Genomic DNA, 66,794 nt, shown 5'->3' with positions numbered 1-66,794 from the left:
CTTCTGAATTCTGATTCTGTCATTTCATCACACTCGTTCTCCATCCAACCTTGTTCCCTTGCTGGTGAGGAGTTGTGATCCCTTTTAGGAGGAGAGGTGTTCTGGTTTCGGGTGTTTTCATCTTTTTTGCGCTGGTTTCTTCCCATCTTTAAGGATTTATCCACCTGTCGACTTTGTAGTTGCTGGCTTTCAGATTGGGTCTCAAATCTTTCAGATTGACGTTCTGTTTGTTGATGATGAGGTTATTTCTGTTTCTTGGTTTTCCTTCTGACAGTCTGGCCCCTCTGCTGTAAGTCTGCTGAGGTTCACTCCAGGCCCTGCTTGCCTGGGGTTCACCTGCAGCAGCTGCTGAACAGCAAAGGTTGTTACCAGTTTTCTTCTTCTGCTATCTTTGTCCCAGAAGGATACCCGCCTAGTGTCAATCTGATCTCTCTTTTGTGAGGTGTCTCTTTGGATATATAGGGGTCAGGGAGCTGCTTGATGAGACGATCTCTTCTTTATTGGAGCTCAAATGGTGAGCTGTGAACTCTGTTGTTGTTCATTCCGAGCTGCTGGGCAGGTACTTTTAGGTCTGCTGCAGCAGAACTCATAAACTGCTTTTTGTCCCCAGGTGCTCTGTCCCAGGGATTTAGGACTTTATGAGTTTCAGTTATGCCGCCGCCTTCTTTTTTTTCCTTCAGACCTGCCCAGCCCAGCAAGGAGGCAGCCTAGCCACTGTCGGCCTATAGCAGCTTTGCTGAGCTGCTGTGGGCTCCGCCCCGCTGCCGAGTGAACTTCCCTGCAGTCCTGTTTATATGGGTGTAGTTAGAACTGCTTTGGCGATGGTGGCCTGCCTCTGTTGAGGCGGAGTCTGTTTGCTGTGGCGGGTTGCCTTGGCAACGGTGGGCTGCCTCAGCAATGGCGGGTTGCCTTGGCAACGGCGGGCTGCCTCGGTAATGGGGGACACCTCTCCCCCACAGAGCTGGACCGTCCTGGGTTCAGCTGACCTTGCTGTGAAACTCTCAATCCAGAGTTTCTGGTTGCTGTTCTTTTGTGGGGGTGGGGCCAGCCGAGCCTGATCGCCTGGCTCCCTGCCTCAGAGCCTTTTTTAAGTTGGTGTTCCAGTCGCCTGTTGAAGAGGTGCTGGAGTCTGTTTCTTTTCCCCTGCGGCCACTCACTGCGCTGGCTTAAACAGCAGCACTCAGGTTTGTGGCGCTTTTTTTTTTTTTTTTTTTTTGCCCTGGAATCTACTGTCCTGGTTCTCTGCTCAGTCCCCTTTTTGAACCGGCGTATGGGCGACTTCCTGTGGCTCCAATCGCCAGCCAAAAGGGCCCCCGGACCGGTGTATTTTGTATGGAGAACCGCAGCTCCGGGGCGCCGACAAAGCAGCTGCGCAGGGCAAAGCAGCGGCGCTGGCCGGCACAGCCGCGCTGGCGACCGTGGAGCTCCTCTGCCCGGGAATTTCCTAATCTGTGGGCAATAAAAACGCGGCATCCACTCACCCTCTGCGCTTTCACTGGGAGCTGCAATCCTGAGCTGTTCCTAAACGGCCATCTTCTAAATTTTGTTAAATACATAGGTCTATATATTTATGGGTTATATAAGACATTTTGATACAGGCACACTAAACATAACTTTATCAGTGTAAATGAGGTATCTGTCACCTCAAATGTTTATCCTTTATGTTTCAAACAATAAAATTATATCCTTTTCGTTATTTTTAAATGTAAAATTATTTTTTACTATACTCATCCCATTGTGCTAGCAAACTCAGTCTTATTAATTCTTCTGTTTTTGTACACATAATCATTCTTTTGATAGTGTAATTAGGTATTATTAGTTATAATTATAGTTATTAATTTCTGATTTCTAATATGTTGCAAAGCAAAATATAATATTTACAGTGTGCTTTTCATTTAGTATACAGTGCAGGAAAAATAGCGTATGAGCTTAGGATTGTGTTACAAAAAAATTTTTATTGGAGACAAAGCAGTAAACTTTTATGCAGAGAAATTTCAAGTGGATCTTGAAGGATGGGGACAATTATAAAAGACAGAGCCCACGGATGGCATTCTTGCTGTTAAGAAAGGGTTGGATGATCGCTGACATGCAGGACAAGAAACATTTGCCTTGTCACAGGGAATCCCAAGATGACCAAATAAGAGGCAGCTCTGGAAAGCAGCTCCCAGTGAGAAAGATGCAGAAGCCAAGTGATCTCCACAATTCCAAATGAGGTACCAGGTTCATTTTGTAGGTCTGGTAGAACAGTGGGTATAAACCAAATAGGGCAACTTGTGGCAAGGTGGGGCACTGCCCCACCCAGGATAAGCGAGCAACTGACTGGAGGACCAGAGGATCTCCCCCCTCTGGGACTTCAGTTCAGATATAGTGCTCCACACAAGTCCTCTACAACCACCCACAGAACAGGAGATTTGCTGGACTGAAAAACCTTAGTGAGCTACCTGAAAAGGGCAGCACAGCAACTCTGGCTGGCTAGCACAGCAACTTTAGATGGCCAGCACAGGGGCTGTCAGTATAGATCTTGGCAGAACCACTGGCTGACACCAAGAAAACCAAAAAGCTGGTGGGCCAGAGCTACCCGCCCCCCAGTAAGAAGGGGAATGCAATGCAAGGAAACAGCCCAAACAGCAGGATGGGTACCCCTGACACACAAAGCTCAGCAGGCCAAAAAACTCTCACTCCAGAGTTAGGCACCCAGAATGTCCATTAGAGAGTGATCAGGAACGATCCAGGTCAGTGGGAGAAAGGGAAGCCGCCATTGCAAAGGCTGGCCTAATTTTCCTGAGTAAATAAAAGATGCAGCAGCTCCACTGAATATGTGGCGGCCCAGCAGCACCTCTGCAGACAGACAATGGAAAGGCCACCTCCCTAAGCAGCTACCTGAGATCAAAACTATATAAATCCAAGAGATGGGGAGAAACCAGTGCAAGAATGAAAACATCAAAAACCAGAACGTCTCTCCCCCTCCATGAGATTACGACTCCTCACCAGCAAGGGAACAAAGCAGGATGGAGAATAAATTTGACAAATTCACAGAAGCAGGCTTCAGAAGGTGGGTAATAACAAACTTCTCTGAGTTAAAGAAACATGCTCTATCCCAATGCAAATAAACTAAAAACATTTTAAAAAGGTTAGATGAAATGCTAACTAGAATAATGAGCTTAGAGAAGAACATAAATGACTTGATGGAGCTGAAAAACGCAGCACAAGAAATTCATGAAGCATATGCAAGTTTCAATAGCTGAATAGATCAAACAGAAGAAGAGATATCATAGATTGAAGATCAAATTAATGAAATAAAATGAGAAGGCAAGAAAAGAGAACAAAGAGTTAAAAGAAATGAACAAAGCCTTCAAGAAATATGGGATTACGTGAAAAGACCTCATCTACACCTGATCAGTGTACCGAAAGATGATGGGGAGAATGAATCCAACCTGGAAAACACTCTTCAGCATATTATCCAGGAGAACTTCCCCAACCTAGAAAGGTAGGCCAACATTCAAATACAGGAAATACAGTGAACACCACAATGATACTCCTCTAGAAGAGTAACTCCAAGGCACATAATCATCAGGTTCACAACAGTTGAAATGAAGGGAAAAAAAAAAAAAAAGCGCAGCCAGAGAGAAAGGTCAGGTCACCCACAAAGGAAAGCCCATCTGACGCGCAGCAGATCTCTTGGCAGAAACCCTACAAGCCAGAAGAGAGTGGGGGCTAATATTCAACATCTTTAAAGAAAAGAACTTTCAACCTGGAATTTCATATCCAGCCAAACTAAGCTTCATAAGAGAAGGAGAAATAAAATCCTTTATGGACAAACAATTGCTGAGAGATTTTCTCACTACCAGACGTGCCCTGCAAGAACTCCTGAGGGAAGCACTAAACATAGAAAGTAAAAACCAGTACCAGCCACTGCAAAAAAGAACCAAATGGTAAAGACCAATGATGCAATGAAGAAATTACACCAATCAAAGGGCAAAACAACCAATCAGTAATAAAATGGCAGGATCAAATTCACACATAACAATATTAACATTAAATGTAAGTGGACTAAATGCCCCAATCAAAAGACAGAGACTGGCAAATTGGATAAAAAGCCAAGAACCATTTGTGTGCTGTATTCAGGAAACCCATTTCATGTGCAAAGACACACATAGACTCAAAATAAAGGATGGAAGAAGATTTACCAAGCAAATGGAGAGCAAAAAAAAAGCAGGAGTGGCAAATCTAGTCTCTGATAAAACAGACGTTAAGCCAACAAAAATCAAAAGAGACAAAGAAGGGCATTACATAATGGTAAAAGGATAAATACAACGAGAAGAGCTAACAATCTTAAATATATATGCACTCAATACAGGAGCACCTAGATACATAATGCAAGTCCTTAATGACCTAGAAAGAGACTTAGACTCCTGCACAATAATAGTGGGAGATTTTAACACTCCACTGTCAATATTAGACAGATCAATGAGACAGAAAATCAATAAGGAAATCCAGGACTTGAGTGCAGATCTGGACCAAGCAAACTTAATCGACATTTACAGAACTCTTAACCCCAAATCCACAGAATGTACATTCTTCTCAGCACCACATCACACTTTAAAATTGACCACATAATTGGAAGTAAATCACTTCTCAGCAAATGCAAAAGAAAAGAAATCATAACAAACAGTCTATCAGACCATAGTGCAATCAAATTAGAATTCAGGATTAAGAAACTAACTCAAAACTGTACAGCATCATGGAAAATGAACAACTTGTTCCTGAATATAGATTGGATACACAATGAAATTAAGGCAGAAATAAAGATGTTCTTCAAAACCAGTGAGAACAAAGACACAACATACCAGAATCTCTGGAACATATTTAAAACAGTGTTGAGAGGGAAATTCACAGCAATAAATGCCCACATGAGAAGCAAGGAAAGGTCTAAAATCAACACCCTGTCTTCAAAATTCAAAGAGCTAGAGGAACAAGATCAAAAAACTCAAAAGCTAGCAAAAGACAAGAAATGACTAAGATCAGAGCAGAACTAAAGGAGATAGAGACACAAAAAACCCTTCCAAAAATCAACAAATCCAGGATCTGGTTGTTTGAAAAGATCAACAAAATAGACCACTAGCCAGACTAATAAAAAAGAAAAGAGAGAAGAATTAAATAGATGCAATAAAAAGTGATAAAGTGACATCATCACTGATTCCACAGAAATACTAACTACAATCAGAGATTACTACAAACAACTCTATGCACACAAACCAGTAAATCTGGAAGAAATGGATAAATTTCTGGACACTTGCACTCTACCAAGGCTAAGCTAGGAAAAATTTGAATCCCTGATTAGACCAAAAACAAGGGCTGAAGTTTAGGCAGCAATTCATAGCCTACCAACTAAAAAAAGCCCAGGTCCAGACAGGGTTACAGCCAAATTCTACCAGATGTACAAAGAGGAGCTGGTACCATTCCTTCTGAAACTATTCCAAACAATACAAAAAGAGGGAATCCTCTCCAACTCATTTTATGAGACCAACATCATCCTAATACCAAAACTGGGCAGAGATGCAACTTAAAAAGAAAACTTCAGGCCAATATCTATGATGAACATTGACACAAAAATCTTTAATAAAATACTGGTGGGAGAAATCCAAGGTGGCCGATTAGGAGCAGCTCTGGATTGCAGCTCCCAGTGAGAGTGCAGAGGGTGAGTGGACACCAAATTTCCAGACAGATTTTTATTGTCCACAGACCAGGAGATTCCCAGGCAGAGGAGCCCCATGGGTCACCAGCATGGCTGTTTTGGCCGGTGCGGCAGGTCTCCACACAAAATACTCACACAGGTCTGGACGCCATTTCAGCTGGTGACTGAAGCACCTGGCAGACAGAGTCACCCATTCAACTGATTAAAAGGGGACTGAAACAGGAAGCCTGGCCAGGAGACTCCCGGGCAATAAAGTGCCACAAATCATCAGTGCGGCTGTTTCAGCTGGCACAATGAGTCGCTGCACAGGAAATCACACAGATCCGGGTGCCTTTTTAACAGGTGGCTGGAATGCCTTGGAGATAGAGTCACCTGTTAAACTCATAAGGGAACTGAAACAGGGAGACAAACCAGGAGATTCCTGGGGGTGGAAAAAGCACCACAAATCTCCAGCATGGCTGTTTCAGCCTGTGCACTGGGTCACTGCACGGGAAATCATACATATCTGGGTGCCTTGTAAACAAGTGACTGGAATGCCTGGGAGACAGAGTAACCCATTCAACTGAAAAAAAGGGGACTTAAACAGGGAGCGAGGCCAGGAGATTCCCAGGTGAAAAAGCACCACAAGTCTCCAGTGGCTGTTTCAGCCAGCAAAGTGGGTGTCTGCACAATAAATCACACAAATCCAGGTACCATTTGAAATGGTGACTGGAACACTTGGGAGACAGAGTCACCCGTTCAACTGAAAAGAAAGGTGTATGAGGCAGGGAGCCAGGTAATCAGGCTCAGCCGGTCCAACACGCACAAAAATCAGCTATCTGAAATGCTCTGGATTGAGAGTTTCACAGCAAGCACAGCTGAACCTGGGATGGTCCAACTTTGTGGGGGAGAGGCGTCTGCCATTACCGAGGCAGTCCACCACTACCAAGGTAGTTCACCATTGCTGAGGCAGCACACCATTACAGAGAGAGTCCGCCATTAGAGAGGTAGGCCACCATTGCTGAGGCAGTTCTAACTATACCCCTATAAACAGGACTGCAGGGAAGTTCACATGGCAGCTGGGCAGAGCCCACAGCATCTCAGCAAAGCCTCTGCTGGCTAACCGTGACTAGGCTCCTCGCTGGGCAAGGCAGCCCTCAAAAAAGGCAGCAGCATGACAGAAACTTATAAATGAAGCCCTACCTTCCTGGGACAGAGCACCTGGGGGAAAAAAAAGGCTGTTATGAGTTCTGCAACAGCAGCAGACTTAAACGTACCTGCTGAGCAGCTCTGAATGGAACAACAGAGCTCACAGCTCGGCACTTGAGCTCCTTTAAAGCACAGACTGTCTCCTCAAGCAGCTCCCTGACTCCCCTATGTCCAAAGAGTCACCTCATAAAGGAGACCTCAGACTGACATCTGGCGGGTATCCTTCTGGGACAAAGATAGCAGAAAAACAAACTGGCAGCAATTCTTACTGTTCTGCAGCTGCTTCACGTGGGCCCAAGGCAAGCAGGGCCTGGAGTGGACCTCCAGCAGTCCTACAGCAGAGGGTCCTGACTGTTAGAGGAAAACTAAGAAACAGAAGGAAATAACTTCATCATCAACAAACTGGACGTCCACTCAGAGACCCTATCTGAAAGTCACCAACTACAAAGACCACAGGGAAATGAATACACAAAGATGGGAAGAAAGCAGCACAAAAAGGATGAAAACACTCAAAACCAGAATGCCTCTCCTCCTCCAAAGGATCACAACTCCCTAGGAGCAAGGGAACAAGGCTGGATAGAGAATAAGCCTGATGTATTGACAGAAACAGGCTGCAGAAGGTGGGTAATAAGAAACTTCTCTGAGCTAAAAGAACATGTTCTAACCCAATGCAAAGAAACTAAGAACATTGAAAAAAGGTTTGACGAAATGCTAATGAGAATAAACAGCTTAGAAAGAAATATAAGTGAATTGATGGAGCTGAAAAACACAAGAACTTCACAAAGCATACACAAGTTTCAACAGCTGAAGTGACCAAACAGAAGAAAGGATATCAGAGGTCAAATGTCAACTCAATAAAGTAAAATGAGAAGGCAAGATTAGAGAAAAAAAAGTAAAAAGAAATGAAAAAAGCCTCCAAGAAATATGAGACTATGTGAAAAGAACGAATCTACATTTGATAGATGTACATGAATGTGACGGAGAGAATGAATCCAAGCTGGAAAATACTCTTCAGGATGTTATCCAGGAATATTTTCCCAACCTAGCAAGGCAGGCCAATATTGAAGTACAGGAAATACAGAGAACACCACAAAGATATTCTTCAAGAAGAGCAACCCCAAGGCACATAATTGTCAGATTCACCACAGCTGAAATGAAGGAGAAAATGCTAAGGGCAGACAGAGAGTAAGGTTGGGTCACCCACAAAGAGAAGCCCATCGGACTCACGGTGGATCTCTAAGAAGAAACCCAGGTAGCCAGAAGAGAGTGGGAGCCAATATTCAACATCCTTAAAGAAATTTCAATATACAATTTCATATCCAATCAAACTAAGTTTCATAAGCGAAGAAGAAATAAAATCCTTTACAAACAAGCAATTACTCAGAGATTTCATCACTGCCAGGCCTGCTTTAGAAGAGCTCCTGAAAGAAGTACTAAACAAGGAAAGGAACAACAAGTACCAGCCACTCCAAAAACATACCAAACAGTAAAGAGCATCGACACAATGAAGAAACGGCATCAACTAATGGGCAAAACAATCAGCTAGCATCAAAATGGCAGGATCAAACTCACACGTAACAATATTAACCCTAAATGTAAATGGGATAAACGCCCCAATCAAAAGACACAGACTAGCAAATTGGATAAAAAGCCAAAACCCATTGGTGTGCTGTATCCAGGAAACCCATCTCACATGCAAGAATACACATAGGCTCAAAGGGATGGTTGAAGATTTACCAAGCAAATGGAGAGCCAAAAAAAAAAAAAGAAAGAAAAGAAAAGAAAAAAGAAGGAGGAGTTGCAATCCTAGTCTCTGATAAAATACACTTTAAACCAACAAAGATCAAAAGAGTCAAAGAAGGACATTACATAATGGTAAAAGGATCAAGGCAACAAGAAGAGCTAATGATCCTAAATATATATGAACCCAATAGAGGAGCACCCACATACATGAAGGAAGTTCTTAACGACTTACAAAGATACATAGACTCCCACACAATAATAGTGGGAGATTTTAAGACTCCATTGTCAATATTAGACAGATCAACGACAGAAAATTAAAAAGGATATCCAGGACTTGAACTCAGACCTGGACCAAGCAAACCTAATAGACATTTACAGAACTCTCCACCCCAAATCCACAGAATATACATTTTTCTCAGCACCACATCACACCTACTCTAAAACTGACCACATAATCGGAAGTAAATCACTCCTCAGCAAATGCAAAAGAACAGAAATCATAACAGTCTCTCAGACCACAGTGTAATCAAGTTAGAACTCAGAATGCAGAAACTAACGCAGAACCACACAACTTCTTGGAAACTGAACAACTGGCTCTTGAATGTTGACTGGATAAACCATGAAATGAAGGCAGTTATAAAGATGTTCTTCGAAACCAACAAGAACAAAGACACAGCATACCAGAATCTCTGAGACACGTGTAAAGCAGTGTTGAGAGAAAAATATATAGCAATAAATGCCCACATGAGAAGCAAGGAAAGATCTAAAATAGACACCCTATCATCAAAATTGAAAGAGCTAGAGGAGCAAGATCAAAAAAACTCAAAACCTAGCAGAAGACAAGAAATAACTAAGATCAGAGCAGAACTGAAGGAGATAGAGACACAAACCCTTCAAAAATTCAATAAATCCAGGAGCTGGTTTTTCAAAAAGATGAACAAAATAGATCACTAGCCAGATTGACAAAAAAGAAAAGAGAGAAAGATCAAATAGATGCAATAAAAAACGATAAAGGGGATATCACCACAGATTCCACAGAAATACAAACCACCATCAGAGATTATTACAAACAACTCTATGCACATAAACTAGTAAACCTGGAAGAAATGGATAAATTCCTCAACACTTGCATCCTCCCAAGCCTAGTCCAGGAAGAAGGTGAAACCGTGAATAGACCAATAACAAGGGCTGAAGTTGAGGCAGCAATCAACAGCCTACCAACTAAAAAAGCCCAGGTCAAGATGGGTTTACAACCAAATTCTACCAGACATACAAAGAGGAACTGATACCATTCCTTGTGAAACTATTCCAAACAATCCAAAAAGAGGGAATCCTTCCCAAATCATTTCATGAGACCAACATTATCCTGATACCAAAACCTGGCAAAGACTCCACAAGAAAAGAAAACTTCAGGCCAATATCCATGATGAACATAGATGCAAAAATCTTCAAGAAAATACTGGCAAACCGATTGCAACAGCACATCAAAAAGCTAATCCACCATGATCAAGTAGGCTTCATCCTGGGGATGTAAGGCTGGTTCAACATACACAAGGCTACAAACACAAAAACAAAAACCACATGATTATCTCAATAGATGCAGAGAAAGCCACTGACAGAATTCAACAGCCCTTTATGCTAAAATCTCTCAATAAACTAGGTATTGATGGAACGTATCTCAAATTGATAAAAGCTATTTACGACAAACCCACAGCCAATATCATACTGAATAGGCAAAAACTGGAAGACTTCCCTTTGAAATCTGGCACTAGACAAGGATGCTTTCTCTCACCATTCCTATTCAATATAGTATTGGAAGTTCTAGCCAGAGCAATCAGTCAAGAAAAAGGAATAAAGGGTGTTCCATTAGGAAACGAAGAAGTCAAATTGTCTCTATTTGTAGATGACATGATTGCATATTTAGAAGACCCCATTGTCTCAGCCCAAAATCTCCCGAAACTGATAACCAACTTCAGCAAAGTCACAGTATACAAAATCAATGTGAAAAAATCAGAAGCATTCCTATACACCAATAAAAGCCTAAAGAGAGCCAAATCAAGAACGAACTACCATTCACAGCTGCTACAAAGAGAATAAAATACCTAGGAATACAACTAACAAAGAGTGTAAAGGACCTCTTCAAGGAGAACTACAAATCACTGCTCAACAAAATGAGAGAGGACACAAACAGATGGAGAAACATTCCATGCTCATGGTTAGGAATAATCAGTGCTGTGAAAACGGCCATAATGTCCAAAGTAATTTACAGATTCAACACTATCCCCATCAAGCTACCAATTACCTTCTTCACAGAACTGGAAAATACCACCTTAAACTTCATATGGAATCAAAAGAGAGCCCACATATACAAGTCAATTCTAAGCAAAAAGAACAAAGCTGGAAGCCTCACGCTACCAGACTTCAAACTATAGTACAAGGCTACAGTAATAAAACAGCATGGTACTGGTGCCAAAACAGAGATATAGACCAATGGAACAGAACAGAGGCCTCAGAGGCAATGCCACACATCTACAACCATCTGATCTTTGACACACCTGACAAAAATAAACAATGGGGAAATGATTCCCTGTTTAATGAATGGTGTTGGGAAAACTGATTAGCCATGTGCAGAAAGGGGAAACTGGACCACTTCCTGAAACCTTACACTAAAGTTAACTCCAGATGGATTAAAGACTTAAACATAAAACCTAACACCACAAAGAACCCTAGAAGAAAACCTAAGCCAAACCATTCAGGACATAGGCATAGGCAAGGACTTCATGACCAAAACACCAAAAGCATTGGCAACAAAAGCCAAAGTAGACAAATGGGACCCAATCGAACTCCAGAACTTCTGCACAGCAAAAGAAACAGTCATTAGAGTGAATAGGCAACCAAGAGAATGGGAAAAAATTTTTGCAATCTACCCATCTGACAAAGGGCTGATATCCAGAATCTACAAAGAAATAAAACAGATTTACAAGGAAAAAACAAACAAGCCCATTCAAAAGTGGGTAAAGTATATGAACAGACACTTTACAAAAGAAGACATACATGAGGCCAACAAACATATGAAAAAATACTCATCATCACTGGTCATTAGAGAAATGCAAATCAAAACTGCATTGAGATACCATCTCATGGCAGTTAGAATGGTGATCATTAAAAAATCTGGAGACAACAGATGCTGGAGAGGATGTGGAGAAATAGGAACACTTTTACACTCTTAGTGGGAGTGTAAATTAGTGCAACCATTGTGGAAGACAGTATGGCGATTCCTCAAGGACCTAGACATAGAAATACTATTTGACTCAGCAATTCCATTACTGGGTATATATCCAAAGGATTATATATCATTCTATTATAAGGACACATGCACACGAATGTTCATTGCAGCACTGTTTACTGCAAAGACTTCGAACCAAGTCAAATGCCCATCAATGATAGACTGGATGGGGAAAATGTGGCATATATACACCATGGAATCCTATGAAGCCATAAAAAACAATGAGTTTGTGTCTTTTGTAGGAACATGGATGAACCTGGAAACCATCATTCTCAGCAAACTGACACAAGAACGGAAAATCAAACACCGCATGTTCTCACTCATAGGTTTATGTTGAACAGTGAGAACACATGGACACAGGGATGGGAGCATCACACACTGGGGTCTGTGTGGGGGAACTAGGGGAGGGACAGCGTGAGGTGGGGAGTTGGGGAGGGATAATATGGGGAGAAATGCCAGATATAGGTGATGTGGAGGAAGGCAGCAAACCACATTGCCATGTGTATACCTATGTAACAATCTTGCATGTTCTTCACATGTATCCCAAAACCTAAAATGCAATAAAATATAAAATAAAAAATGCTAGCAAATAGAATGCAAGAGCAAATCGAAAAGCTTATTAGTCACAATCAAATAGGCTTCATCCCAGGGATTTGAGGCTGGTTCACCATAAGCAAGTCTATAAATGTAATCCATCACATAAACAAAACCAAAGACAAAAACCATGTGATTATCTCAATAGATGCAGAAAATACCTTCAACAAAATTCAACAGCGCTTTATGCTGAAAACCCTCAATAAACTAGGTATCGATGGTACATATCACAAAATAATAAAAGCTATTTATGACAAACCAACAGCCAATATCATACTGAATGGACAAAAATTGGAAGCATTTTCTTTGAAATCTGGCACAAGACAAGAATGCCCTCTCTCACCACTCCTATTCAATATAGTATTAGAAGTTCTAGGCAGAGCAATCAGGCAAGAAAAGGAAATAAAGGGTATTCAATTAGGAAAAGAGGAAGCCAAACTGCCTCTATTTGCAGATGACATGATTGTATATTTAGAAGACCCCAACATCTCAGCCCCAAATCTCCTGAAACTGATAAGCAACTTCAGCAGAGTCTCAGGATACAAAATCAATGTGCAGAAATCACAAGCATTTCTATGCACAAATAACCTACAAACAGAGAGCCAAATCAGAAATGAACTGCCATTCACATTTGCTACAAAGAGAATAAAGTACGTAGCAATACAACTAACAAAGGATGTAAAGGACCTCTTCAAGGAGAACTACAAACCACTGCTCAATGAAATAAGACAGGACACAAACAGATGGAAAAACACCCCATGCTCATGGTTGGGAAGAATCAACATCATGAAAATGGCCATACTGCCCAAAGTAATTTATAGATTCAATGCTATCCCCATCAAGCTACCAATGATCTTCTTCACAGAACTGGAAAAAGTTACTTCAAACTTCATATGGAACCAAAAGAGAGCCTGCATAGCCAAAACAATCCTAAGCAAAAAGAACAAAGCTGGAGGAATCACGCTGCCTGACTTCAAACTATACTACAAGGCCACAGTAATCAAAACAGCATGGTACTGGTATCAAAACAGAGACATAGACCAATAGAACAGAACAGAGGCCTTGGAGGCAATGCCACACGTCTACAACCATTTGATCTTTGACAAACCTGACAAAAGCAATGGGAAAAAGATTCCCTTTTTAATAAATGGTGTTGGGAAAACTGTCTAGCCATGTGCAGAAAGCAGAAACTGGACCCCTTCCTGACACCTTACACTAAAATTAACTTCAGATAGATTAAAGGTCTAAACATAAAACCAAACAACAAAAACCCTCGAAGAAAACCTAGGCAAAACCATTCAGGACATAGGCATAGGCAAGGACTTCATGACTAAAATACCAGAAGCATTGGCAACAAAAGCAAAAATTGACAAATGGAACCTAATTAAACCCCAGAGCTTCTGTACAGCAAAGGAAACAATCATTAGGGCGAACTGGCTACCAACAGAATCGGAAAAAAATTTTGCAATCTACCCATCTGACAAAGGGCTAATATCTAGAATCTATAAAAAACTAAAATAGATTTATAAGAAAAAAACAAACCCATTCAAAAGTGGGGGAAGGACATGAACAGACACTTTATAAAAGAAGACATATATGAGGCCAAGAAGCATGTGAAAAAATGCACATCATCACTGGTCATTAGAGAAATACAAATTAAAATTACATTGTGATACCATCACATGCCAGTTAGAATGGCAATCATTAAAAAATCTGGAGACAACAGATGCTGGAGAGGATGTGGAGAAATAGGAACACTTACATTGTTGGTGGGAGTGTAAATTAGTGCAACCATTGTGGAAGACGGTGTGGCGAATCCTCAAGGACCTAGAAATGCCATTTGACCCAGCAATCCCATTACTGGGTTTATACCCAAAGAATTATAAATTGTTTATTATAAAGACCCATGCACACGTGTGTTCATTGTGGCACTGTTTACAATAGCAAAGACTTGGAACCAACCCAAATTTCCATCATCAATAGACTGGATAAAGAAAATGTGGTACATATATACCATATGCCATAAAAAACAATGAGTTTGTGTCCTTCATAGGGACATGGATGAATCTGGAAACCATCGTTCTCAGGAAACTGACACAAGAACAGAAAACCAAACACTGTATGTTATGACTCATAGGCAGGAGCTGAACAATTAGAACACGTGGAAACAGGGAGGGGCGCATCACACACTGTGGTCAGTGGGGTGGGGGGTAGGGGAGGGATAATGAGGGGAGAAATATCAGATATATAGGTGATGGGGAGATGAAAGCAGCAAACCACCTTGCCTATGCAACAATGCTGCAAGATCTGCACATGTACCCCAGAACCTAAAGTACAATTTAAAAAAAAAAAAAGAAGCATCTGCCTTGTTCACATGAGGCTGGAGAGCTTTGCTCTGCAGTCCGGCAGTTTGCCCTTTCTTCAGACTGCAATAATAATACAGAAAGGAGGAAGGGCACTGCTGGGAGAAGTGCAGGGTGCCTGGCTAGGGCTTCACACCCAGACCTGTGCCCATGTTCAAGATAAGAATAGGCATTTCTGTTTTTATCTCCAAACGTTTCATTTCCCAAGACCACCCCAGCCCACTATGCCCCCAACCTGTGCCTTTCAAAACCCCAATACACTAGCAGGCAGAGACGCAATCAGCTGGACATCAAGAGGAACACATAAGCAGAACAACACAAAAGCTGGACATCAATAGGAGCACACCAGTAGAACACACTGGCAGACTGCATTACAGTAGGCACCTGCAGGCCAACCAATAGAATGATGCAGACTTTCACTGGGGTGGTCAAGGAGATCCAGCCACTGAGCAGCCCAACTACAGGAAAAAAATACCTTCCCACTCCATTCCCTTCTGACTGCCCCATCTGCTGAGAGCTACTTCCACTCAATAAAACCTTACATTCATTCTCCAAGCCCATGTGTGATCCATTTCTTCTGGTACATCATCGCAAGAAACCTTGGGATACAGAAAACCCTCTGTCTTTTATTTAGACAGGGACCCTAATTGAGCCAACACAAGCCATCCAGATGACTAAATTAAAAGTGCACGCTGGGCTTCAGGAACTATAAACATTCACCCCTGGATACTGCCATGAAGTCAGAGCCACACAGCCAGCTAGTCTCCATGGTCTTCCTAGAAGTTTGAGCAGCAGGGCACTGGGGAAATGAGCCACACCCCCAAGGCACACTTTTCAAGGGTGATAAGAAAATTTTTCTTGTCTCAATAAGACAGAGTTCATAGAGGCATGGTACAGGGCCAAACCAGTTGTGAACTGGGAAGGTGTCAATATTTTTTGGATCAACCAGAGGTTTTAATATAAAATGCTTTATGGCAGTGGCCAGGATTAAAAACAGATTCATGTAGGCCAGGCCTTCTCCAGCACAAGTTCTTTTTTCTAAAAATAATACACAAGTTTATTACTCATTTAATTCTGCTTGTGAGTTAACACAGGAAGGACTTAAATAAATATGAAATGAAGAAATATATTAATGGATGACTAATGAAACTATGGCTTCTTCTATTGATACTCAAACCTTGTTTATTTCCTCAGTTCATATTTCTTTTCGTGTACAATCTCAAAAAGATCTTTTCTGTATGTGTGTGTTGGAACTTCTGTCTGAGGGTTGCCAGTGACATCTTCTTACACACACACACACAAGCACCCCTATATTAACTGGCATAATACACAATACTATCTCTACTTCTTTACTTCTGACCCAATACTCAAAAATATATTTCTTCTTATCTGCAATCTGAAGGATAATTGTAACCATGACACATATCTCCTTAAAAAAAGATGTCAAGACCTTGCCATTGCTAGGTGTAAAAAGAAATGTCACCAACTGGCAACAAGCAATGCTAATAACCTTATTTCTTTCCACACTTTCCACCAAGTTCTTCACATCTCAGACAATAGTAGTATTTCACCACTCCATAAAAAGACTGGTGACTTCAAGTTCAATCTCAGATTCCAGGTTTGTTGTTTTTATTTTTAATCTGGAATGGACTTTCCCTCTACTCTGCTTGCCAATATTCCTCACACATCCTTGCAGATTCAGTTCAGATGTTATATATTCTATGAAAACTTCATTTATATATCAGGGCATACAATTCATTCTCTTTTCCACAACATTCATTAATACTTCTAACATAGTACATTTCACATGAACTTTAAATTATTCATGTCTCACAGACTGGAATATAAACTCTTAAGGTAAGTCCTTAAATCTTATTATAACCACAGTAATACCCAGTGTCAAGACAAAAGCAGGCCTTCCAGCCATGTGAAATGAATAGAAATCTTGAGCAGGCTCATGATGCAATAGTGGACTCTAAAATATAGGAAAGGAGATAAGAAGCCACATAGCAGTGGCTTGTTTTGGGATTATCTCTTGGTAATGCACATAATCTTGGGATCACAACATCAAGGATTGTTCTATACTTATATTATTATATACTTAAACACGAGCAAATCCCTTATTTTTGTCTCTGTATCAGTTACTTTCATAGGAAAGATCTTTTATCCTCTAATTGTCTTCTTGTACTTCCTTCCATCAGGGGTTCCTTCCTTGCAAGGTATAACTGCTCGGTTCCTTCCTTGCAAGGTATACCTGCTCGGTTCAATGAGTTAGTAAAAAATTCAGGGGTAAATGACACCTTCAACAGGGTGGCTAGAATAATGGTTCAGTAAATGGAAAGGAATCATAGCCCAATTCTTACTTCTCTTGCAGCCATAGTAGGTGTACTCATTCTTGTCAGGTTTTGTGTCATACCGTGTATCCATGGGATGGTGAAAAGACTCATAGAAATGGCATTTATTAAAGCGCCCCTTAACCCTCCATCACCTTATTCAGAAAAGCTTCTTCTTTAGAGAATCAAGCAGAACAGCTAAGCCAAGACATGTTAAGAAAGTTTGAAGAGAAAGAACTGTAAAATTGAAGAGGGAGGAGTTGTTAAATACAGTGAGTTTTAAGTTTCTCTTCAAAGAATCGCTATGGCCATATGTTCAGTTTTTCTGTTCTTTGTTCTCTTTTAAAGTTTAACTTCCTTGTTTCCTTGCCCCTAATTTCAGTAAACAACCTCCCCACCAGCTCTGATCAGTAGTAGTTCACATTTGTTCTCCTGGTCGCCTGCTTTGACCTGAGTCTCCTTTAATTACCTGTTCTATAACCATCTTTCCCACCAAAACTGCTCAATCTGCCATTCTGGCTCATATCCCTGCTCTTTTTAAAATAACCAACTGCCATTAGCTTAGACTATGTGGTCCAACCCTAGCCAACAGGGGAAAAACACAGCAGTAGGGGCTACTTGCAACACAGATAAAAACTCCTTCCCCTCCCTTGTTCAGGTGTGCTCTAGTCATTGAGGCACTCTCTTCTGTAAAAGTAAATTGCCTTGCTGAGAAAATTTATATTCGATTGCTATTTCTTTCGTGGAACCAAAAGTTTAATTTGAATATAGGGACTTAAAAATACAAAAAAAAATAATAATAAATCAATGAAGAAATGAAGCAAAAAGTTGGTGTTTTGAAATGATGAACAAAATTGACCAACTTTTAGCTGGATTAAAAAAAAAAAAAACCAGATAAGACTCAAATAGATAAAACCAGAGACAAAAAAAGAAATCATTGCAACTGATACAACAGAAATGCAAAGGATTGTTAGAAATTATTATGAGCAACTATATACAAACAAATTGGAAAATTCAACAAATTCCTGGACCCACTCAACTTAAGATTGAATCATGAAGAAATGAAAACTTTAAACCCACTAATAACAAATTAGTAATAAAAATTTGATATCAAAAAGCTCAGAAACACTACTTTATTCAGCATCACTGCTGAATTCTATTAAACGTTTAACAAAACATTCATATAAATTCTTCTCAAATTATTCCAAAAAGTTTAAATGGAGGAAATCCTTCCAGACTCATTTTATGAGGCCGGCATTACATGAATACCAAAACCACAAAAGGACACAACGAAAAAGAAAACCAAAGACCAATATCTCTGGGGAACACAGATGCAAACATCCTTATATAATACTGGCAAAAAATCTAACAACATATCGAAGAGATTATCCAACACCATTGATTAAGATTCATCTCATGGATGCAAACATTGTTTAACATACACAAATCAATAAATAAGATAGATAACATAAAGAGAAGGACAAAAACAATGTGATAATCACAGAAGACATAGAAAAAGCTTTTGATAAAATTGAACAACTTTTCATAATAAAAACATTCCACAAATAGTGATAGGAGAAATATACTCCACCATAATGAAAGCAATGTAGAGCAAATCCATCATGAACATACTGCCAAACAGGGAAAAGATGAAAGCATTATTTTTAAGATTTGGAACAACAAAGATACCCACTATCACCGCTTTTATTTAACATAATGCTAGAAGTCCTAGCTGGAGCAGTCAGGCAAGAGAAAAAAGTAAAGGGCATCCAAACTGAAAAACAGGCAGTCAAATTGTTTCTGTTTGCAGACAACATGGTCTATATATAGAAAACCCCAAAGACTCCAGAAAATAACTCTTAGAATTAATCAACAAATTACAATAGTAAAGTTACAAGATATCAAATCAACATACAAAATTTAGTAGTATTTCTCTACATCAATAGCAAATTATCTGAAAAAAAATTAAGAAAGCAATCCCACTTACAATAAGTACAAAAAAGCGAAATACCTAGGGATAAATTTAATTAAGAGTGTGAAAGATCTCTATAATAACAATGATAAAGCATTGAAAAAATTGATGACTCCAACTAATGAAAAGATATACATGGGGTTTTATAAGTATACAATCATGTCACCTGCAAAAAGAGACAATTTGACTTCCTCTTTTCCTGATTGAACACCTTTTAAAAAAATTTTACTTTATTGCCCTGGCCAGAAATTCCAATACTATGTTAAAAAGGAGAGATGAGAGAGGGCATCCTTGTCTTGTGCTGGTTTTCAAAGGGAATGCTTCCAGTTTTTGTCCATTCAGTGTAATATTGGCTGTGGGTCTGTCATAAATAACTCTTTATTGAGATATATTCCATGAATACCTACTTTGTTGAGAGTTTTTTAACATGAAGTGCTGTTGAATTTTATTGAAGGCCTTTTCTACATCTATTGAGATAGTCATGTGGTTTTTGTCATTCATTCTGTTTATGTGATGGATTGCATTGATTGATTTGCATATGTTGAACCAGGCTTGCATCCCAGGGATGAAGCCAACTTGATCATGATGGATAAACTTTTTTATATGCTGCTGGATTGGGTTTGCCAATATTTTATTGAGGATTTTCACATCAATGTTCTTCAGGGACTTTGGCCTGTAATTTTCTTTTTTTCTTGTGTTTCTGCCAGGTTTTAACAGGATGTTGCTGGCCTCATAATATGAGTTAGGGAAGATTCCCTTTTTCTACTGGTTAGAATAGTTTCAGAAGGAATGGTACCAGCTCCTACTTGTACCTCTGGTAGAATTTGGCTGTGAATCCATCTGGACTTAAACTTTTTTTGGTTGGTAGGCTGCTTATTACTACCTTAATTTCAGCACTTGTTATTGGTCTATTCGAGATTCAACTTCTTCCTGGTTTGGTCTTGGGAAGATGTATGTGTCCAGGAATTTATCCATTTCTTCTAGATTTTCTAGTTTATTTGCATAGAGGTGTTTATAGTATTCTCTGATGGTAGTTTGTATTTCTGTGTAATCGTCGGTCATATCCCCTTTATGATTTTTTTTATTGCAACTATTTGATTCTTCTGTCTTTTCATTAGTCTGGCTAGTGGTCTATTTTGTAGATCTTTTCCAAAAACCAGCTCCTGGATTAATTTTCTCCTTCAGTTTTGCTCTGATCTTAGTTATTTCTTGTTGTCTTCTAGCTTTTGAATTTGTTCACTCTTACTTCTTTAGTTTTTTAAATTGTGATATTAGGGTGTCAATTTAGATCTTTCCTGCTTTCTCTTGTGAGAATTTAGTGCTATAAATTTCCCTCTACCCACTGCTTTGTGAACCAGAAATTCTGGTACATTGTGTTTTTGTTCTCATTGTTTTCAAGAAACATCTTTATTTCTGTCTTAATTTTGTTACTTACCCAGTAGTCATTCAGAAGCAGGTTGTTCAGTTTCCATGTAGTTGTGTGGTTTTAAATGAGTTTCTTAATCCTGAGTTCTAATTTGATTACACTGTGGTCTGAGAGACTGTTATAATTTCCTTTCTTTTTTTTTTTTTTTTTTTTTTGCATTTGCTTAGGAGTGTTTTACTTCCAATTATGTGATCAGTTTTAGAATAAGTGCAATGTGGTGCTGAGAATAATGTATATTCTGTTGATTTGGGATGGAGGGTTCTATAGATGTCTATTAGATCTGCTTGGTACAGGGCTGAGTTCAAATCTTAGATATCCTTGTTAATTTTCTGTCTCATTGATCTAATATTGACAATGGGGTGTTATAGTCTCTCACTATTATTGTGTGGGAGTCTAAGTCTCTTGATAGTTCTCTAAGAACTTGTTTTGTAAATCCGCGTCCTCCTGTTTTGGGTGCATATATAGTTAGGACAGTTAGTTCTTCTTGTTGAATTGATCCCTTTACCATTATGTAATGCCCACTTTTGTCTCTTTTGATCTTTGGTGGTTTAAAGTGTGTTTTATCAGAGACTAGAATTGCAATCCCTGTTTGGTTTTGTTTTGTTTTTGCTTTCCATTTGCTTGGTAAGTCTTCCTCTTTCCCTTTATTTTGAACCTATGTGTGTCTTCATACGTGAGATGGGTCTCCTAAATACAGCACATCAATGGGTGTTGGTTCTTTATCCAATTTGCCAGTCTGTGTATTTCAATTGGGGCATTTATCCCATTTACATTTAAGGTTAATATTGTTATGTGTGAATTGGATCCTGTCATAATTATGCCAGCTGGTTTCTCATAGCATCAGTGGTCTTTACAATTTGGTATGATTTTGCAGTGGCTGGAACCAGTTGTTTCTTTCTATGTTTAGTGCTTTTTTCAGGAGTTCTTGTAAGGCAGGCCTGGTTGTGACAAAACCTCTTGGTATTTGCTTGCCTGTAAAGGATTTTCTTTCTTTTTCACCTATGAAGTTTGGTTTGGCTGGGTATGAAATTCTGAGTTGAAAAATCTTTTATTTAAGAATGTTGAATATTGGACTCCACTCTCTTCTGGCTGTTAGTGTTTCTGCCAAAAGATCCACTGTTAATCTGATGGGCTTCCCTTTGTGGGTAACCCACCCTTCTTCTCTAGCTGCCCTTAATATTTTTTTCCTTCATTTCAACCTTGGTAAATCTAACGATTCTGTGTCTTGCAGTTGCTCTTCTTGAAGAGTATCTGTGTTGTTTTCTGTGTTTCCTGGATTTTAATGTTGCCTCTCTTGCTAGGTTGAAAAATTTCTCCTGAATAACATCTAAGAGTGTTTCCCAACTTGATTCTATTCTCTCCATCACTTTCAGGTACACCAATCAAAGGTAGATGTGGTCTTTTCACATAACATATTTTTTGCAGGCTTTGTTTCTTTTCACTCTTATTTGTCTTCTCATTTTATTTCGAGTTGATTTTCAATCTCTGATATCCTTTCTTCTGGTTGGTTGATTTGGCTATTGATATTTGTGTATGTTTCATGAAGCTCTTGTGCTGTGTTTTTCATCTCCTTCAGGTCATTTATGCTCCTCTCCAAACTGGCTATTCTAGTTAGCAATTTGTATAACATTTTTAAAAGTTTCTTAGCTTCCTTTCCTTGGGTTAGAAGCTGCTCCCTTAGCTCAGAGGAATTTGTTATTACCCACCTTCTGAAGCCTTCTTCTGCATTATTTTTATTATTTTAGAGATGTCTCACTGTGTTGCCCAGGCTGAAATGCAGTGCCTCAATTTCAGCTCACTACAACCTGAGCCTGCCCAGGCTCCAGCAATTCTCCTGCCTCAACCTCCCAAGTAGCTGAGACTATAGGTGCATGCCACCACCCCCAGCTAATTTTTGTATTTTTAGTAGAGACAGGATTTCATCATGTTGGCCAAGTTAGTTTTGAAGTAATGACCTCAGCTGATCCTCCTGCCTTGACCTCTCAAAATGCTAGGATTACAGGTGTGAGCCTTTGCACCCAGCCAAGTAATGTATTTTTTAAAAATATACAACATTGTATTCATTACTTCTACCCATTCTGCTTCACCACCAGCAACGCAATTCTATTCAGTTACATATTTGTACTCTGAAGACTTAAGGCATTTTTGCTCCAGATTGTGTTTTAGTGGCATCTCTGAAATAATTCTGTAAAGTCTCCATTTGTTATGCCCACTTAATACTTTGTTCAATTAGCTTAATGCTCTGTTAACAATTGAACAGTAATTTCCTTAGACATCTGGAATGAATAAAGTTTTCAGTCTTTGCAAGAGGCTCTGTGTGCATGTTGGAGAATGCCTGTCACACCTACCTCGGCACTTTATAAATCTGCTAAGCTAACTAAAAACCTTAAAAGAAAAGAAGAATCTGAAAAATAAGATGCTCACAGAAAGCTTTGATGAGAAGTGACACATTTCTGAAACATAAAAGGCTACACAAGCTTAGGAAAGATCTGAGAAGGCCCTAAGCCCTCACCTCTAAGTACCTTTGAGACTCTATGAGAGCAGGACATTACCTTTCTCTAGCCAAAAATGTCTGCAGATAAGAAAATATTTATGGAGTAGATTATTTAAAACAAAACTATGGCCTTATTATGAATTTTCAACTATAGGTGTATTCTAATCCTTGTCTGCAAACCTCCATTATGGCCTTTAGGCTTCAACTGAAGTAAAAGTGCTTACTTGGTCTTTTTTACCTGAAAAGCTCTGAACTCCATTTAATTTCCTCTAACTCTGGAAATTTGCCAAAAATTCTTTCCCAATTCTAAAGTTTCTAAAAGAAATTTTTTATTCAACATTTCGGCCTCTCAGCTCCTGTTTTCAAATCAGCAATTATTTCAAGATAAATTGCATAAAATATCAGCCTTCCCAATATGAATTTTCTAAACTCTCTGTTATCCTATCTCTACAAACTTTTACAATTTTACTATTTTCCATAAAAATACATACTTGGACATCTATGTGAGAGAGAGATGGGTAACTGAGAGGGAACAACACAGAGAGAAACAGATATAAGCAAAGACATTCAGTACATGTTATTTCTTAAAAATTCCTGGTCATTACACTGAAACATTATTTGTAGATGACAGGATTTTCTACTTGAAAAATCCATGAAAGATAACCCAAAATTAATAAAATTACCAAAGAATTTAATCTTCAGTATTTACAAGGATTTGGGGAAATAGTCTTTCTATTATATTCATGGTAGAAAAGTAAACACATATTAAGTTTTAGTAAACTATATTCCAGTATTTATGAAAAGTAAAAGATTCTATACATTATGGTACAGCCATTCATATCTATAAAACTACCTTGAATAAATAGTATAAGAACAGTATAAAATGTATGCATCTAGTAGCATTTGTGCTAAACAACAGTTCAAAAATAACCTAAACATCCCTGAAGATGGAAATAATTCTTAAACTATGGAATAACCATCTAATAGGATATTGTGAGCTATGTTTATTTATATTGCTTCTTAAAATATGTATGTTATTAAATGTCACCTCCAAATAACAGCTATATTCTACATACACACATAAAAACACACACATGTATTTCTGTTTGTGTATGTTCAAATACATATTCCCCTCTTCTTTGCCTTAATATGTCTGTACATCTGTGTGTGTCCATATATGTGTGTATTTAACCACTAGGGGAAAAAAGAAAAGACATCCTGGGACAGACTGGCTAATTCAAGTTTATCTCACATTATTCCCTTTGGCTGGAATGAGCTTCCTTTCTCTTTTCCCTACATGAATACACATACACATACATGCAAAAATAAACACATACACAGCATATATATCCAACACATACACATATGCACATGTAATTATATTTTAATAAACACTGGGGAAAAAAAAGTATATAAGTTAATCTGTCAAGACATCATTCCCATAGACAGATAGGAGTGAGAGATTAATAAAATTCATGTTTTAATACTTTTAACTTTTTTAAAAATCTCATAGGATAATTTCTGATTTTTCATTTGTGTTAGCAAAGCCAAATATGGCATTTATAGAGTGCTTTCCATTTTATATGCACTACAGATATAATGTAGCTTATCATCTTAGGATTCTGTTACAAGTAGAATTTTATTGGAGATACAAAAATAAATTTTCTTTCATACAGGGAAAATTGGAATGGATTTTGAAGGATGGGTAAAATTAAAAGAGATAGGGCTCAGAGATGGCCTTCCTGCTTTTAAGGAAGGAGTAGATGATGGTTGACACACAGGACAGTAAATAGCTGGATTTTTTCACATGAGACTGAAGGGTCTTGCTCTAGCAGCCTGACATTTCATCAGACTGGAATGAAACAAAGCTCATAGAAGGGTGGTACAGAGCCAAGCCCTCTGTGAACTGGGGTGGTATCAATATCCTTTGGATCAACCAGAGGTTTCAAGGTAAAATTCTGCAAAATGGTGGTCAGGATTAAAAACAGCTCCATGCGGGCCAGGCCTTCTCCAGCACAAGCTCTTTTTCCTAAAAGTAACACGCAAGTTCATTACTCATTTAATTCTGGAGCTGAGTTAGCACACAGAAAGATTTAAATTAATATGGAATGAAGAAATATATTAATGAATGACTAATGAACCTGTAGCTTTTACTACTTACACCCAATCCTGGTTTCATTTTTTTAGCAGCTATTTCTGGGTGGGTACTAAATGAAAAATCTTTATTGTACATGCATATTGAAACTGCTATGCTACAGCTTGCCAGTGACACCTTTACACACTCACACACACATCTATCCCAACTAGCATGACATACAACACTGTATCTACTTCTCCATATACTTCTGACCCTGGACTTGACAAATAAATAGATTTATTCATTCTCATCTGGATTCTAAAGGATAATCAATCCTGCCACATACCTGCTTTTAAAAAAATGGTTGAGAGCTTATTATTGCCAGCTATAAAAAGAAATGTCACCAACTGGCCACAGGCGATTCTTAGGGAGTCATCTCTTTGACTCCCTCACCTCAGCCATTACTAATCATTCACCACTCCGTAAACAGGCAATTTCAAGAATCCTCCATGCAGAGCCCTTCCTTATCTCACTTGACTCCTGGTGTACACACAAAAAGAAAAAAGAAAGCTTGCTTGCCTGCAGAAAAAGCCATGAAATAATCACTTTTTTTAAAGTTGCCACTTTCATCCAGGAAGTGGCCAGGGTCAAACTTCTCCGGATTGGGAAATTCCTTGTCATCGTACAGGACAGAAGACAGATGTGTTAATATTGTTGTGCCCTGAATGAGAGAGAAAAAGATAAACCAGATCAAAATACAGTGTTCATGGGATGCAAAAGCCATAGATAAGAAAGGCCGACATTTTATATGTGTGGATTCTGCAGGGATGACTATGGGACTTGAGTTTATGTGGTTTTTACTATCTACAAAGAATCCTGCAACCAATTCCCCATGAATTCCAAGGGAAGACTTTAAATTAAAACCCGTCAAAAGAGACAAAGAAGGTGACCAATATGATGACTAAGGGGAATTTCATCAAGTGGATATAAAAATCATAAATGTACATGCACTCAACAGCAAAGCACTTAAATATATGAAGCAAATATTAATAGACCTAAAGGGAGAGACAGACTCCAAAATAATAATAAAAAAACACCCTATTTTCAGCAAGACAGATCATTAAAAATCTACCAAAAAACAATGGTGTTAAACTGCTTCTCTGTCCTGACTTAGTAGGTATGCACAGTACATTCCACCCAACAGCTACAAAATATACACTATTCTAAGCAGTGCGTAAAACACTCTCCAATATAAATCATATGATAGCCACAAAACAAGTTTCAACAAATTTTTTTAAGTAAACTCAAATCAAGTATTTTTTTCCTGAAAACAGTGCAATAAAACTAGAAATCAAAAAGAACAGAAAGTATACAAATACCTAAAAATAAATCAACATGTTTATAAAGAACCAATGAGTTAATAAAAAAAATTAAGAGGAAATATTTTACAAATTCTTTTTTTTTATTGCATTTTAGGTTTTGGGGTACACGTGAAGAACATGCACGATTGTTGCATAGGTACACACATGGCAGTGTGGTTTGCTGCCTTCCTCCCCTTCACCTCTATCTGGCATTTCTCCCCATGCTATCTCTCCCCAACTCCTAACTCCCCACTGTCCCTCTCCTATTTCCCCCCCAACAGACCCCAATGTGTAGTGCTCCCCTCCCTGTGTCCATGTGTTCTCATTGTTCAACACCCGCCTATGAGTGAGAACATGCGGTGTTTGATTTTCTGCTCTTGTGTCAGTTTGCTGAGAATGATGGTTTCCAGGTTTATCCATGTCCCTACAAAGGACACGAATTCATCGTTTTTGATGGCTGCATAATATTCCATGGTGTATATGTGCCACATTTTCCCTGTCCTAAGAATGGAGTTTAAAACAACCCTTAAATCAAAAAGAGAACAATCTCAAAATAACAATCTGACACTAAAACATAAGAAACTAGAAAAACAAAAACAAACCAAATCCAAAATAAGTAGAAGAACAAAAATAGTAAATATTATAGCATCATCAATAAAATACACAATGAATATAGGAACTAGGTAAGATACAAAGAAGTCAATGAAAGAGAGAGTTTAGGGGTTTTTTTTGAAATGATAAGCAAAACTGACAAACCTTCAGCTAGACTATGAAGAAAGAGGCAAGATCAAAATAAGTAAAACGAAAGACAAAAGAGCCATTACAACTGGACCACAGAAATGCAAAATATCATTAGAGGCTATTATTAACAAATATATGCTTACAAATTAGATAATCTAGAATAAATTGATAAATTTCTGGACTCATATAATGTACCAAGATTGAATCATAAACAAATAAAAAACCTGAATAAGTTAATAATTGAGTAATGAAATTAAATTAGTAATAAAGATCTCCCACCACAGAAAAGCCAAAGACTATTTTTTTATATTCACTGCTGAATTCTACCAAATTTAAAAACACCAAGAAAAGTTTATTTCAAATCCTTGCAAAAAATTGAAATGGAGGAAATACTTCCAAACTCATTCTATGAGGCCATCGTTCCTCTGATATCAAAAACACAACAAAAAAAAGGAAAACTGCAGGCCAATGTCTCTGAAGAACATAGATGCAAAAAATCTTAACAAAATATAAGTAGGCTGGACACAATTGCTCATGCCTGTAATACCACCACTTTGGTAGGCAAAGGCAGGCAGATCACCTGAGGTCAGGAGTTCAAGACCAGCCTGACCAACATGGAGAAACTCCGTCTCTACTATAAATACAAAATTAGCCAGGTGCACTGGCACATGCCTGTAATCCCAGCTACTTGGAAGACTGAGACAGGAGAATTGCTTGATCACGGGAGGTGGAGATTGCTGTGAGCTGAGATTGCACAACTGCACAACAGCCTTGACAACAAGAGTGGAACTCCATCAAAAAAAATATATATGTATACAAGCAAGCTAAACTCAACAACAAATCAAAGAGATTCTTCATCATCATCAAGTGGGATTCAACCCAGGGATGCAAAGGTGGCTCAACATACACAAATCAATAAAAGAGATAGATAATATAAACAAAAGGAAAGACAAAAACCATGGGAACATCTCAATAAACACAGAAAAAGCATTTGATTTAATTCATCTTCCCTTGATAATAAAAACATTCAAAAACATGTATTGAAGGAATGTACTCCACCATAACAAAAGCTATGTTGAACGAATCCACGACCAGCATCTTACTGAACATGAAAAAACCGAAAAAACATTTTATCTAAGACTTGAAACAAGACAAAGATACTCATTTTTACCACGTGTATTCCACATAGTACCAGAAGTCCTAGTGTTCAGGTAAGAAAACAAAAGTTAAATATCTAAGAATAAATTTAATTGAGGAGGTGAAAAGTCTATACGATGAAAATTATAAAACACTGAAAAAAGATGGAAGATTCAAATAAATGGAGATATCCTTGTTCACTGATTGAATGAATATTCCTAAAATATTAATACTATCCAAAACAATCTAGATTCAATGCACTGCCTATAAAAATAAACATGACATTTTTCACAGACATAGAAAAAACAACCTTTATATTTGTGTGGAACTACAAAATACCCTGAGTAGACAAAGTAATCTTAAGCAACAGGAAAAAAGCTAGTAAGGGCATACTATCTAACTTCAAAATATATAACAAAGGCCAGGCATGGTGGCTCAGCCTGTAATCCCAGCACTTTGGGAGGCTGAGGCAGGCAGATTACTTGAAGTCAAGAGTTCAAGACCAGCCTGGCAAACACGGTGAAACACCATCTCTACTAAAAATACAAAAAATAGCCAGGCATGGTGGTAGGCGTCTGTAGTCCCAGCTACTCAGGAGGCTGAGACAGGAGAATCACTTGAACTTGGGAGGCAGAGGTTGCAGTGAGCTGAGGTCGCACCACTGCACTACAGTGTGACAGAGTAGAACTACATCTCAAAAAAAACAAAAACAAAATACACACACAAATACACACACACACACACATATATAACAACGTATGAAAACAATATGGCACTGACATAAAAAGAAAGGCACAGACCAAGAAAATAGATGAGAAAGTCCAGAAAGGAGAAGGGATCCAAGATGGCTGATTAGTAGCAGCTCTGGATTGCAGCTCCCAGCGAGAGCATGGAGGGTGAGTGGGTGCTGCATTTCCAGATGGATTTTTATTGCCCATAGACCAGGAGATTCCTGGGCAGAGGAGCCTCACGGGTCACCAGTGCAGTTGTTTTGGCTGGCGTGGTGGGTCTCCGCAGAAAATACATGGGTCCAGGCACTGTTTTAGCTGGCGATTGGAGCACCTGGGAGACAGTCACCCATTGAACTGATAAAAAGGGGACTGAAACAGGGAGCTAGGCCAGGAGATTCCCAGGCAAAAAAGTGCCACGAATCTCCAGTGCAGCTGTTTCAGCCAGCGCAGTGGGTCGCTGCATGAGAAATCACACAGATCATGGCACCTTTTCAACACGTGGCTGAAATACCTGGGAGACAGAATTACCCATTCAACTGAAATAAAAGGGACTGAAACAGCGAGCCAGGCCAGGAGATTCCAGGGCAAAAAATTGCCATGAGCCCCCAGTGCAGCTGTTTCAGCCAGTGCAGCAGGTCTCTGCACAAAATCTCACACAAATCTGGGTGCTTTTCCAACTAGTGACTGGAATTCCTGGAAGAGAGAGTCACCTGTTCAACTGAAAAAATGGGGACTGAAACAGGGAGCTAGGACAGGAGATTCAAAGGTGAAAAAGCACCCTGAGTCTCCAGCAGCTGTTTGAGCTGGTACAGTGGGCCTACGCACAAGAAATCACACAAATAAGGGCACCATTTCAACTGGTGACTGGGACACCTGGGAGACAGTCACCCATTCAACTGGAAAAAAAAAACAGGGGTCTGAGGCAGGGAGCCAGGTGATCAGGCTAGGACGGTCCCAACCCCACAAAAATCATCACTCTGAAATGCTCTGGATTGAGAGTTTCACAGCAAGCGCAACTGAACCCATGATGATCCAGCTCTGTGGTGGAGGGGCATCCACCACTACCAACACAGTCCACCACTACTGAGGTAGTCTGCCATTGCCAAGGCAGCCCACCATTGCTGAGGCTGTCCACCAATAAAGAGAGAGTCTGCAATTACAGAGGTGGGCTGCCATTGCCGAGGCAGTTCTAAATATACCCCTATTAACAGGACTGCAGGGAAGTTCACACAGCAGCTGGGTGGAGCCCACAGCAGCTCAGGAAAGCCTCTACAGGCAGAATGTGACTAGGCTGCCTCCTCACTGGGCAGAACAGCCCTGAAAAAAGGCAGCTGCACGACAGAAACTTATAAATAAAGACTTAGCTTCCTGTGACAGAGCACCTGGGGGGAAAAAGGCGTTTATGAGTTCTGCTGCAGCAGACTTAAACGTACCTGCTGAGCAGCTCTGAATGGAACAACAGAGCTCACAGCTCAGCACTTGAGCTCCTATAAAGGACAGACTGTCTCCTCAAACAGCTCCCCGATTCCACTATATCCAAAGAATCACCTCATAAAGAAGAGCTCAGACTGACATCTGATGGGTATCCTTCTGGGACAAAGATAGCAGAAGGAAAAACTGGTAGCAATCCTTACTGTTCTGCAGCCACTGCAGGTGAGCCCCAGGCAAGCTGGGCTTGGAGTGGACAGAAAGAAACAGAAAGAAATAACTTTGTCATCAACAAATTGGACATGCACTCAGAGCCCCATGTGAAAGTCACCAAATAAAAAGACCACAGGTAAATAAATCCACAAAGATAGGAAGAAACGAGCGCAAAAAAGATGAAAACACCCAAAACCAGAATGCCTCTGCTCCTCCAAGGGATAACAACTCCTCACCAGAAAGCGAACAAGGCTGGGTGGAGAATGAGTCTGATGAATTGGCAGGAACAGGCTGCAGAATGTGGGTAATAAGAAACTTCTCTGAGCTAAAAGAACATGTTCTAACCCAATGCAAAGAAACTAAGAACGTTGAAAAAAGGTTTGACGAAATGCTAACGAGAATAAACAGCTTAAGAGGAATATAAGTGAATTGATGGAGTTGAAAAACAAAACACGAGAACTTCGCGAAGCATACACAAACTTCAACAGCCGAATTGACCAAGCAGAAGAAAGGATATCAGAGGTCAAAGATGAACTCAATGAAATAAAACGAGAAGACAAGATTAGAGAAAAAAGGGCAAAAATAAATGAACAAAGTCTACAAGAAATATGTGACTATGTGAAAAGACCTAATCTACATTTGATAGGTGTACCTGAATGTGACAGGGAGAATGAATCCAAGCTGGAAAATACTCTTCAGGATAAATCCAGAAAAACTTCACCAACCTAGCAAGGCAGGCCAATATTCAAGTCCAGGAAATACAGACAACAGTACAAGATATTCCACAAGAAGAGCAACCCCAAGGCACATGATCGTCAGATTCACCAAGGAGGAAATGAAGGAAAAACGCTAATGGCAGCCAGAGAGAAAGGCCAGGTTACCCACAAAGGGAAGCCCATCAGAGTCACAGCAGATCTCTCAGCAGAAACCCTACACACCAGAAGAGAGTGGGGCCAATATTCAACATCCTTAAAGAAAATAACTTTCAACCCAGAATTTCATATCCAGCCAAACTAAGCTTCATAAGCAAAGAAGAAATAAAATCCTTTACAAACAAGCAATTAATCAGAGATTTCATCACCACCAGGCCTGCTTTACAAGAGCTCCTGAAAGAAGCACTAAACATAGAAAGGAACAACCAGTACCAGCCACTCCAAAACATACCAGATGGTAAAGAACATCGACATAATGAAGAAACTGAATAAACTAACGGGCAAAACAGCCAGCTAGCATCAAAATGGAAGGATCAAATTCATAGATAACAATATTAACCCTAAATATAAATGGGCCAGACACCCCAATCAAAAGACACAGACTGGCAAATTGGATAAAAAGCCAAAACCCATCAGTGTGCTACATCCAGGAAACCCACCTCACATGCAAGGATACACAAAGGCTCAAAATAAAGGGATGGAGGAAGATTTACCAAGCAAATGGAGAGAAACAAAAAAGCATGAGTTGCAATCCTAGTCTCTGATAAAATAGACTTTAAAGCAACAAAGGTCAAAAGAGACAAAGAAGGATATTACATAATGGTAAAAGGATCAATGCAACAAGAAGAGCTAATGATGCTGAATATATATGCACCCAATAGAGGAGCACCCACATACATGAAGGAAGTTCTTAATGACTTACAAAGAGACTTAGACACCCACACAACAATAGCGGGAGATTTTAAGATTCTACTGTCAATAACAGACAGATCAACGAGGCAGAAAATTAACAAGGATATCCAGGACTTGAACTCAGACCTCGACCAAGCAAACCTAATAGACATTTACAGAACTCTCCACCCCAAATCCACAGAATATACATTCTTCTCAGCACCACATCACACCTACTCTAAAATTGACCACATAATTGGAAGTAAATCATTCCTCAGCAAATGCAAAAGAAAGGAAATCATAACAGTCTCTCAGACCACAGTGCAATCAAGTTAGAACTCAGAATTCAGAAACTAACTCAGAACTACACAGCTTCATGGAAACTGAACAACTGGCTCTTGAATGTTGACTGGATAAACAATGAAATGAAGGCAGAAATAAAGATTTTCTCCTAAACCAATGAGAATGAAGACACAACATACCAGAATCTCTCGGATACATTTAAAGCCATGTCTAGAAGAAAATATATAGCAATAAATGCCCACATGAGAAGCAAGGAAAGATCTAAAATCGACACTTTATCATCAAAATTGAACAGCTAGAGGAGCAAGATCAAAAAAATTCAAAAGCTAGCAGAAGATAAGAAATAACCAAGATCAGAGCAGAAATAAAGGAGATAGAGACATTAAAAAAAAAACAAAAAACAAAAAAACAAAAAAAAAACATCAAAAAATCAATAAATGCAGGAGCTGGTTTTCGAAAAGATCAACAAAAAAGACAGACCACTAGCCAGATTAATAAAAAAGAAAAGAGAGAATAATCAAATAGATGCAATAAGAAATGATAAAGGGGATATCACCACAGATTCCACAGAAACAAAAACCATCATCAGAGATTATTACAAACAACTCTATGCACTAAAATTAGTAAACCTGGAAGAAATTGATAAATTCCTGGACACTTACATCCTCCCAAGCCTAAACCAGGAAGAAGGCAAAACCCTGAATAGACCAATAATAAGGGCTGAAGTTGAGGTGGTAATCAACAGCCTACCAACCAAAAAAACCCCAGGTCCAGATGGGTTCACAGCTGAATTCTATCAGTCATACAAAGAGGAACTGATACCATTCCTTCTGAAACTATTCCAAACAATACAAAAAGAGGGAATCCTTCCCAAATCATTTTATGAGACCAACATCATCCTGATACCAATTTCCGGCAGAGACCCAACAAGAAAAGAAAACTTCAGGCCAATATCCATGATGAACATAGATGCAAAAATCTTCAATGAAATACTGGCAAACCAATTGCAACAGCATATCAAAAAGCTTATCCACCATGATCAAGTAAGCTTCATCCCGGGGATGCAAGGCTGGTTGAACATAGGCAAGTCTATAAACAGAATTCACCACATAAACAGAACCAAAGATAAAAACCACATGATTATCTCAATTGATGCAGAGAAGGCCTTCGACAAAATTCAACAGCACCTTATGCAAAAAACCCTCAATAAACTAGGTATTGATGGAATGTATCTCAAAATAATAAAAGCTATTTACAGCAAACCCATAGTCAATATCCTACTGAATGGGCAAAAACTGGAGCATTCCCTTTGAAATCTGGCACTAGACAAGCATGCCCTCTCTCACCACTCCTATTCAATATAACATTGGAAGTTCTAGCCAGAGCAATCAGGTAAGAAAAAGAAATAAAGGGTATTCAATTAGGAAATGAGGAAGTCAAATAGTCTCTATTTTCAAATGACATGATCATATATTTAGAAGACCCCATCTTCTCAGCTCAAAAATCTCCTGAAACTGATAAGCAGCTTCAGCAAGGTCTCAGGATACAAAATCAATGTGCGAAAATCACACGCATTCCTATATACCAAAAACAGACTTAAAGAGAGCCAAATCAAGAACAAACTGCCACTCACAATTGCTACAAAGAGAATACAATACCTAGCAATACAACTAACAAACAATGTAAAGGAGAACTACAAACCACTGCTCAACAAAATAAGAGAGGACACAAACAGATGGAGAAATATTCCCTGCTCATGGTTAGGAAGAATCAATATCATGAAAATACCCATACTATCCAAAGTAATTTACAGATTCAGTGCTATCCCCCCATCAAGCTATCAATGACCTTCTTCACAGAATTGGAAAAAAAACACCTTAAACTTCATGTGGAATCAAAAGAGAGCCCACAGAGCCAAGTCAATTCTAAGCAAAAAGAACAAAGCTGGAGGCATTATGCTACCTGACTTCAAACTATACTACAAGGTACAGTAACAAAAACAGCATGGTACTGGTAGCAAAACAGAGATATAGACCAATGGAACAGAACAGAGGCCTTGGAAGCAACACCACACATCTACAACCATCTGATCTTTGACAAACCTGACAAAAATAAGCAATGGGGAAAGGATTCCCTGTTTAATAAATGGTGTTGGGAAAACTGGCTAGCCATGTGCAGAAAGCAGAAACTGGACCCCTTCCTGACACCTTACACTAAAATTAACTCCAGATGGATTAAAGACTTAAACATAAGACCTAACACCATAAAAAACCCAAAAGAATATCTAGGCAAAACCATTCAGGACATAGGCATAGGCAAGGACTTCATGACCAAAACATTGAAAGCATTGGCAACAAAAGCCAAAATTGACAAATGGGACCTAATCAAACTCCACAGCTTCTGCACAGCAAAAGAAACAGTCATTAGAGTGAATAGGCAACCAACAGAATGGGAAAAAAAAATTTCAATCTACCCATCTGACAAAGTGCTGATATCCAGAATGGACAAAGAACTAAAACAGATTTCCAAGAAAAAAACAAACAAGCCCGTTCAAAAGTGAGCAAAGGATATCACCAGACACTTTACAAAAGAAGACACATATGAGGCCAAAAACATATGAAAAAATGCTCATCATCACTGGTCATTAGAGAAATGCAAATCAAAACCACATTGAGATATCATCTCACGCCAGTTAGAATGGCGATCATTAAAAAATCTGGAGACGACAGATGCTGGAGAGGATGTGGCAAAACAGGAACATTTTTACACTGTTGGTCGGAGTGTAAATGAGTTCAACCATTGTGGAAGACACTGTGGCAATTCCTCAAGGACCTAGAAATAGAAATTCCATTTGACCCAGCAATCCCATTACTGGGTATATATCCAAAGGATTACAAATCGTTCTACTATAAGGACACATGCACACGAATGTTCATTGCAGCACTGTGTACAATAGCAAAGACTTGGAACCAACCCAAATGCCCATCAATGATAGACTGGAGAGGCAAAATGTGGCACCTATACATGATGGAATACTATGCAGCCATAAAAAACGATGAGTTCATGTCCTTTGTAGGGACATGGATGTACCTGGAAACCATCATTCTCAGCAAACTGACACAAGAACAGAAAATCAAACACTGCATGTTGTCACTCATAGGTGGGTGTTGAACAATGAGAACACATGGACACAGGGAGGGAAGCATCACACACTAGGGTCTGTCAGGAGGATATAGGGGAGGGACAGTGGGGCATGGGGAGTTGGGGAGAGATTGCATGGGGAGAAATACCAGATATAGGTGATGGGGAGGAAGGCTGCAAATCACACTGCCATGTGTGTACCTATGCAACAATCTTGCATGTTCTTCACCCCAAAACCTAAAATTCAATAAAAAGAAAAAAAATTAGAGTTTCTCCACACAGCCTCCCTCTTTGCCTGCTGCCATCCCATATAAGATACAACTTGCTTCTCCTTGCCTTCCACCATGATTGGGAGGCCTCCACAGCCAAGTGGAACTGTAAGTCCAATAAACCTCTTTCTTTAGTAAATTACCCAGTCTTCAGTATGTCTTTATCAGCTGCATGAAAATGGAGTAATTCAAATGTATTTCAAAATAGCTAGAATGGAGGTTCTTGAATACTCTCATCACAAATAAATGATAAATGTTCAAGGTAATCAAGATACTAATTATCCTGATGTAATCATTACACAACACATACATGTTTCAAAACATTATGTTGTTATCCATAAATATGTACAATTATTATGTGTCAATCATAAATTATAAAAAGAGAATTGATGATGCTCACAGGCTAATAAAAAGGAGCCAGCAAGAAAGGAGATGATGAAGAGGAAGGAAGAAGAAATAATTATTTAAGGAGGATCATTGGAAAAGTAAGAGGGAAGGGATCCATGCCACAGGTAAAACAGTTTCTACTAGATCAAAAAACAGCCCTTCTGTCACAGCAACTGACATGAGGGAGAATCAAAGGGTGTGAATGTAGCCAAGTAGGCACTGGAAGAGTTTACTTCCAATGACTGAGATGGAAAAAAAGGTTGCCTAATAAAAAGAAGATAATGAAAGATTGAAAAGAGTTCTAGGTTGAAAGTCATTGTGGAGCAAGTTGAGTTACCATTATAAAGCAGGATTATTGGGTAAGATTCATTTGGCATTGATTAAAATTAAGCCAACACATTTGGAATTGATAACAATATCAACCTGCTGGGCTGCATGGTCTTTTCCAGCAGGCATCAGTAGCCAAAAATCAGCAGGGAGGAAGGAGACTTTAGTATTGGACTTTTCACAAGTGATAAGGAAGGTAGAGAAGGAGGTGGGGATATAGGATACTGACTAATTGATGGGAGTAATAAAACATAAAATTGAAAGCAAAGGACAGGATAGCACATTGGGCCAATGGACAGGCAGAGTGTGGAGCTATCAAAGCACTGAAAATCCTGTGGGAGTCTAAGCACTATCATATTTAGAAATGTGTATCAAAGACTCATTTAGAAGGAAAGAAGTATGTGGTCACAGGATAGGATGCCAGAGTTATGACTGTGCCATACGTGTAGAAGATTAGGCAATCTAAAGTTCTACCACTATGACATTTGATGGCCTAAGACTCCTAAGGAAGAGTATAGACATAGTATCTCTCACCTTTGGAATAAAGTACTCTCTAAAACGAGTATCTTGAGTCACTGCATGGGGCAGGTTGGTGGGGACGAGGTTAATATATCTCTGGATCTCATGCACCACAGCATCTGTGTAGGGCATGCGGCTCCTGTCCTGCATGCAAGGCCTTCGGTTTTTGCCGACCACTTGATCAATTTCTTCCTGCACTTTAGCTGGCAAGGCAGGAATCAGAATTTATGTGAAATGAAAAAAAACTTGAAGTACCACTTGTTTCATCCTTTCATCACTGTCCCATTGTCATTGGAGATGGGCAGATAGAAAATTATGTTACCACCTCCACAGGAATGAAAAAAAAAGTTTGCATTTCTTGGATAAACTGAAAGTTCATTAGATACTTAAATATATGCAGGTATGAAGTACAATTGCATGATAACATTCAGTTCTCAACTCTGATTCTCTATTCTGTGTACTTTTTCTTGACAGATTCAAAGATCTGGGATCCTGAAGAATCACTGAAGATCATGTAGTTCAACCACTTTATATATGCCAATTTTATCTTAAATATTTAAGTTTCGATAATCTAAGAACTACACAGTGTAGCCCAGGAAATGCTTAACAAACAGAAAAACATAAAATATTTACTTGATTCAGCACAGAAAATTAAGAAATGAATATTTATTTAGAAAGTATTAATATACGATGAACATACTGCACTATTCATTGTATTACCTTATAATTCTTAAAAAAATTCTATGTGTCAGGTATTATTTTATATATTTTACAAAGAAAAAAGTCCAGAGAAGTAAAGTTTCCTCGGAATGCTCAGGGAATATGAGGTCTTTCCCCTTTGAACAGATAAGGGATCAGAGATATGGAGAGTAGTCATGTGTCTGCAGGTCAAACAAGCCATCCATTAGTAGGATCAGAATTTAAATCCACTGCTATTAAAGTCTATAACTCATTTTTCAAAATAACAATGCCACACTGCTGCTTTAGTTAAATGTCATTTATGTACTAGCTGAAGGATCTGTCTTTGTAATAGAGCATGTGCAAATTCTGTAGTTTGATAGCTATCAAAAATAAAACAAATTTGAGGCACGTTTTAAGTATCCCCTTCTCAGGCTGAGAGGCTGGAATTTTATTTAGAAGACAGGGGAGACATAAAGTGGTCAGGAACTAGTAATACAATTGAAATGCTCGATAGAATAGCATAGTAAAAGATGAGGATAGAAAGGAAAGAAAAATACATGTGGACATGACTTAAGAAAACGTCCAACTGGAAAATGAAACTGGGAGTGATAAGGAATATAACACAGAGTATTTGCAATGTGCAAAAGATTGAAAGGTTTGGAGAGGAATGTCATATGCAAATTATGGTCATAATCAACATAGGTCTTATAAAAGGGAAGTATCTGGCTAACAAAGACTGGGTCAAATGAAAGAAAAAGAGAAGCACCATATCTCACAATGTCGCAAAATAAATTTGCAGATATGCTTCTAAATTTCAGTACTCAGAAAACATCTCCTGTTTATAATGAGAAGGCAAAAAAACCTTAAACAAAGGGGAAAATTTTGGTGCTGATATCATGGAAACTTCATGAGGTTTAATCAAATTAAATATGTCTCAATGCACCAAATCAAAAACCATGATACAGTAGTGAAAGAAACATCCTCTTAGATGAAGACTCAGTAAAAAAGAGGTGGAAAAATGAAAAAGTTAAATTTGAAAGAGAAGTTATATTTATGAGGAAAAATGTGTCTATCCAAAAGGGTTTTCTAGAAAATAATATGGGAGAGGGTATATGACCCTTGAGATTGAGTCGTTTGGTGGAGAAAGTTTTTAACTTTATTGAATGAATCCCTACATTGCAGATGCATTTTGTAGAAATATCTTTTGATGAAAACATATTTATCTAAACATGGAAGGCACAAGTGAGAATTTTTGAGGGAATGAGAGAGGCTAGTTCTTTCCAGATCCTGAGACAGCTCTGTTACTGCAACTGTTCCAACCCAAATCAAGAATACTACACCATAGCAGGGAGAATAATGACCTCTGTCCTTCAAATCTCTGTCATTAAACATTTTATTCTCTTTTTATACTATGAACTAACTTGAATTGAACCCACCCAATGGTAGGTAGCTGCACTAATGAGAACTTTTCTTGTACATTGTGTTGGCAGGTAAATGGTGGGATGGCTATCAGTGTTTTCTGTCCCTTTCTACCTTAAAGCTGATCCTGCCCATCATCTCTGATCATACCTGAGATCTCAGGGTGCTTCAGCAGTAGCAAGAGTCCGTATCTCAATGTGGTGCTCGTTGTCTCTGTCCCTGCACTAAACATATCCCATATGGTAGCAACCAAGTTGTCCATAGTAAATTCAGATTGTTTATTGTGTTTTTCCTAGCAACAACATGTTAAAATTACTTAATAAATAAAAAGCTTGTCAAGTAACACAACACTGTTCAATATGACATTAATACCTGGCAAATTAAACCAGACATTAGGGTGTGCTATGGGTAAAGATTATGTAAAGTGAACTGTTAGGATTTCTGTTAAAATATAATTGGAGTTATAAAATCTCAAGTCCTTTCTGATTCTTCACTTTCTTACCCACTGGAGCCAATCAGTTCCTTTGTAATTTCTTTTAAACATACTTTTTATTAAGTCATCACTGCTAATCACTGTCAACTCTAGCATCTATTGTCTATTCATCATGTCTAATTTTTCATTTAAAAGCTTCTGGAACTAAACACACCCAAACTACAGCACTATTTCCAGCCACCACTATTCCTCAATTACAATCAAGATAGCCTCTTTGAAAAGTTCACAAGCTTGATTACTGCACTCAACATCTCCTGGAACTATTTTCTCCTCCCTGTTTATCTAAGAGTTTCCTCAGATCTACTTCATCTGTGAATGAATATTTCTTAGAGATTTTCAAAAGTCAGCCTTTCTGGGTACTATCCATTTCTGTGTTCCCTCATTAGTTACATCTTCTGTTCACGGAACCATGATATGTTATCATCAGTCTTGAATGGAGGTGTGCTTTGTGTGTTTGTGTGTTTTGATCTGCCCCCAGATAAAGAACCAGCTTTAACACGGTAAACATAAAACTTAAGTCTTTTAAAGTGAGAACTTAGAAATATCCCAAGACACTCAATACAGCACAGGTAATAGGATGAACAATGAATACACTTTAGAACAGAGAATTCGTTTTCATATCTCAGTTTTACCAGAAAAACCAAAGCATATCCGGGAGTCATGTCACCCACAATGATAAAATAGCAAATCAGGATAACATTATACCTTTTCCATTTGAATCAGAAAGTAGTCAATAAAGTCTCGAGGATTACTGATATCCAGAGATTCTTGATGTTCTTTTACTTTCTCCAAAATAAAATTTATTTGCAAGGCATAGTTTTTAAATATCACATTATGACTTCCTGGGAGAACCCGTAAAAAGGGGAAAGCATTGTAGAGCTGAAAGAAAAAAGAATCCTTCATTAATTTGTTCACTAAACACAGGCCCTTATTATTTATCAGACACTGGCTATATGCTAAGTAGAAAAAGATGAATAGACATGGTTTCTGCCCAAGAAGGCATTCAGAATTTGAAGGACAGAGCACTGAAAAAGTAGGTAGAGATGGTATGCACAGGTTACAAAGCAACTTCAAGGTCAATCATATTAATTTCCTTACCATAACTCTCTGAAGGAAGTCAGGAAATTACCCTTGTTGTCACCTCTCTTCAAATGAGGATATTGAAGTTCATAAGGTTAATTAACAATCTGACCACACCAAACTAGTGATCTCAGAGCTAATACCCTCTGTTCATACCAGTATACCCAATACATGTTTTACCAGGGGTTAGTCTAACAATTTATGAAGACTCATACTCATTTGTTATAATGAAGAAATAGTACATCTATATATATATATAAGCTAAGTGACTTGGGAACTTCCGTGTGTGTGTGTGTGTGTGTGTGTGTGTGTGTTTGTGTGTGTGTGTGTGTGTATGTGTGTGGAGAGAGAGAGAGAGAGAATATTTAGAATATTTAAGCATTCCAACCTGAAGAATGTGCATATTTTCCAGACTTATTCTTTTGCTGGTCCTAGGGATTACAGGATATGCTTTAGACAATACCCAAATGACCGAATAATCTTGGAAGGCATCAACATTATATATTCAGGCTGGCAGCTTGAATCAAACTAGATATGAAATCAGGAAATCTAGATTCTAGATTCTGCTTGTTTATTGATTTAGCTAGGCTATTTTGGAAAATATACCTAATAGCTCTGGGTCAGTTTCCCATTCTAGTAAATGAGAGACATTAGATTATTTATTCTCTAGGGTCCTTTGAAGGTAGGACACATCATAACTTGATGATCAGTATAGAATTTTAGTTGTTAATGATTGTAAAACACAGGTTACTAACATTTTCTGATGGTGTACTTTAATAAGAAATACATCTTAAATCACTACCTTCTATATCTGAGGATCTAAATAAACAACAAAAGTTTTAACAAAACAAATCTTGCTATAAATGAAGCACTCTGAAATTACATATTTTTTCTATTCTATCTCATTTTGTGTTTTCAGTTTTATTGCATTAGACTGATTTGACAACTCACTAATGGACTGCAAATGAGAATTTGATAAGCATTACTTTGAACATTTTTAAATAGGGCAGAGAGATGGGGTAGGCATGAGCAATAGATAAGCTAGAAAACTATTACACATTCAAAAAGAAGCTTGAGCTTACCTGTATCCAAGGGGTGCTCACATTTTCAAAGTTTTCATTGAAATACTTGATCAAGGTTTGAAATTTCTTATCACTGTAGTCAAAACGATTCTGAAAAATGACGGCGCTGATCACATTGCAGGGAACAGAACCCAGAAGAAAAGTGGGATCACAGGGAGATGCTATAAATAATACCAGTCAGAAGTTAGTACATAATTTTCATATAAATCTAATAATGACTGTTTAAAATAGTTCAAAATGATTGACTTGTAAGATGTCTTAGGAATAGAAACTACCTGAACATGCCACCGTTGCTATAAACTTCAAATGCCTAAAATAAAATGCATTGTGTTTCTCCAAATAAAACTGTCTAATCCAGACAAGTTTACTTATATAAATTTGCCCAAAAGGCTCTCCTATTTATATCATTTTTGAAAATGTTCTAATTCACAAGAAGATATACAAAATAAAAAGAGGCCATTTAAAATATCTTTTAATGTATGGGATTTAATTGTCGGTGTTGATGCATCCTCGCAATGCCAACAGAAAACTAAATAATGTAAAAAGAAAATCAAAGTAGTCAGACATTTAAAACAATTAATATGGGTTGCACTTTTGTATATTAAGAGCAGGGAAAACTAGAATCAACTTATCTGGACAAAATAGAGGATTAGTTAAATAAACTCAGGTAAGTCCAAAATAATGGATTTTTGGACTATCCTCTACTATCCAGCTAATAATGTTCTTGAAAAACATTGACAAACACATAAAAATATTCATTCAATGTATGAGATTATAAAACCACATATATCTTATGATGCTGATCCTACCCCTTACCTGCCCTGCCTGCTCCTTTCTTCCCTACCTCCTCTCTCAGCCCTGCATGTGGACACACATATCTAGATGCTGCAGGAATCTGTGCTGCCGTGGTTCTATTTCTTCATATCCACACTCCTTTATGAGAGGTGAATTGCAGCCCTACACTTTGGAGGTAATTAGCAACCCCTGCACTATTCTTAAATAATTTACTAGAAAAGTTACCTAATTTTTTAAGCTTATATGGCCAAGACTGTTAGCTGACTGCCAAAATTCATGTCCTCTTTGTGCGCACAGAGCAAACCACATTTTCCAGCTTCTCTTGCAGCTAGGTGTAGCCCTATTACTAAGTGGTACATATGAGAGAAGTTACGTGTACGACTTCTATGCATGGCCTAAATAGTATTTGCTCTTCAACTTCCCCATTTCTCCTTCCTCTGTCACACAGAGGGGTGAGCCATCGATGACACTGAAAGACATTTGCTGAAGGTATCAAAGCCCAATTAACCTGGTAACTAAAAAGACTGTTATTCCAAACACTTAACCTCTTAATTACAGTTATATAAGCAAAAAGTAAACTATAATACTTCAGCCATCATAATATTTTGTAGTCTATTTACAATACCATTTATTCTACCCAAACAATTAGTGTTAATTATATGCAGAAATAAACACCATTGGTTTTTTTTAACGCTGCCACCAGACACAAGGCTTCCTCTTGAATTTGGTCTTCAACTGTTTTCTTCCCCATCCCCATATTCCTCAAAACCATGACAGAGAAACGTCGGGTTTGCTTCCATCTTTCTCCATTGCTAAAAATAACTCCTATCAGCACAAAAGAAAAAAGAGAGAGAAAATATACTTCATTGTCATGAATACGAGCTGAGAGTTCTCATCTCAGGAAACAATACTGACATTTCAGCAGGGATGTAAATATAATGGTGTCAGCTTCAGGAATTCCCATTGAGCCCTCCCTCACCTGCCTCCTCTCTTAACCCAAACTACTATTTAACTGTCAGGGTTCTCAATTTTGCATATTGCTAAACTATTCTTTATCCACCAGCTTCACTAAAACTCAAAATAACTCTGTGAACCGAATGTTTTGTCCCATTTTACAAGGATGCTAAAAACCATAAAGTCAAAATGCTCTATGATCCCGCAGTAATAAACATGGTGAGTCCTAGTCATACATTAATTTTCAGGGCTGGCTTTTCAGACTGTAAGTGAATTTTAGGAGAAACAATAAGGGGGGAAATTCTCAGGATAATGAGGACTGCACTTTTTCTTTGGAAGGAATCACCTAACAATCCATTCCTCAGATAAGGGGTATAGTTGCTAAACAGATAACTCACTCATTTAACATTCCCCCTCTATTTAACTCTCTTCCATGAAATATGGAAGGAAACACGAAAGAAGTTCAATAGTAGGCTGCCAGAGTCAAGACCAGATCAAGGGGAAAATAAGCTCATATAAAATTTTTACAGGAAGCCTCTTAGAGAATAATGCAGAAGAGGTCAGGACCCCATTCAGGTCATATCTCTGTTGGCCAGAACCCTGTGATCCACCAGAAGACTGGACAGTTTAAGGCTAGCTTTAAAAACAAAGTTGAAGCAGTTAATCAAATAAGCTTTTTCTAGTATCAATTCTGCTACATACTCACTATATGTTTTTCCATGATCTTTTCAGAACACGTTTGCTTTGTGCTTTGTATTCTCTTGGATTCTAATATTTTTCATGCTTTTTTAGAATCACATTTAAAGGTAAAGATGGACATTTTCCAAACTCATGTGGTTCCATGCACACAATTCAAGCTTCCTAAACTAATCTCTGCATATCCATGACTAAGATCAGGAAGCAAAATATTTGGTGAATACAATAATTTGGTAATTTTCCTCCTCTCTCTCATCTCTCTGTTGCTTTTCTGTTATTTTAACTGACCATAATTTACAATGAACTTGTCTTTGTAATGAATTCATAGAAAATTAGTTGTTATATGGCTTTTTATCATTGAATTTAATGTTTAATGGGATCAACGTCACTTTCACAAATTTTAAATATAGATTAATGAGACTTTATAGAAAAATTATTCTTAGCCTCATGTAGAAAATATGAAAAATGTGTTTCATAAATTTTTCTAAATACTTATGATTTGCCAATTTCTTAGAATTGCTGAAGTTTTTACAACTTACAAACCCACACACATACCCCAAAGGGAATCATACCTAATCCTTGGGTAATTCTGTCTATCACTGGAAAACTCCCTCGGCCAGAAAATTCTTCTCCATGATCAATCAGTGCTTCCTTAATTGCTTCATATCCATGCAACACCACGGTGGGCTTCATGCCAAAATAAACAGTGAACACAGGGCCATAATCTTTTGCTAGCTGGAAAAATAATAGCAAATGCAAGTGAAGAGTGAATTTCAAAAATAAAATGTAGATAAGTGAGGGAAATATTTTTAATCATGCTGAAAAGATGTTTCAATATTCATCTACCTATTATATAAAATGTAATGTTTTAGAGCTAATTATTTGATAAGAAAAAAGTATTTGAATAGTAATTATCATTATTTTACTAGTAATGATATTAGTGTATCAGATTCAATATTTATTTTTATTCAGCCCCTACTATATGACAGGGGGCATATTATGCATTTTGTTCCTATTATTAATTTTTTATGCCAAACTAATAATTATACCAACTTTCTCCTTTTTTCTTACAGTTAGAGTAAATCTGTGTTTCTTTTTTGGATTAAGGGAAGCCCATCTCTTTTCCTCAGGTGTAGTCTAATAATTGTCCATCATTGTTCTCTATAATTTCTTTTTAGCACCAGACAGTGTCATGTTTTTATAATGCATGATAACATAGCAGTGTGGTCATAGATATTTCCCAGCTTAACTTGAAGCTAGGTGCAGCCATATGACTTAGTTTCCATGAACTGATGTAAACACAAGTGTTGTGTTAAAATTCTACATTGGTGCATAAAAGGTAATTGCTTCCCCTTCATTTCTTTCCCACCTATGCGTTGAAATAATAGAATGGATATGCCTCTACTGTGACCATGCAAATGAGAAAAACAGTCTAGGGGCACAAGGTAATAGAACTACAAAGATTAAAAAAAGAACAAACTAGTTATCTGAAGGACATCATGGAGGAGAGGCAAGTTGCCGGCACTCCCTAGAGACCCTTATGTGAGACACAAACTCCTATCTTCTTTTAGCATCATCTTTCTGTAATATCAGCTTATGTGGTATCCTACATGATATAGGATTTACACTCTTTTAACTTGCCTATTGTAGAATTGTTTCTGCTGCCCTAAAAATTCATTCTACAAATGAGAGGAAAGACCCCCCTCCCTTCCTCCCTCTTCCTAACCTCCACCTCTTCCTCTCCTCTAGATGGTAAGGAGGGTGAAAAAATAAAATAAAATATCAAAGAGCTGGGAAGATGACTCCCCTTTTTCAGTTCCTAGTGTCTCTGCTATCTATAAGCCTTGAAAGAGTTGCAAATGAATGTTATCATTACCAGCCGGAGCCCAACACTGGGTCATGCCCCAATGTTTGCATGATTCAGGCTCCTTCCTGGAAATAACTCTGTCAAATAATAATTTACTGCCTTTGTCTTGTCTCTGTAAGCCCTCTCCCCTGTCTGTTCCTGCTCATATTGCATATGAATTAGCAAATCAATGAAGCCAAAAGATTGTAAGGTCGGACATCCAGCAAATGAACAATGACATAGTTTTGCCTCAGTTTCCCCTTTAGCATTGTAAGCCTATAAAAAGGGAAAGAAGCGGCTTCTCCAGAAGCTCAGTAAATGAGGCTGTAGACCCCTGCAGCTCCCAGCTGAATAAAAAGCCACTTCCTTCTTCAGTTTGATGTTCGAGAGGTTTGTTCCTTGCCGCTCCTGCTTTAATACTAGAACTAAAAAGATTAAAATAAAAAAACTAGTTATCTGAATGACATCATGGAGGAGAGGCAAGTCACCAGCAGTCACTTACAGATCCTCATGTGAGACAGAAATAAACTCCTATCTTCTTTTAGCATCGTCTTTCTGTAATATCACCTTATGTGGTATCCTAAATGATATAAGATTTACACTCTTTTAACGTGTCTATTGTAGAAGTTTTTTTGCTGCCCTAAAAATTTATTCTACAAATAATAGTGACCTTTTCACAAGGAAGATGTAAACATGACTGTCCTTTAAGCATGTTTATGGCATCACATTGCTCTTATGATAAAAACAAGTGTTCTTTACATTCATGCAAAGCCTGCATGTTCTGCCCCCTGCTTCCCTCTCTGCTCTCAGTTTGTATCATATTCTTACGTACTCTCTGGACTACAAACATATTCATCCTCTTTTCAGGGTTTTGGGGAGAGAAGTGTAAACTGAAATTAAAATTCAAAGCCCTCCCCCCGGCCCCGCCAACCAAGCCTGCCCACTCTTAACCACCAGCAATCTAAATGGACTTCCTCCTCTAGGCTAGGTCCCTCCAAATTTAACCTGAAAGACTGATTCAGGCCATGATGGGAAGAGGGCTTGAACATGCCTTATTCTGCCCTCTTCCTTTTTGGAATTCAAGAAAAGCTGACCAGCATTTAACATCAACACAGACTTTTACAACCTATTCTCTCTGAAGAGTGCTGTCTGGAGGCTTCATCTGTATGCTAACACTTTGGTCCCCACAACCTCTTATCATAACCCAGATATTCCTTTCTATTGACAATAATTCTGTCAACCAATTGCCAATCAGAAAATTTTAAAACCTACTGATATCCTGGAAGCACCCCCTCAACTTACCGCTTCAAGTTGTCCCACCTTTCTGCACAAACCAATGTATATCTTAAATGTATTGACTGGTGTCTCCTGTGTATATATTAAAATGTATGAATGTATAAAATCAAGTCCTGCCCTGACCACCATGGGCACATGTTCTCAGGGTCTCCTGAGCGCTGTGTCATGGGCCATGGTCACTCATATTTGCTCAGAATAAATCTCTTCATATATTTTGCAATTTGACTCTTTGCATTGACAGAAGCAATTCTCCCCCGGATTGAAAACATGTGAAATTGGGTTTTGTTGATATTTTATCTGTTTAATTCCTAATCATTCTTTACATATCAGCTCCAACTTCACTTCCTCAGAGAACCCTTTGCTGACTGTTCCTCTAACTGGTTAGTCCCTTGAAACTACAGGGTCTCTTTCTACCATGTCCCTGTTACATAGTTTGTAATCATAACTTTACTTGCATTGTTGTTTCATGAATATATTCTTCTCATCTAAACTGTAAGTTCCATAATGATAGGGTCTTTTAAAATTTTCTTTCACCATTGAAAATCTTTGGCATGCACCACACAAAGTGTGGTGCATAATTACTTCTTCAATATATGATATACTTAAGTAACCCATGCAAAATATTTCGTATTTATATCTTAAACAAATGGAATTTAAAGCTTACAGAGGTTTTAATCCTGCTTAAATATGTGAATTAACAAATGGACAAGCTGGGGTGCTGACACAGTCTCTTTAGATTCGAAGCCAAGGCATAGGAAGAATGAACTTCCAGAGACAGTGTTCTGGTAACTGGCTTTCTCAAGGAAAAGACAGATTCCAGATCATTCCTTCAGGCTTTAGAGAGCAACTGCTATGTAAACAACTTGGAGCAGAGAAGTCATTGACTCATTTATTGAGAACTACAGTATGAAATATGAAAGATATAAACCCTTAGTAATTTCCTTGATTTCAATTCATCTGTACTTTAGGAAAATTTAGTGTTATGGCTCTGTAAATCAGTGCTTATTTAAAAAACTGAAAGCTGTTCCATTTTCACTAACATTTACCAAAAAATAGTTACAGAAAAAGCAACCTGGATTACAATATCAACAGAGAATTTCTGCTCCTGGTAATGTCAACAATCATAACATGGATCAATGATCTTTGCAATGTTCCAGTGGTGGCAGGAATGACTCCCATCTTGGGCAACTGCTGCCATGTTGAACTGCTGATAAACTTTAAGATCAATAAGGAATTATGAAAAACATTTTCTTCACAAACAACTGGGCTCTCGACATATACAAGAAAACTGGTCCTAATCTTTCAGAATACTTTGTATATAAGTTGTTTCTGATATACTGATACAAATGCACCCTTGTACTAATGACTGATGGTGCATTGTTAGATTACTTCACTGGTGGATTAAACAGACAAACAATTTATATAATCTAAATGAATTCCTTTGTAAATGAAAGTCCCAATATTCCTCTTAGCTGGTATAGTCTATAACGGCTTTCCAGTTGAAACCTCCATTCTGGAGCAAACACTTATTTCCTTCTGACTTGCAGATTTCTTCATTTCTTTTAGATTCACCTATCTCATTTTCTTCTATCTGTATACACTCTAAAGTCATATCTGTGTGTCTAATGAACCTCTCTGTAAAGGCATCTCTTTAAAACTTGGTATCTGGCACCATATGTTACTTGGCTATCAGGCTATCTGACTTACTCATTGCAGAAAACTAAAAGAAAATTAGTCATACTTACCATGCTTATGGATTTGCTGATATTCTTACTATTTAACTGTAGAATATTTCCAACAATGGGGAGAGGAGTTGGGCCAGGTGGGAGTTTCCCTTTGGTATTGCTTCCATTCCACAGAAAAAGAAGAATCAGACAAGAAAGACAAATGGCCAGAATGATAAAGAGATCCATTGATGTGCTCTGTGAAAAGTCTAAAGATTTTATAAAGACAAAGTACAAGGTTCTCACCAATTATGTACTAAGACTCTGAACTTTGGATTGATTTTTTTTTATCTTTAGTACACCTTGAACTGCTGGTGGAAGCATAAACAAAAATTCAGTTCAATATTGATTCATTCTTAAGTTTTGCCTAAAATAATAATTGAATAACTCTCACTTCTGTAAAAACAAGAAAAAATAAAATCAAAATTAATACAAAGAAGAAAATAATAAACTTCTGCACAGAAATAAATGCAATAGAGACTGGGAAGTAATTCAAAATATCAAAAAAAGGAGTTGATATTTGAAATGATGCAGAAAATTGATGAACTTTTAGCTAGAATACCCAAGTAAAAAGTGAGAAGACTCTGTAGAAAATAAAAGTGAATAGAAGTTCCTCTTCAAAGCTTTCTTCTTAGCTTATTAAGGATGAATAATAGCTTCTTCAAAGGTTGATTTACTTGAAAGACTTTTATTAATAATCCTAAGTAGCTGTTGGTTATAATAAAGAAATAGGTATATTCTGTGTTCCTGGTTCTTATACTGTAGCCCACATATTTGTCCTGTGACATGTCTGGATAAGCCCAGGCATGTCTCAGCTCATAGTTAATTCCCCTACCTTATTTGGAAATGTTATTGCTTCTTTAAGTCTTTCATAAATGACTTCCTCTTTTTCTTTGTTCTCTCTTGCCTTTATACTTTCAGAAAAAGTTTTGAGTTATTAGCCAATTGGTATGCTTTAGATTGTGAGGCCCAGCTCCAGCCAATGGAGGTAGGCCTGGCACAGCAGTAGAGGCCAGTCCATAAGGGATAAATATGTCTGTGCTTTCCTTGTTCTTTGTACTCTCATGGCAAACTGCTGGTAAGTGTACCTTTTCTGCAGAAAGTAAAGTCGCCTTGCTGAGAGAAAATTTATATTTGAATGCTACTTTTTTTTTGCAGCACCGAAAATTTACATATAACAATTCTAGTAGCCTATATGGGGACCCACTCCCCTCTGGGGTAGTCTCTGGCTCTCTCTCGTGAGGAGGCATCCTACTGCCTCATTGTTGTGGCTTCAGGGATCAAGAGCCACAAGCCACCTGGTTTGAGAATTAAAGAAGAACTCTCAGCAATGCAGGGGAAGAATGGCTTGCTATACTGTGGTAACCAGGCAACTTCTGTGCACAGACCAAGGTGAGATAAGTCACAAGAGTAATGAAATGTTTACTTGGTGGTTGGGATATTCTGGAGGTAGAGAGTGTGTGTGTTTGTGTGTGTGTGCATGAATGGTTGCAAGCATCACAGCATGCAGTGTTGCTTGTGTGAATGGCAACAAGTCCTACTGCTGAACAGAGTGAGTAGGTCCTCTCTGTAGTTCCTTGGATACCTCATATGGCTTAGGGCAGATCTGCCATGGGGCTTATACTGATACACCGATGCTAAGAGGGGCCTAATTCTTCTCTGGGGGAGCAGCCAGAGAGGGTGACATGAATGAAGAGAAGTGTAGGAGACCTCCAGGGAAGGGAAGGAAGGCTAGTCTCCCAGGAAAAAGGATAAGTGAGACATCTCTGGTTTGAGAGATTAAGTATTAGTGAGACTCTAGAAAAAGGATGGGTGAGACATCTCTGGTTTGAGAGATTGAGCCTTGGCAAACCTCTAGAGAAGGGATAGGCGAGACATCTCTGGTCTGAGAGATTGAGCCTCCCAGAGGAAAAAGATACGTGAGACATCTCTGGTGTGAGAGACTGGGCCAATCTGATACCCAACATGGGGAATGCTCCTAGTAAAGTGGGGATGGGAAGTAAAACAGGAAAAAAAGAAAGAGGGTGAGGCTGATTGAATCCCCTTTAACAGCTTTTTAGGGCTCATGCTAAATTATTGAAAGGACAATGAAAGGACTAAACATAAGAAAATGCAGCAAATGATAAAATATTGCTGTTTTATTTGGACCCAAGAATCAATCCTTAAGCCTGCGGTTTTCTGGCCAAATTTGGGTCAGATGAGAATTGGGTCTGTCAATTTTTAATAATGTATGTTAACAACAAGAGGCCTGTCTCACAGGAAGAGATAGGCTATGCCCTATGTAGGCAACAAAGGCCTATTCTCCTTTACCCTTTAAAGGATTTAAAGAAGGAAACAGTGACAAAAAGTCAGAGGTTAAATCATCTGAAGAATAGGGCCTGAATGGGTTGAAGGAATTGTATTCCTTGCCCTTGCCTCAAACCAAACAAGAACTGAGCCCATAAGTGGGGCACTTTAGACCATCTTTCCCCATTTCTCAATCCAAACTCACCTCCTCCTCAGGCGGCTGTCCCACCTCCTCCTCAGGCAGCTGCCCCACCTTCTCCTTAGGCAGCTCATTCATCTGTTTGTTTTCCCCCAGCAGATGTAAATTGCTCTCTAGCGGAATTGCTGGTTTCTTGAGTAAAAGGAGAGGGATTTAAAGTAAAAACTTTAGAAAACATAGGAGTAAAATATAGGAAAGCTCCAACATGTGGAACCTGAAGTCAAATACTTAGGCCATTTAATTAGTGCAGAAAGAGCAGTGATTGATGGGGAAACTCTTAAGGAAGCAGAATCAGGAGGTTACCCAATAGTTCATCTTTTCAGGCTTGTGAACTATTTGCACTCAGTCAGGCTTTAAAATATTTAGAAAACCAGATAGGAACCATCTACACTGACTCTAACTATGCCTTTGGGGTATCTCACACATTTGGGAAAATTTGGGCTGAGCAAGGTCTTATTAACAGTAGAGGCCAAGATGTTGCTCAGCAGACATTAGTTGTCCATGTTCTAAATAATCTCTAGTTTCCAGAATAAATAGCTATTGTTCATGTTCCTGGACATTTACATGATTTTTCATTTGAAAGTCGAGGAAATAATCTTGCAGATCAAGTGGCCAAGAAGGCTGCTATTTCTGACACACCTATTATTCATTTAACTCCTTGTCCTCCTCCTTCTACTATAGTTCCTATTTTCTCACAAGCTGAGTAAGAAAAACTAGCAAGAATTGGAGCTCTGAGAGTTTATGGGTGTATTGGAATTTATACCTTAGCCAAACTGGTCATGAATAGTTGCTTAACTTGCAGGAAAACCAATAAACAGGCACTAAGAAAACGACCTCTCAGAGGAAGAACTCTGAAGCTGAGACCCTTCCAGAGTGTTCAAGTTGATTACACTGAAATGCCCCATTAGTTGGCTAAAATATTTGCTAGTAATAGTAGATTATTTCACCCCGTGGGTAGAGTCTGTTCCTTTTTCAAAAGCCACTACTAGTAATGTAGTGAAGTCATTAATTGAGCATATTACACATAGATTTAGACTGATAGAAAATATTGATTCAACAATAGAACATATTTTGCTTCATAATCAAGAAATTAGCTCAAGTATTAGATATCAAATGGGAGTATCATATTCCCTGGTATCCCTCTTCCTCTGGAAGAGTAGAAGAATGAATGAAACCCTTAAAATCATTTAACTAAACTAATCTTAGAAACTCAATTGTCATGCGCCAAATGTCCTCCTATTTCTTTATTAAGGATTAAAACAGCTCCCCAGAAGGATGTAGGATTATCTCCTTATGGAATGTTACATGAGTTGCCTTACTTACATTCCTTGGCTGATGTTCCTACATTTGAAACAAAAGACCAATTTCTTAGAAATTATATACTTGGTCTCTCTTCTACCTTCTCCTGTCTTAAAGCTAAAGGCATTTTAGCACAGACAGCACCTTTAGAGTTTCCAGTACATCAACACCAGCCTGGGAAGTATGTTCTCATCAAAGGATGGAAGGAAGAAAAATTTGAGCCATACTGGAAAGGACCTGACCTTGAGCTGTTGACCACTGAGGCTGCTGTCCATAGAGCAGAGAAAGGATGGATGCATCACACTCCAGTCAAAAAAGTACCACCACCTTCAGAATCATGGACTATTGTTTCAGGGTCAAGCCCTACCAAATTAAGAAAAGCCTAATTTATCTATGCTCTCTTTTCCTCTTCCTCCTTCTACCAGTTCTCACTTTATTATTTTTGTGACTAGATCAGACTCCCCCAAGTTATAATATTTGATGCTTGTCTTGCTGTACCTTGTGGGAATTCAAGGAACCAAAGACAATTAGCTTCTTCAGATAAATATCTCTGCCTGAGCCCTCTAATCTCCACAGTTATCCCTAGTTCCCACAGTTGTGATTACCTATAACCAAGACAGCGTCCCTTTACTTCTACAGCCTGGCAACCACATAGTAATTGGAACTATGTTCTTTGCGCCACTCAATACCAAGGTTGGATCTCTACAAGGGAGGTCTGCACTGATTTAAAGCCCCTTCTCAGTTTTAGACCAAAAACCTGTTATTCCTGTACCTGATGATAGGAGTAAGGTACCCATTGTGAAAGTAAATGATCTGAAACAAACTTTAGCAATTGAGACAGGATACCAAGATGCAAATGCCTGGCTGGAATGGATTAAATATGCCATCCACGCTCTAAATAAAAGTGACTGTTACACTTGTACAACCAGTAGACCAGAGGCCAGATTGTTCCCTTTCCACTTAGATGATTGTCTCATCAAGCAGACATGGAGTGCATGGTAGCTCTTTTTCAAAATTCCATGGTCTGGAATAACAAATTGTGCCAAGTTCTTTCTCTGCTATATCCTGGAAGTTCAACACCCTGTGGGTCAGCTCCTGAGGGCCATCCAGCCTCCATCTTCCAAGGCAGAGCTCGCCTTATGTCTCTCATGACAGGAGGAAAACTAAGTATTCCTTGGAAACTTAACAGGATGCAGTGAAATCAGGCACTTCCAAGAGCTGACCCCATCAGTCCACCCTTATTCATCCCCAAGTGAATATATTACAGAAGTCTCTTACTGGACACTGGTGGTATTTCAGAAGTCTCTTACTGGACACTCTGCCAAACAATTCAAGTGGTACTTGCACTCTAGTCCAATTGGTTATCCCTTTCACCCTTGCATTTCATCAACCAGAAAAGGTAAAAATATACCATTGACAAACAAGAGAAGCCCCTTATGGATTTTTTTAATTCCCATGTCTATTTAGAGGCAATTGGGGGTCTCAGAGGAGTACCAGAGGAATTTAAAGCACAAGATCAGATAGCTGCAGGATTTGAGTCAACATTATTCTGGTGGGTAACAATTAATAAAATGTAGACTGGATAAATTACATTTATTACAATCAACAGTGGTTTGTCAATTATACTAAAGATGCTGTCAAGGGAATAGCTGAACACTTAGGATCTACTAGCCAAATGGCCTAGGAAAACAGAATAGCTATAGATATGATATTAGCAGAAAATGGTGATATTTGTGTTACAATTCAAACTCAGTGCTGTATTTTCATACCAAACAACACTGCTCCCAATGGAAGCATGACATGAGCCCTACACGGACTTACAGCTTTATCAAATGAATTAAATAAGAATTCTGGAACCAATAAACCCATCTCAAATTGGTTAGAAAGATGGTTGGGCCAATGGAAAGAGACCATAGCCTTAGTTCTCACTTCTGTAGCAACTTCAATGAGTATACTCTTTCTAGTTGGGTGCTGTGTTATATCATGCATCCGAGGTCTAGTACAAAAATTAGTAAACACAGCTCTTACCAGAATCTCCTCAACCCCTCCTACACCTTACTGAGAAAAGTTACTTCTTTTAGGAAATCAAACAGAACAATTAAGACAAGACCTGTTAAACAAGTTTGAAGATAAATTGTAAAAGAGGGAGAAATTGTAGAAAAAAGTAAATAGAAATTCCTTTTCAAAGGTTTCTTCTTAGTTTATTAAGGATGAATAATAACTTCTTCAAAGGTTGATTTACTCGAAAGCCTTTTGTTAATAATCTTAAGTAGCTGTTAATTATAATAAAGAAATAGGAGGCGGGGCGCGGAGGCTCAAGCCTGTAATCCCAGCACTTTGGGAGGCCGAGGCGGGTGGATCACAAGGTCAAGAGATCGAGACCATCCTGGTCAACATGGTGAAACCCCGTCTCTACTAAAAATACAAAAAATTAGCTGGGCATGGTGGTGTGTGCCTGTAATCCCAGCTACTCAGGAGGCTGAGGCAGGAGAATTGCCTGAACCCTGGAGGCGGAGGTTGCGGTGAGCCGAGATCGCGCCATTGCACTCCAGCCTGGGTAACATGAGTGAAACTCCATCTCAAAAAAAAAAAAAAGAAATAGGTATATCCTGTGTTCCTAGTTCTTATACTATAGCCCACATATTTGCCCTGACATGTCTGGATAAGTCCAGGCATGCCTCAGCCCACAGTTAATTCCCCTTCCTTATTTGGAAATGTTATTGCTTCTTTAAGTCTTTCATAAATAACTTCCTCTTTTCCTTTGTTCTCTATTGCCTTTACCCTTTTAGAAAAAGTTTTGGGTTATTAGTCAATTGGCATAGTTTAGATTGTGAGGCCCAGCTCCAGCCAATGGAGGCAAACCTGGCACAGCAGTAGGGATGAGTTCATAAGGGATAAATATGTCTGCCTTTACTTTGTTCTTTGTACTCTTGTGGCAAACTGCTGGTGAGTATACCTTTCTGCAGAAAGTAAAGTTGCCTTGCTGAGAGAAAATTTATATTCAAGTGCTACTTCTTTTGCGGCACTGAAAATTTACATATAACATTTCATTTATTACAACCAACAGTGGTTTGTCAATTGTATTAAAGATTCTGTCACGGGAATAGCTGAACAATTAGGATCTGCCAGCCAAAATTAAATAACCTGATTTAAAATAGGCAAAAAAACTGAATAAACATTTCCCAAAAGAAGACATATGAAAATGTTCAACATCACTAATCATTAGGGAAATGCAAATCAAAGCATAATGAAACACCATCTCATTCAAATTAGAATGGCTATTATCAAAAAGACAAAAGAAAATCAATGTTGGCAAGAATGTAGAGAAAGGGAACAATTACACACTGTTGATGGGACAGAAAGCTAGTACAACCATTATGAAAAAGAGTATGGAGGTTCCTCAAAAAATTAAAATTAGAACAACTATATTATCCAGCAATGCCACTACTAGATATGTATTTCAAGGAAATGAAATTAGAATGTCAAAGAGATTTTCAACTTTCAAGTCTATTGCAGCACTATTTATAATAACAAAGATGTGATAATAACCTAACTGTTTAACATTAGGTTGAAAGATAATGAAATACTAGTTAGCCATAATAGAATGAAATTCCGTCATCTGATGTAGACCTGGAGGATATCACAGTAAGTGAAATAAGCTAGACACAGACAAATACCACATGAATTCACTAATATGTGAGATCAAAATTTTTTTTAACTTGATGTCATAGAAGCACAGAATCTAAGAGTAGTTACTGGAGGTGAAGTAAGGGCAGGTAAGTAGAAAATGGAGAGAAGTTGGTCAATTTAATCCCCATTGTGGCAGTGTTCCAACATAGAGCCTAGTGAAGGTGTTTGGGGGTGGGGGTTAATTCCTCATGAATAGATCAATGCCTACCCTGTGGAAGGAGGGGAGTGAGTTCACCCTCTATTTGCTCCTAAGAGAGCTGGTTGTTAAAAAGAGCCTGGCAACACAGAACATGAACAGACACTCCTCAAAAGAAGACATTTATGCAGCCAACAAACATGAAAAAAAGCTCGCCATCACTGATCATTAGATAAATGCATGTCAAAACCACAATGAGATGCCATCTCATGCCAGTCAGAATGGCGATTATTAAAAAGTCAAGAAACAACAGATGCCATGAATAGGAATGCTTTTACACTGTTGGTGGGAATGAAAATTAGTTCAACCATTGTGGAAGATGCTGTGGTGATTCCTCAAAGACCTATAACGAGAAATATTACTTGACCCAGCAACCCCATTACTGGGTATATACTCAAAGGAATATAAATCATTCTATTATAAAGATACATGCATGCCTATGTTCACTGCAGCACTATTCACAATAGCAAAGACACGGAATCAACCCAAATGCTCATCAATTATAGACTGGATAAAGAAAATGTGGTGTGTGTATATATATATGTATATGTATATGTATGTGTATATATGCATATGTATATATGTGTATATATATGTATACATGTATACATATACATGTATATATATATGTATACATATATATATGTACACACACACACACACACACACACACACACACACACACACACCATGGATACTATGCAGTCATAAAAGAAAATGAGATCATGTCCTTTGAGGGACATAGATGGAGCTGGAAGCCATTATCCTCAGCATATTAACACAGAAACAGAAAACCAAACACCACATGTTCTCACTTATAAGTCAGAGCTAAACAATGACAATACATGGACACAGGGAAGGGAGTAACACACACTAGGGTTTGTGGGGGGGGGATGGGGGGGAGATGAGGGGAGGGATAGCATCAGGATAAACAGCTAATGCATGCTAGGTTTAATACCTAGGTAATGGATTGATAGGTGCAGCAAACCACCATGGCACATATTTACCTATTTAACAAACCTGCATGTCCTGCACATATATTCTGAAACTTAAAATTAATTTTTTTTGTTGTTGTTGTTGGGGGGACAGAGTTTCGCTCTTGTTACCCAGGCTGGAGTGCAATGGTGCAATCTCAGCTCACTGCAACCTCCGCCTCCTGGGTTCAGGCAATTCTCCTGCCTCAGCCTCCTGAGTAGCTGGGATTACAGGCACGTGCCACCATGCCCAGCTAATTTTTTGTATTTTTAGTAGAGACGGGGTTTCACCGTGTTGACCAGGATGGTCCCGATCTCTTGACCTCGTGATCCACCCGCCTCGGCCTCCCAAAGTGCTGGGATTACAGGCTTGAGCCACCGCGCCCGGCCTAATTTTTTAAAAAAGAACAAACAATAGCAAAATTACCTTATGGAAAATCAGAAAATTAAAATATACATTTTAAGCCAAAAAAAAGAACCTGGCACTTCCTCCACTCTCTTGTTTCCTTCCTTACCATGTGATCTCTGCACAAGCTGGCTCCTTTCTGCCTCCAGCATGAGTGAAAGAAACCTGAGACACTTATCCCATGCAGATGCTACTGTCATACTTCCTGTACAATCTGCAGAACTGTAAGCCAAATAAACCTTTTTTTTAATCAATGACACACCTCTGAAATTTCTTTAGAGCAACTCATTATCATTCTTTCCAATGAAAGCAGGTAAAATACAAAATTATATATATATATATATATATATATATATATATATAGCAACATTAAACATACTAAGAAAATATAACTTATTTAAGATAAGCAATGCTAAAAATAGAACAAAAATATTGACAGTGAGCAAAGAGGAAGTAGTGATTGTTAAATATATTCATTTATTCAGTGGTATTTGTATTTCATAATTGTTCTGTGGTCTACTCTTTCTTAAAGGGTTTATGATGAAACATTTATTAGTAAGTAATTGAGGAAATGTATATTTTTAATTTTAATATACTATATATTCAAACAGAAACTACACTTAATGAGAAACCCTAAAATGGACTTAGACAACAAAATCCATTAAAAGGTCTTTTAATTGATCTGATGGCACCAAAGCACCACAAACATGGACCCAGGAAGAAAGAGTCAAATCTATGTCTGGCAATAAAAATACAGTCATATTAAGTGACAAATACATCTGTGCCTATACTTGTTTCATGCTCCATAGACACGACATTATGTAATTCCAATAACACAGATAGCTAACACACAATTATTCTGTGAGAAAATATTGCTCTGTAACTGATTGTGTAAATTCATTCAAATAATTTTACCTTCATGGCACGCTGTTTAAATTTTTAGAAAGCCTATTTAGGACGAAAAATACATGGGTCAGAATAGGACTAAAGAGTGAAATTTCAATTCTGGTTACATTGTAGATGGTCACAAAAGACCATTGTTCCCATACTAACATCAACAACACACTGGAGAGGCAACATAATCTTACTGATCTGTTGGAGAGTTGAGGGTGTAACTCAACTCCAGAGAAGGTTAGGTTCTTCCTAGATAGGCCATTTTTACACCTAGAGAGTAACAAGGAACAGCTGAATTTTGAATGACTGAGTGGCCTAGGGTACCAAATAGTAATCTAAAGGAGCCATAGACAAAGGACATTCCTTACTGCCAGTCAGTTTTCCCCCAACAGACTTTTACCATACACACACAGCATGGTAGAGCACACTGAGGTTGGGCTGGAAAAAGAGATCTCTCCTTAGTATGAAAAGCTGGAAGCTCAGCTGGAAAGCAAAGAAAAAGGCTCAGGTGCTTATACCTCAAGCCTTGCTGAAGAAAGTGGCACGATCCTGCTGTCAAGACAATAAAGTGAATTAACTGAAACTTATTAAAACTGAATTGTAACACCAAAGTATCCAGTGTCTCCAGCACACCATCAAAACTTATGAGGTAGGAAACAAAGCAAAACAATGTAACACATTATTCAAATAAAAATGAATCAGACCCATAGATGACCAAGATGTTGAAATTAGCAGGAAAGGACATTAAATTATCTATCAAAAATATGTTAAATAATTGAGAGATGGAAATGGAAATAATCAATAAAAGTATTAACACATTTATCAGAGGAAAAAAAACCCTAAAATGGACCAAACAGACATTTTAGAATTTAAAATTGTAATATCTAAAATGAAGAATGCATTGGATGGACATATCAGCAAATTGAACCAAATAGAAGATGTCAATAAAAATTATACAAATTACAGCACAGAGAGAAATAATAAAGTTGAAAAAACAAAAAAGGACATTAGTGACATCTGGTGTCACATTAAGCCAGGTACTATGTATCTAATTGGAGTCTCTAAAGGAGAAGAGAAGCAGAATGGAGCAAAGAAAATGCTGGAAAAAAAATAATGTAGAAAACTTTCACAAATTATTTTTAACTACACAAAATTATATACCCAATGAAAACATTCTCCAAAGGAAGGTGGCTATATAAAGAGATTTTCTGGATGCCAGTGATCTTTCTACCCTAAAGCGCTGCTTTCTGAACCAGAGGTCTTTCTAAAAGACAGGAAAAGAAGAGGCCCCCATTTCTCAGCCTGCACCCTCCTGATGGAAGGGAGGGAAAGACAGATAACATACCAAGAAGTTAGAATCAGTGGTCAGGAGACTTGCTGATGCCACTGACCAGGCCATAATGAGGCCCAGGGATTGGGAAGAAAACTCCCTTTTCAGTTCCCAGCGTCTATGCTATCTATAAACCTTGAAAGTGTTGCAAAGAATGTTATCCCCACTGGCCAGAGCCCAGTACTTCTCCATGTTTACATGATCCAGACTCCCTCCTGGAAATACCTTTGCCAAGTAATGATTTACTGCCTTTGTCTCATCTCTGTAAGCCCCCTCTCCTGACCATTCCCACATGTGCCACATATAAACTAGCAAATAAATGAAGTCAAAAACTGTGAGGTCAATTGTTTAGCCAATGGACAATGACACAGTTTCACCTCAGTTTCTCCTTTAGAGTTGTAAGCCTATGAAGAGGGAAAGAAGCTGCTTTTCAGGGAGCTCAGTACTTGGGATGTAAGCCCACCAAGACTCCACAGCCAATTAAAGATCTCTTGCTTCCTCATTCCAGTGTCTGAGTGGCTTTGTTCATGGGTTGTCCTGCTACATTTCTGGTTCCCTAACCAGGAGGCAAAAATTGCTTTGGCCAACAACCAGAACAGCCTCTTAGGCAGCTTTGGCCTGCCCTGCAGAGCATCCCTGTTGGAGGCTCTGTTTAGCTCAGGTGACGCAAGTTCTAAGGGCACCTCTGAGAGAGCATTTTCACTTTCTCAGTGGACAGCCTCGCTGAGGCGAGACCAGGCGGACCCCCATGGTGATCAGCATAGCGGTTGAACACCAGGAAGGAACCAACACTATGTGGCATCCAGACAACTGAAACACAGTAAGGTCGACCCTGAAAGCTTGCTTCAAACTTTGTCCATGACCTCTGAGTGGAAGTGTGGCCTGATCACCCATGGAGTGCTGACTTTGATACTTTGGTTCTTATTCAATTTTGTTTCCTTGTAAGCCAGTTCTGGCAACATAAGTTTGTTTCTGTTTCTGATTTGGCTGGTGGGAGGAGTGTGCAAGTGTGAGCAAGTGCAAGATTGAGACAAGCATCAAGTGGAGAGCTCTCTGGCTCCCCCTCTCAGTCCAAAGCAAAAGTGTGCTTTGAGCCATGGTTCCATAGTACACCTCATATGACTAAGTTGCAGACCATGTTGCTGTTTTGTACCAACCTTAACCCAAAAGGGTTTGACACTACCATGAGGGGGTGGCCAGTGACAGGTGAAGTGAGTATGGCATTAGGCTACAGGTGAGCTGGGATATCCAGACCAGTTCCCCTACAGATAGCTGGCTTCAACTAGTGCTGAACCCCTCACAGTGGCTAAGAGGACAGGCTTCAGCAGTGTTTGTAACAAACGGACAGTTAGGAAAAGGAGATTCACACTCCAATTTCCAGAAGAAGCAGAAGCCTAAGGCTTTAGTGGGCCCAGAATCAGAAAATAATTGGCTGGAAGAAGCAACACCTGTCCCTAGGGTGCCTCCAGCTCCACTGGAAACTCTCCCCTATTGGAAAGAGGGGCTAGAGCCCACAGCACCACAATGACCACTGAGTCCCAGAACCCCAGGCCACCCAAAAGGGAAGAAAAATGTGCCCCACCAGGGAGAGATGGACATATGTGTACCAGCCCTTTGCCACTACTGACCTATTTAATTGGAAACAGAACACTCCCACATATACAAAGAGGCCACAAGCCATGATAGATTTAATGCAAACTATTATCCAAACACATAACCCCACTTGGGCTGATTGTCACTAACTGCTTATGGACCTTCTTCAACACAGACCAGAGGTGGAGAGCACCCCAGGAAGCCACCAATTCACTGGAGAGTGCCCCAAGCGATTTTCAGAACCCTCAGGAGTATGCTAAGATACATTTGCCCACCATGGACCCCCATTGGGACCCCAAAGAGCATGAGAATATGGAGAACATACTCCAATATAGAAAGGCCCTCATGGAGGGACGAAGAGAGGGTCTCAAAAAACAACCAACCTTCAGAAGGTGTCAGAGGTTAAGTAGGAAAAGGATGAGAGCCCTGGGTGGTTCTATGAAAGGCTAGGTGAGGCTTTTCAGATGTACACCCCATTTGACCCAGAGAGCCCTAAACACCAGACAATGGTCAATATAACCCTGGTTATGCAAAGTGCTGAGGACATTAGGAAAAAGCTCCAGAAACCAATTGGGTTTGTGACTATGAGTACTGCTCAGCTGCTGGAAGTAGCACATCAGGTTTTCACTAAACGCAGAACAGCTCACAGAGAGGATGAATGACAGGCCAAGCAGAATGCTCACCTGCTAGCCACAGCCAATCCTGACATAATAGACACAGCCATGGGGAAAACCTCCCTCAGGGAGTGAGGGAAGTGGGGGTCCGAACAGATGGGCCCAGCCTGGGAGCCAGCCTTTACTGAAAAAACAATGTGCTTATTGTAAGGAGATGGGGCACTGGAAAAGTAAACGTCCTCAAAGAAAGAAACAGGAAGGTGAGGAATGAGGAGCCACTGCAGAGGGAGAAGGAACCCTATTCACCCTATCTGAAGGAATACTGGACTGAAGAGGACCAGGCTCATCCACCCACAAAGAGCCTATGGTCAAGATAACAATGGGGGATGAAGAACATTAATTTCCTTATCAACATAGGAGCAGAGCACTTGGTGGTAACCCAGCCTATAGTCCCATTGTCCAGCATGACAATAAATATAATTGGAACAACCAGAGTCTCAGAGAAACAAACCTTTTGCCTACCATGAACCTGTTTGGTAGGAGGCCATGAGATCATGCATCAGTTTTTGTACATGCCACACTTCCCTTTATCCCTTTTGGGGAGAGACTTGTTAAGCATACTAAGAGCTACGGTCACTTTTAATGACAAGGGCCCCCTGAAGCTCAAACTGCTTCAGGCAGGGGTTATCATGGCCCTCACTGTCCTGCAGGAGGAGGAGTGGAGACTCTTCTTGAAAGAGCTGAGCTGACTCTGTCACCCAGGCTGGACTGCAATGGCACTTTCACAGCTCACTACAACCTCTGCCTCCCCGGTTCAAGCAATTCTCCTGCCTCAGCCTCCCAGGTAGCTGGGACTACAGGCACGCACCACCATCCCTGACTAATTTTTGTATTTTTAGTTGAGATGGGGTTTCACCATGCTGCCCAGGCTCTTACGGTTGGCAGGGCTGCTTTGCCCAGTGCGGCTGGACTCCTGACCTTGTGATCCACCCACCTCAATCTCCCAAAGTGCTGGGATTATAGGCATGAGCCACCGTGCCTGGCCAAGAATTTTATAGATAAGGAATGTACATATTGTAGACAAGTGCTATTGCACTATTAATAGACTACAGCATAATATAACTTTTATATGCACTGGGAAATCAGAAAATGTGTGTGACTTGCTTTATTGCAATAGCCACTTTATGAAGATGGTCTGGAACTGAACCTACAATATCTGTAGGTATGCCTGAACAGTAGTTGAATACATTTCTGAGTGTACACTGTGGGGCATCTCACTACCACTAAAAGAATTAACTCTAGAAGTGGTTTGATCCAAGGTGGCCGTTTAGGAACAGCTCAGAGTTGCAGCTCCCAGTGAAAGCGCAGAAGGTGAGTGGACACCGCATTTTTATAGCCCATGGACCAGGAGATTCCCAGGTGAAGGAGACCCACGGGTCGCCAGCGAGGCTGTTTTGGCCAGCGTGGTTCTTTCAATCGGCAGGGCTGCTTTGCCCGGTGTGGCTGCTTTGTCAGCAGCCCGGCTGGCAGTCCTCCATACAAAATACACTGGTCCGGGTGCCCTTTTGGCTGGCGATTGGAGCCCTGGGAAGCTACACATTCATCTGATTAAAGAGGGGACTGAACAGGGAACCAGGCCAGGAGACTCCTGAGCAAAAAAAGTGCCACGAATCTCAGTACTGCTGTTTAAGCCGGCGCAGTAGGTCACACGGGACACAGATCCCAGTGCCCCTTCAACAGGCGACTGGAACACCTGAGATAAAAAAGAAAAAAAAAAAAAAAGGCTCTGAGGCAGGGAGCCAGGTGATCAGGCTCGGTCGGTCCCACCCCAACAAAAGAACAGCAATCAGAAACTCTCTGGATTGATAGTTTCATAGCAAGCACAGCTGAACCCAGTACGGTCCAGCTCTGTGGGAGAGGGGCATCCGCCATTACAGAGGTATTCTACCAATAAGGAAGTAGTCCGCCATTGCTGAGGCAGTCTGTTGTTGCCAAGGCAACCCACCATTGCTGTTGCCAAGGAAATCCACCATTGCCGAGGCAACCTGGCATTACAGAGAGAGTCCGCCAATACAGAGGTGGGCCACCATTGCAGAGACAGTGCTAACTACGCCCATATAAACAAGACTGCAGGGAAGTTCACAGGGCAGCTGGGCGGAGCCCACAGCAGCTCAGCAAAGCCTCTTCAGGCAGACAGTGACTAGGCTGCCTCCTTGCTGGGTAGGGCAGCCCTGAAAAAAAAGAAAAAGGCAGCAGCACAACAGAAGCTCATAAATAAAGCCCTAACTCCCTGGGACAGAGCACCTGGGAACAAAAAGCAGTTTATGAGTTCTGCTGCAGCAGACCTAAACGTACCTGCCCAGCAGCTCTGAAAGAACAATGGAGCTCACAGCTCAGCACTTGAGCTCCTGTAAAAGACAGACTGTCTCCTCCAGCAGCTCCCTGACCCCTTTATATCCAAAGAGTCACCTGATAAAGGAGAGATCAGACCGACATTTGGCAGGTATCCTTCTGGGACAAAGATAGCAGAAGAAGAAACTGGTAGCAACCCTTACTGTTCTGCAGCCACTGCAGGCAATCCCCAGGCAAGCAGGGCCTGGAATGAACCTTAGCAGTCTGACAGCAAAGGGGCCAGACTGTCCGAAGGAAAACTAAGAAACAGAAATAACCTCAACATCAACACACTAGACGTCCACTCAGAGACCCAATCTGAAAGTCAGCAACTACAAAGATGACAGGTAGATAAATCCATAAAAATGGGAAGAAACCAGCGCAAAAAGGATGAAAACACCTGAAACCAGAACACTTCTCTTCCTACAAGGGATCACAACTCCTCACCAGCAAGGGAAAAGGTTGGATGGAGAATGAGTATGATGAAATGACAGAATCAGACTTCAGAAGGTGGGTAGTAAGAAACTTCTGTGAACTAAAAGAACATCTTCTAACCCAATGTAAAGAAACTAAGAACTTTGAAAAAAGATTTGACAAAATGCTAACGAGAATGGACAACTTAGGAAGCAATATGAGTGAATTGATGGAGCTGAAAAACACAACACGAGAACTTTGCGAAGTATGCAGAAGTTTCAACAGCCAAATTGGGCAAGCAGAAGAAAGGATATCAGAGGTCGAAGATCAACTCAATCAAATAAAATGAGAAGGCATGATTAGAGAAAAAAGGGTAAAAAGGAATAAACAAAGTCTCCAAGAAATGTGGGACTATGTGGAAAGACCTAATCTACATTTGATAGGTGTACCTGAATGCGATGAAGAGAATAAATCCAAGCTGGAATATACTCTTCAGGATATTTTCCAGGAAAACTTCGCCAACCTAGCAAGGCAGGCCAATATTCGAGTCCAGGAAATACAGAGAACACCACAAAGATATTCTTCATGAAGAGCAACCCCAAGGCACATAATCGTCAGATTCACCAGGGTTGAAATGAAGGAGAAAATGCTAAGGGCAGCCAGAGAGAAAGGTCAGGTTACCCACAAAGGGAAGCCCATCAGACTCACAGCAGATCTCTCAGCAGAAACCCTACAAGCCAGAACAGAGCGGCGGCCAATATTCAACATCCTTAAAGAAAAGAACTTTCAACCCAGAATCACATATCCAGCCAAATTAAGCTTCATAAGTGAAGGAAAAATAAAATCCTTCGCGAACAAGCAAGTACTTAGAGATTTCGTCACCGCCAGGCCTGCTTTACAAGAGTTCCTGAAAGAGACTCTACACATAGAAAGGAAGAAAAAGTACCAGCCACTCCAAAAGCATGCCAAAGGGCAAAGAGCATCAACACAATGAAGAACCTGCATCAACTAATGGGCAAAAAAGCCAGCTAGCACCAAAATGGCAGTATCAAACTCATACATAACAATATTAACCCTAAATATAAACGGGCTAAATGCCCCAAACAAAAG

General features: G+C 39.2%; 1 protein-coding gene across 2 annotated transcripts; it reads right to left on the bottom strand.

Annotated features, from left to right (window-relative positions):
• Nucleotides 1-24,199: 24,199 nt before the first annotated feature.
• Nucleotides 24,200-49,609, bottom strand: LOC116528286 (cytochrome P450 2C3-like). 2 transcript variants are annotated; one of them, XM_032245490.1, is made up of 9 exons: nt 49,420-49,609; nt 45,105-45,267; nt 43,558-43,707; nt 42,088-42,248; nt 40,631-40,804; nt 39,583-39,724; nt 37,348-37,535; nt 25,751-25,892; nt 24,200-25,123 (listed from the first exon to the last, which is right to left on the bottom strand). In XM_032245490.1, the coding sequence occupies exons 1-9, from the start codon at nt 49,585-49,587 to the stop codon at nt 24,942-24,944; spliced, it is 1,470 nt and encodes a 489-aa protein (XP_032101381.1). In that variant the 5' UTR covers nt 49,588-49,609; the 3' UTR covers nt 24,200-24,941. The 2 variants fall into 2 exon arrangements, with proteins under 2 accessions (XP_032101381.1, XP_032101382.1); XM_032245491.1 differs by lacking the exon at nt 49,420-49,609 and adding an exon at nt 47,681-48,283.
• Between the last annotated feature and the right edge of the window lie 17,185 nt (nt 49,610-66,794).

The sequence above is a fragment of the Sapajus apella genome, unplaced genomic scaffold (genome assembly GCF_009761245.1).
Source record: "Sapajus apella isolate SASKATOON/1434 unplaced genomic scaffold, GSC_monkey_1.0 scaffold58, whole genome shotgun sequence".
NCBI lineage: Eukaryota > Metazoa > Chordata > Mammalia > Primates > Cebidae > Sapajus > Sapajus apella.
Note: the sequence above shows the minus strand (reverse complement) of the source record. Positions and strands in the feature narration are given on the sequence as shown.

What these genes read in the sequence shown, in the direction of transcription:
- LOC116528286 (XM_032245490.1), bottom strand. Translation starts at nt 49,587, where the DNA reads ATGGATCTCTTTATCATTCTGGCCATTTGTCTTTCTTGTCTGATTCTT. An exon ending in TGAGCACCCCTTGGATACAG is followed by an intron (nt 40,805 to 42,087) that starts GTAAGCTCAAGC and finishes TTTTTCTTTCAG; the next exon opens with CTCTACAATGCTTTCCCCTT. An exon ending in TTTCATGGCTTTTTCTGCAG is followed by an intron (nt 25,124 to 25,750) that starts GCAAGCAAGCTT and finishes TGTTACTTTTAG; the next exon opens with GAAAAAGAGCTTGTGCTGGA.